Genomic DNA, 72089 nt, shown 5'->3' on the forward strand with positions numbered 1-72089 from the left:
GACCCTTTCATATTGTGCTTGTCTTTGTTTCCTCAATTTAATCAGCGGGGTGAGTAATATTTGATGAAGTGAGAAGGTTTGATTTACATTGGTTGCTTACTAATCTACCTGGAAAAAGCAGCAAATTCCTCATTGTGTAGGATGATGTGGAGAGCTGTAGGCAGATATGCTGCTGCTCTCAGGTTGATGTGATTTAAGAATCATGTGATTTGTAACTTAGTTGACATTGAACTACCAGTCAAAAGCAGATATCAAAGTATATGTTGACTCAGTGTATACTGCTGAGATTTATTTCTGAAACTCAGCTACTCAGATCTAAGTAATTCCACCACACCCCCTCCTTATGCCCTATTAATTCTAGAAGCCTGTAACTGCTAGAAGCACTTTATAACTTCATCTCCCTGCTTTCATCTTTTTGTAGGATACTCAAGAACAGGACTAATTTAAGCTTATGACATCTTTCTGATAGTTTTTCTGTGTAATACATAAAACTGACTGATAACAGGTGTCGCTCTTTCTTTAACACTGTGATGCAGCGCCTACCATTTACTCCTGTCCCTTCCCTTTCTTTCCCCTGCCCTTGCTACCACCCCAGGCCCCATCTCTCTTTGGCAGTCATGATGTTTGCTGTATTCCCCTTCTTTCTTTCCATCTCATGCCTTCACCTCATCTTCAGTACGCGGCCTCAGACACACTGTTCATAAACCTTAGACCGCTCGTTCTTGCCTGGCTGTGAGGTTCCATCCCACAGAGCGCCACAGTGTCCCAACCTGTCTCTCTGACCCGACTCCCCTCCATGGCACCTCATCCCTGGATGCAGCCACACTGGAGTTCTCGGAGTCTCTGGAACCCCCCCCATTCCTCTGTGCCTTTACTTTTACTCCTGAGTCTTTACTCTTAACCTCCCCTCATTTCTTCTACCTCAAATCTCACTTGTCTCTAGAACCTGGTCCACAGTGAACACACTTACAAAGCCATCTGTCACTTGTGGCCCACCCTCCACCTTAGACACAAAGCAATTTTTCTTTCCTCTATAATCCCATTGTTCTTTTTCTGTAAAGCTAAATTTCTACTTTGAAGCATATTTATTCTTATGAGGGCTTATTTCATCCACAAATTTATAAAATTCTTTCATGACTGAAACTACTGTTCTCATATTTTTCTCTTCAAAGTGCTAGGCAGGCATTGTCATTTATGACTTAGCATAGCACCTTGTGGTTTACCAAGTACGGTGGCACGCACCTCTCTTCTCTCCTTTGGCCCAAACCAACCCTCACAAGTAGGCTGAGCAGGTGTCATGATCTCATGGATGGAGTCACTGGGTGCCGGGGGAGAAACCAGAAGAACTCACTGCCTGCCCAAGGCCAGGCGCTGTTGTGAGTCCTGTCACATGAAGTCTGTGCGGCAGCCGTGTGGGGCGGGTATTGTCATCTGCACATTTTAGATGAGGAAACTGAAGCCCAGAGAAACTGAGAATAACTTGTCTAATATCAGGTAACTAGAAAGTAACAGAATGGAGACCCGGATGCCATGTTTCTGGCGAGTGGTTCATGCCTTTTCCCCCTGAGGAGTGCTGCTTTTCCCAACATGCCAGTGAAGGTAGTGAAATGTGACTAGCAATGTGGCTTCTTTGTAATGTTTAGCCTATGCATTTTGAGGCATCAATGGGTGTCTGATCAGCCACGGCAGTGGACTTTGAAAGAGTTGCAGCAGGACATCAGTGTCCAGCAGGGGGAGTGGGAGAGCAGTGTCTGCCTGGTAAAAAGTTGGTGCTAAAGGCACTTCAACATCAACAAAAACACAAAGACAACCTACTGAATGGGAGAAGGTATTTGCCAATGACACATCTGATAAGGACTAATATCCAAAATATGTAGGTAACTTGTACAACTTACACCAAAAACCTAAACAAACAAACAAAAACAGTTCAATTAAAAAATGGGCAGAGAACCTACACAGACATTTCTTCAAAGAGAGCATAGAGGTGGCCGGTAGACAGGAAGAGATGCTCAACATCACTCATCATTAGATAAATGCAAATGAAAACCACACTAAGACATCACCTCACACCTTTCAGAATGGCTATCACCGGGGTGGGTGGAGGTGGAAGAGGGTGTAAAGGGGATAAGTGGTAATGGAAAAAATATAATGAAAACTTGTATATGAAAAAACCCCCAACCCAACAAGTGTTAATGAGGATGTGGAGAAAAGGGAATTCTGCGCACTGTTGGTGGGAACGCACACGGGTGCAGCCACTGTGGGAAACAGTGTGGAGGTTTCCCAAAAATTAAAAATAGAACTATCATATGATCTAGCAAGTCCACTTTGGGGTATTTATTTGAAGAAACTGAAACACTAATTTGAAAAGATATATGCATCCCTATGTTTACTGCAGCATTATTTACAATAGCCAAGGGATGGAAGCAACCTAACTGTCCATTGATAGGAGAGTGGATAAAGAAGGTGTATATACATATGTCCAATGGAATTTTAATTACTCAGTCATAAAAAGAATGAAATCTTGCCATTTGTGACAACATGAATGGACCTAGAGGGTATTATGCTAAGTGAAATAAGTCAGACAGAGAAAGACAAGTACCATATTATTTCACTTATATGTAGAATCTAAAAAAAGTAAGAATCTAAAAAGAGTAACCCAAGCAGGAAGAAACTCATAGATACAGAGAATAAACTGATGGGTATCAGAGGAGAGGGGTGTTGGGAGGTTGGGTGAAAAAGGTGAAAGAATTGAGAAGTACAGATTGGCAGTTATAAAAATAGTTATAGAAATGTAAAGTATAACAGAGAATATAGTTAATAATATTGTAATAGCTATGCTATCAGATGGGTACTAGACTTATTGGAGTGATCACTTCATAAGTTATATAAATGTCTAACTACTATAATATAATATGCTATGAAGCATTATAATATAATATAATGCTATATATTAATGCTATAAGCTAATATAATGTTGTGTCAGCTAACGTTGAAAGTAAAAATTTGAAAATTAAAAAAAGATCACAGTATTGTCTTTGCTATCTTAGTATTTTACTTGTCTTCTAGCTAGCAGTTCAAGATTAGTTCTTTGCCTCTGTTTCCTTCTTGGTAAGAGGCTCACCTCTGCCACTCTCATTGGCCTGTCTCAGGAGTGACAGGAATTGCTGTCATAGGGCAACACTGCCTTTGGGTCCCGTTATGCTTCGTAGGGTGGATAGAAGCCTGGTGAGAAGCCACATGGGTTAAGAATCCCACAACATGGGATCTGACAACATGGTAGGATCAGAGTATATGCTATCTTAAGTCCTTTCTGGAGTAAGGTGAGTCATACCAAATACAGAAAAAGGTGACAGTATAAAGTAGTCCTTTGATGGCATGTTACATGTGGGAAGATGGGGCCCCCAGTAGGTAGAGCAGAGAAAGCAGATGGTGAGGGGCCAGAGGAGCTATACTGAAAGGTCAGGAGGCAGGCTGATGAAGGCCGGCTGATGAAGCCATGGGGATCCAGAGGGGAGCAAAGGGGCAGCAGGCCTTGGGAGCTGGTTGATCAGACTTGGCCTACAGAGATGAGGTTGGAAGAGAGATGGTGGGGATGCAGTTGTTGCTGAAAGCTAAGACTCGCTGAGTAAGGATGCAAAGCTCAGACCTGTGGCTGGATTTGGCTGTGAAGTAGTGAGAGGGAAGTCTGGAGACATGAACTGGGGCCCCATCTCGAACTTTTCAGGTAGGGATGGGAATATTATGGGATGTTTGTGGAATGGACAATGCCTGGAAGGAGGGAGCAGACACGTGCATAGCAGTCCTAGGCATTATCCCACAGAGGAGGTATTTTGGGATAAGGACCATGCTTTATGCCCCCGCAACTGTGCAGTGCTAAATATTCCGGTCACTCAGAAGGCTGCCCTGTAGTAAGGCCACCCAAGACACCTGGGGGCACCTTGAATTGTCTCTCAGAAAGATCTGATTTCTTTTTTATTTCCCAGTCTCTGGCACAAATGCATTGTTCTCTTGACTAGCGACAGGCTGAGGAGAAATGGTAAAATTTCTGTTTCTTGTATTCTTGACTGGGATTCAGGCACAGGTTCAAGCTCCTCTGACGACCCAGTGAATGGTTCCAGGTCTTTAGTGGAAATGAAGCAACTGTTTACACATGAGTTCCACAGCGTTTATGTCCAAATAGCTGGTGAAACCAGCAAGCATTTTTGGCTACTGATTTAAATTAGGAAACTCACATAAGCCAAGACTTAATCATGGTTGGCTTATCAAAGTAATAGTTTTAAAAATTTAAAGTATTGAAAAATATGTTTATTAAAGCAAAGCTGAAGAAATATGTCCACAAATTTTTGTGATTCCTGGTGTGTTATTAAAAATAACATTTTTCTAACTTTAAAAGTGATAGATGCTCATTGAAGAAAACATTGGGAAACATGAAAATGCAAAAAAGAATAACAAAATATTATAAGTGGTATTTTCTTACACTTATTTTCTACTATTTTTCTGATATTTTCTTAGAAATAACCCCTTAATATTTTAATGGATTCTTTCTGAGGTTTAGTTTTCAATGCACAATTTTTATATTCACATTTGTACTTCATAATCAAATTCACAATCTGGTTTTTGTTTTTACCCTCACAGTGCTATATGGTGAGAATTTTTCAATGTCATTAAGATTATTTTTAAACATTTTTAATGGATACATAATCGCTGTATGAGTATACAATTCTAACATTTTTTATTAAAATTTTTTTTCTTGAAATAACTTCTCACCAAAATTTGCAAAAATAACACAAAGATTTTCAGTATACCTTTCGCTTAACTTTTGTAAATGTTAACACCTTACATAATCGCATGCAATGGCCATAATGAAAAATTAACTATGATAAACTACTATTAACTGGTCTCCAGACCTTATCCAAACTTTGCCAGTTGTTCTGCTAGTGTCCAGGATGATGCATTACATTGAGTTGTAGTGTCTCCTTAGTCTCTTCCTTTTTGGGATAGTTCCTCCATCTTTCTTTGCCTTTCATTGTCTTGACTTACTCTGTGGAATGTCTCCAGTTTGGGTTTGTCTGATATATTTTCGTAATTAAATTCAGAGTCTGTGTTTTGGGTAAGAATGCCACAGAAGTGGTGTGCACTGCGCCCTTCTCAGTGCATCGGTTTAGAAGGTGCCGTGCTGTGGTTCAGGATGCTGTTCATCCACAGATGAACACTTGGGTGGTTTCCTCTCTTTGCACACAACCCTGCCTCTCTGTATCTGATTATTTTCTAAAGAGCAACTTTTAGGAACAGAACGATGAGTCAAACAATATTAATATTTTTACGGTGTTTGGCACCACGTTATGGAAATTGTTTTCCAGAAAGATTTTATCCATTTGCTGTTCTTCTAGTAATAACAGAGCCCTTCCCTTTCTGTTATTCCCACCACTGAATGCTATTAATAACAAAGTAGAACAAAAAGCTATTAATTTGGTTAGTATTGAGGCTGCTCACTTCTACATATGTATCCTCACTATTTTCATTCTGATTTCAAGACATACCTTTCTAATTGCCCTCAAGTCCTTTTACATAGCACTAAGTGCTTTACATATATTCATTTAATTCTTCTAGGATGATACTATTATTGATATTTACAGATTAAGAAATTGAGGCACAGAAAGTTTAAATAATGTGTCCAAGGTCAGGCAGCTATTAATTGGTAGTGACAGAATTAGAACTCAGACCCTCTCAGTTAAAAGCTCATGTAGTAAGTGATGTTAATCTCCCTTTCTGGGTTACAGAGTATTTTCTTTAATCAGGACAGTTATACTTAATACTTCCAACACCTTGCAAAGTAGTAACAGAAACATCTGTATAAATGGCTTAAAAAGCTTTAATAAAACAAAAACTGAGAACTTATCCTTTTCATTTAAAATCTATAAATCTGTTGGACTTCTAAGTATTGATATTGGGTTCTTTAATGAACTTTTAAAAGTGATTCTCTGTTTTAAAAATGAAAAAACTCTTCTAATCATGCCTCCTTCAATTTTAGGAATAATATTCTTATTAAAACACAGAAAATAAATGGCTCATTCATTTTGTTATTCAAAAGTATAAAAGACAATAGTAACCCCACAGATTGATTTGCCCTGTCCATTTTCAAACTGCTGTTCACCGTTGAATTGCCTGCCCCGTGATGAAGCAGGGTTTCTGTCTCCATGAGGAGCTAGAGGCTAGGAGAAGCGGGGCGATATCTCCAGTTACACAGTTGGTTGGCTGCGTATCTGGTACTCAAAGTACAGGATATGCGTACTCTAGCTCTTTTCACTAGGTAAAACTAATTCTAAGAGTGAGCTGTGAAATACTGACACTCAAACACTCTTCAAATTTCTTTTTTTTTTCTGAGTAGGAAAATCATATTCACTTTGAATATAATGATTTTGATAAGTCATGAGTATATCTCAAAAACATGTCAAAAATAAAACTTACTTTTCTTCCTAAACCCCGTTTCTCCAAAATGTCAGTAAATACCTCCACTACCTTTTCATTTGCTTAAGCCAGAAACCTGGAAGTCATCTTTGTTCCTTTTCTCTTTCATCTAGTCCCCAAGCTCTGTGGTTTTACCTTGTGAAAACTCTCTAGTCCATTTCCTTCTCTAGTTTAGATTATGGCAATGTAGTCTTTCCAGAAATTTACAACAGTTATCTAGTGTGATCTGCCCGTCCAATGTTGTCCCCCATTCTAACCCGTTCTTCCCAGTGCAGTGTTCACAGTGCCTTGGCTGCAGGCCGCCACATTGGTGTTCGAGTGGAGATCTCAACTGGTCACCCAAGGTGGATGTTGTATGGATGGGTACAAAGGCTTGGATGTGATTGACATCCCCTCACTGTAAGATTCTTTTTCATTTTACCAAACTTCATCATGTCTTCTCATATCAAGGACATACTAAGGGGGTTACAAATGGATGGATGGATGTACGAGAGAGGGGAAAGGATGTACGAGAGAGGGGAAAAGATGTACAAGAAAGAGAAGAAGAGAACCATCGATGTAAGGGAGAAACATCGATAGGTTGCTTCTCATACACACCTCGACTGGGGACTGAACCCGCTAACCAGGCTAGTACCCTGACTAGGAATTGAACTGGTGACCTTTTGGCTTGTGGGACAACACCCAATCAACTGAGCCACACCAGTCAGGGCTACAGGCCTATTTTAAAATTATGTTCACAGACATAAAATTACAATAAAAGTAAATAGGAAAAGTGAGGTAAAAAGTTGTACACACTCATTGAGTTTGTACATATAGGTGATTAAAATAGAAATTGCTGTATGCTCAAACTTTTGTCTTCTGCAATTTTAACTAATCAAAGTTATGAGGGAAATAATGATTCCCCATGTGAATGCTTTGAATGTACATGTGTTTGTCACCCTTAAAGCATTTAACTGACAAATTGAGGTTGGACTGCTAGAAATGTTAGTTACAGGAGGTGACATATGTCTAGGTTGTGTCTGGGTATTGTTTTAATAACGTTCATAGTGTAACCAGGCAGACAGGGGCCCATCCACATGGCACTTTGGTGAGTGACCCAACAACCAGTATTGGAAGGAACATGTCTTCATTTACAATATTCCAGTCTTGGAGGGGTTCAGAGCACTTATGCTTGGAGCCCTCCTTTCCCATGAGACCCAGCACTTCCCTTGTTCCCCAAAAGGCTGTAAGAGAAAAGCCCCCGAATTTCCCCATTTCTTATCTTAAGCCACTGCACAAACAGTTCTCCAGTCTGTCTGGAAATTCTCCAGTCTCTCCGGATGCGTCACCATCCTCACGCAGCGGCTCTCTCCTTCAGGACCTGGGGTATGTTGTCATCAGCCTCTGTGTGATAGCCTAGGAATACATGTTCCATGTGCCCTGGATCCTAGTGCAGGTCAGGAAAAACATAATTCTCAAGAGTCCAGATGAAGTCCGGGTCTGTGAGGCAGCAGGCCAGCGCCTTGCAAGGAAGGGTCCTTGATGGCTTTGGAGTCCACTAGAGCAGAAACGATCAAAGCGGCTTGCCTGCTTTCTTACTAGCCCACGGCCGACCGCCTCCTACAGCCCACATGGCTCCTATGTCACTACCAGTAGCGTGACTGACTCTTCTGCACCCGTTCAAACCGCATGGCTGCCCACCTTCATCTAAATCCTCACTCGGAGCCTTCTACCTGACCCCATTTCCGACTCCTTTCATAGTTGGCTGCATTCTGCCAGTCTTCTGTACAGCTTACATTCTCTCGGCTGCCATCCTTCCTCAGGGCAGGCACACCTTCGTGCCTCTCCAGCAGGTGCTGTAAGTCCCCCACCCCGCATCATGAGTCAAAGTCACACCCATCTCCCTAGCCCGGAGCACGGCATAGCAAGTAACATGACAAACTAGCCAAGTTGCCTAGATACGCAAAGTGCCTCTCAGTCACCATCCTCTGCTTCCCTCATCCCCCAAACTGTGGCTGTGGGGTGTTTTTTCCCCCTATATTCCTGGGCATCTTCGTTCTGAACCCCATTACAGTAGTAGAGTGTCTTGAGGTATGTTGGCTGAAGTGGAAGAAGAAATTTTAGAACAATTTCTGCATACTCAGGATATTGATTTTTAACACAGTGAAGCAGATGATGCATTATTTTCAAAGCTCATTTTTTTTTTTTGCTGGTAATGAGTTCTAAAAACTTATTGTGTAAAATTATTATAAATAAACATTATATTTTGATGAAAGAAATGGTTTGGGGATCCCTAAATTTCTTAAACATTGAACTTTTTTTAATGGAAAATAAATCAAAATGTATTAAATTTGTAAGGTATTTGGTGTTAACCTTTCAGATGTAAAATATCAAGATCGCTACTCCCTTTATTGAAAATTGCTAACTTGTAGAAACTCTGTGCTATTTTTTTTTTAAAGCTTCCAACTTTCCTTTTGCCTGTTGATGTGTTCCTTCTTTGTGTGGAAGTGTGAAGGTCACTAAGAATGCTGAGGATGCCAGACAAAAAAGCAAGTCTGGCTATCTCATTCACATCCCTAAAATACTGTGGCCAAATTAAACTTTTACCCTTCAGAAGCACTACGAATTTGTCCACAGCCCACACATTGTCCATGTTTTCCCTTAGTAACTATTATAATTCTGTAGCAATAACAATTCATTATAATACACTTCCATGTTCTCACATACTAAAGATTGATATCAAGTTTAGTACATTATACTTTATATGATTCAAAATTCTCACTGGGTCACTAAGCATATTTAGTTCTGTTGACATTTTTCACATGTATATGTGTTTGGTGAGAGGAAGCAGTGTGTTGAATTGACATTTTGTGCAAGCTCTTCAGCCCGAGTAACAACCCCAGGCTGCTGCTCTGCCGTCGCAGCTGTGCCATCAGAATAGACTTTTCCCAGAGACTTAAACTGCGAGCCACACTCGTGGACACTGTACTCTTTCATAGTCTTGTATAGTACCGAGCTAGTTGGGTTTGTTGACAATGAAGCTAAGAAAAAGAATTCTTTATTTTTTTAATCACCATTACGTTCAAATTTCATATGTATGAAGGGACTTTATGTTGTATTCTTATCACACAAAAATAAATGAATAAAAAGGGTGAGAGGACACTTTGGGAGATGATGGATATGTTTATGGCATTGATTGTGGTGGTTTCGTGGTGTATACTGATCTCTAAACCTATCAAGGCTTATATATTAAATATGTACAGCTTCAAAAAAAGAACACATGTTAGCTACATCTGTGTGTTCATCAATTTGCAATGAAGAATGCTTTGCTAACTTTATTTATGAAGTTAGTCTTTCTTATCATTGCTCAGTTTCTGAAAACATTGATCTATAGTGTGATCATTGGTCAGGTACCACTAGAAAACGTGGTACCTGAGATACATTTTTTGCTATACAGTCATCAATTTGAGCAAAAATCTTTGTTTCAGTCTTTTACCAATGTCCTTGATTAATGTCAATTGTACATGGCTTGTTAGTTTCAGCAACCTGAAGTTCTGTTTTATAAGAAGCATAAATGTTAATGTATGAAATACTTGTCTATGTCAACTTTTCTGAAAAGATACTTTATTTATTTACTTTTAGAGAGACGGGAAAGGAGGCAGAAAGAAAGGGAGAGAAACGTCAGTGTGTGGTTGCCTCTTGCATGCCCTGCACTGGGGACCTGGCCCACAACCTAAGGACGAGCTCTGACCAAGAACTGAACCAGTGACCCTCTGGTTCACAGGCCGGTATTCAGTCCACTGAGCCATTTGGTAGTGACATAGAATTGGTTCAGCCATCCTGAATTGCTTATTTAGACATGGTTAATTTGTGAGTTATGTGAATATATCAACACAGTATAATATCTGAAAACTAGTCACTAGCTAATTATAAATACCACTCTATATCATTTTATCTATTCTACTCCTGTAATGAAAAGAAAACATTAAGAGTAAAGATAAAATGGATAAAAATGAGCAAGTCAGTGATTCACAGGGAAGGTTTCCCCTGTGTAACTGAGGACTCTTGTCTGGATGCCAATCAGACGTGCCTCCGAGTGATTCAGGTGATCAGACACAAGTGAGGTTGGTTATTCACACTTGGGTTATCACACAACATCCCTGAGGCCTGCAGTGCAGCTCACTTGCTTTCCTTTTAGGGGGAAATGAGTTCGTTATACAGAGAACAGCATGTGTCATACTGCTTCCAGGAATCGTAAGTCTTTGACAGAATATTTTTGAAAACCATAAATTTACTCAAATATTTGGAAGTCAGGCTTTGGGAGGCTCCACTTGAAAATAGTTACAAGGCTGCATGAATTAAGATTCTTTCAGTTGCAAGTAAGACAAGTAGACTCTGGCTATCTTAAGTGAAAAATAAATGTATAGGACAGATACAAGATTATCTCATTCATCTAACAAATTGATGACTAGCCAAGTCTTGAAAATGACAGGAAGAAGCAGGAGTTTGTAGAATTCTGCTATCAGTGTCTCTGCTCCAGCAAACCCTAGTCTCAGTTTCATCAGAGAATTGAATAGGGCTGGTCTGAGCCATTGCTTGAGTCTCTCCTTGGGCCAGCCAGCTATGGCCAGGGGCAACGTCTTCTAGTCCAGACAGAGCAGCTGAGCACCCAATTCACCCAACCCCAGCAGCCCCTGGAGAAGAGGGGCAGGCAGCCTTAAGGGGTATCTTCCATAGGGTAGTTCACCTCTGACCTACTTTGTTTTTCCTCCTGCCTTTAAAGGCCTTGGTAAATTTTTGTTCCACTCTTTGTTCAGGGCAGTTAAATGGGTGCTTGCCCCTATCCATGGGGACTTGATCCATGACTTTCAAGAAGTTTTTCAGTTTCAGCAATCCTACCTGGTTAATCCATAATGGCAGTCTTTGGGGAAGTTCCTCTAGTGATGTCACCAATTCTTTGCTTGTTTTTTTTTTTTTTTTCTTTCTTGCTGTTTTCGCAACTTGTATGTGTAGGTTCTACATTGGTTGCCATGTGATTATTACACATCTTTCTTTGACTGGGCTGACCACCAGCTGAAGGGAGTGGGGGAGGTAATGAACCGGGACAATATGAATCCCGATTTGGTTGTATTGTCCCAAGCATCCTCTCACCAAATCTGTTACTGCCTTCATCCTGGAGGAGCAGTTTCCCTCAGCTGTCTTCTCTCCTTCCTGAATGGTGTTTCTTTCCCTCCCTCCCTCCCTCCCTCCCTCCCACCCTCCCTTTCCTCCTTCCTCCTTTTTTAGAGATTTTTCATTAGGAAAGTAGTATTTCCTCTTTTAAAAATTATAAACTGTATAATTCATACACAAAATAAATAAGATATATATCTTATTAGTCTTTAAAGATTAACAGTAAGAACAGACATCTATATAAGACATTCCAACATCTTAAGAAATCCTCTCTGTGCCCTGCCCTGATTACACTCTTTTTTTTTCTCTGGTGGTAACTATTTGCTGACTTTTGTGTTCATCATTTCCTCACTTCAAAACAATTTTAAAATCACATATGTATGTCTGCATGTATAAGCATGCATAAAAATGTGAGTGATCAGCACAAACCTAGCTGAAGAGGGAAAAAGCTATATTGCCAATGCTAGAGGAAAGCCTCTAGGATATAAAAAGCTTGAAGAGCATCTTATGGATGTGGTTTACAAAATATTTTTCTGGAGAAGTCTGTGGGCAAAGACTTGAATGAATCCTGGGAAAGTCAAAACATTCCTCAGGCCAGGAACATGGGCCAAAGATGTCCAGAGTAAAGACAGGTAGAAGGAATGAGATTCTCCGTGTTTCCTACCCCCAGCTCACCCTGACCAGTCCCAACACTCAAGGGTAGGTATAAACAGTGGTTCTCAGAGTGTGCTTCCTTGGCCAGTGGCATCAGTGTATCATCTGGGAATGTGTACGAGATTCTGGGGTCTCAGTCCAGACCTACTAAGTCAGGTCTCTGGGGTTAGGGCCCAAAAATCTGGGTTTTAACAAGGCCTACCGTGAGTTTGATATATGATAAAGACTGAGACACATGGATAGAAAGTCATACTCTACATATCTTCCATTGATCTAGGTTGTGGAGCATGCCGAAGAAAGCAGGAGCTCAATTAATTAGCATATGGTCAAGATAGGCTAAAGATAGATAACACGAGGTATAGGTAGTAGCCAGGCTCACTAGGCATTCTGTCCTGCGTTAGAAAGGCAGCAGGTATTTGAAGGATGGCAGCCCTCATTGTGGCTGTCTCGGTAACACTGCTCCAGTCTGGACTATTGTCTTCTGAACTGAGTGCACAATTCCTAACCTGGGATCCACCCTCATCATTCCACCTTGGGTTTATCTTCAGCTCTCTTCTCTTTCTTCTCCATGTCTTCCCTTTTCTTGGATTACTTTCTTGCTTTGGTGAAACTCAAGATTCATTAGTTTCTTCCAAAAGATGTCATGGAATATAAATTTTTGGAGCCCAGGAGTGCTAAAAATATCCTCATTCTTTCTTCATACTTGATTAATTGTTTGGCTTAATTTGTAGGAATTTTGAAGACATTGCTGCATTACTTCTTGTTCTTGGGGTTTTTTGGTTTGGTTTTTTTTTTTTGCTTCTGATGTTGTTGAGAAATCCAAAGCCATCTGATTCTTGTTTTATGGTAAGTGACCTGTTTTTTCCTCTCTGAAGCATGCAGAATCTTCTATTTGTCCCCAGAGCTCTGAAATTTCAGAAGAATATGACTTGGTATGTGTGTATTTTTTAAAATATGCGATTAAAAAATTCATTGTGCTATGCATTTAGAGGCCCTTCTAATTTGGAAACTTGTATCTTTCCATCCTGGGAAATTTTCTTGAATTCTTTTGTTGACTTCCATCCCACCATTTTCTCTGGTCTCTCTTTCTGTACTTCCTATTTATTTGTTTGTTTTGGATATTGTCTCTTCTAGGTTGGTTGCCTTTTAGATTTTTTTATGTTTTAGCTCTCTTTTTTCCCCTGGGATAGTCTCTTTTTTATAGCCTCCCATTCTTGTTTCATGAATGCTATGTCATCTTTTATATCTCTGAGACATTAATATTTTTGGAGTTTTCTTCACTGAATAGTATATGTTTCCTCCAAATTGCTTTTTTTATTTTTGTTTCCCTTAGATGTCCCACTTGCTTGTTTACTTACATTAAAGTGTGAAGAACTAAAAAGCTGATTGGAAGTTTCAGCATGGGTGTCTAGCACTCGCCATTCTTAAACTTTACAACGTGATGAGTGAATCATTTGTTGGAGACCTCCTGATACTAGCGTTTTTACATCTTTACTCTTTTATCAAGTCCTCCAGAGAAGACTCTTCCATCATCCTGTCTGGTTCCCAGAAACTTGGAACCTGCGCCGGGGAAGAGGACTGACACTTAGCATTCAGCTTCTCAGACCTCATTCATCCACTCTTCCTTACTCGCAAATGCCTTCGGCCCAGTTTCCCTGGCTGGGATGCTGGGGGTGGACAATGTGCGTGGTGTCTCCTTCAGCCCTCTCTTCTCCGCCATTCAGTGGAGTTAAATTGGGCCTCCCTGTTGGCCTAAGGACATTTCTGCTTTCTACATTACTTAAAAAACTCATATCCTGCAAAATCATGCTTCTGGGAAAAATAGGGTTAGGAGAACACTACTGAAATTTTCATAATTTTATAATCAGTGCAACACAAAATCCATAATAATAATGATAGTAAGCAGTAGCACAGTTAAATCTCAGGTGCACTTGCTTCCAGCATCATGTGGTAGGTTCTTTGCATTTTTGGAAGCAGCAGAGACATGAATTGTCTTTTGGTCCCTTGACATGATTATTGCTTTTCTTTTCTGAACAAAATACTTGGCTTACATGAAACTCAATTTTCATGTTCTTTTGTGGCTCTTTTTCAAAAGGTGGCGATTTCTAAAACCTGAATTGTCTGCCATGTACAGACTGTACTGGAGCTCTCAGTCTTTGTGGCATTTCATGGTTATTATACTCTAATAGAACTGCCTTGACAATTTAAAAGTCTGTGAATATGCTAAGCAAAAGTTAATTAATTTATTTGTCAAAATATACTTAGTCTACCAGCTCTACTGAAAAACAAGCTCTGTTATTGGAATTTTTCTGGTCATTTGCCAAAATTTCATTTTATTATTTGATTATCCCTATAGTGGGCATGGAATGTAGGCTCTTAACACAGGTATGTAAACTATTCCTATTTTTTTTTTTAAATTGAATATAAGTTCGATGTCAAGCCCTCATGTTTTAGAAGTTTAAACTCAGCAAAATCAGGATTTCTTCAGTCAGTTCAGGCCCTTATTTCCCCTACCGCCTGCCCACATGCCTTCAGGACCGAGAGTCAGTCCCAGGCATGCCAGGACCCCCTAGGGGGTGGCATTGGGGTGGGAACAAGCTGCCTGCCCTCAAGTGGTTGTCATCTGTTGCGAAGGGATTGCATGTGAATCGGGTCTTCATTCATCAGACACAGTATTGTGGCAGCCTCTTGGGCCTGCCTTCTCCTGTCCCAAGGTCTCTTGAGGCTCTTACTTATATCCCCTAGATACACACATTATATGTGGATGCCCGTCTCAGAGATACTTGTCAAACTCTCATGGTTTTCCATCTTATGACTCCCTGTTTCCCACAGCTAAAGAAACTTGTGTTTCCTCTAGGATAGGAAAAACTGGGTTTTATATAAGTATTCATTCTCTTTAACACATTTGGTAATATATACTCCTTATCATGCATTCAAAAGATCAGGGTATTACAACTGAAAAAACGATCTGCTTTTCCATAGAAGCATCCCTCCTGCAGGTAACAGGTGGCTCAATGTTCACTTTGAGTAGGGAAAGGTCATGGGGCAAAAAGGAATTACTAGAAATGAAAATAACACCATTTTAATATATGAAAACATTGCCCACAAAAATTATGTTGGAACTTGGAATATATATTAATACCTATTGTGTACTCTAGACATTTACTTATAGTTTGGCATTATAGTTTTTCTTTATTAATGTTATGCCCACATGTCCCTGTGGGGAATGGAAAGCTGGTGACAGTGAGAGATGACTCACAAGCATAGACTCTCCATGATGAACACACGGTTTTGCAAATATGAATTTGGGTTAAGTACTGGGAATACCTGCTATTCGTACACTTAATTTTTAAGGGAAGCTCATCTTCTGCTTTGAGGAAGATGCAATAGACATACTTTCTACTGTTGTTCTTACTAAGTGAACTAAACCCCTGGATGTTATATATAAAACAAACGTAAGAAGACTCTAGAGAGAAGAGGAAGATCAGCTATGAACCTCAGGACCTCACAAACAACACAACAGCGAGTTCCCTGGGTTTTCTTTTTGCCTCACAGGAAAAGACTAGCAACCCAGAAAATGCCAATGGGTACAGACAAAAAAAAGAAAGTCCCAATAAAAGCCTAAACTTGCTAGCTAAAAGACTAGAGGAGGGATAGTCTCACAATGAGGAAAACTTTTCGATATTAGCTACATGACTCCAGGCAAATATCACAGAAAAAAACCACAGTGTCCCTATCCCGCCTCCAGCTGAGACCAAGTGAGGAGCCTAACTTCCACCCTCATGAAGTTAGGATGGGGCAGGAACCCCAGACACCTCACTGGGCTGGTGTCAGAGAATGCTAATTGGGCAGCTGGGACTTGCATCCCTGCCAAGCAATAATGAACCACCACCCAAACCCATCCCCAGCCCTTGTGATGTCAGTGGGTCACATGGAGAGCCTGAACTTGCACTTCTACTTGATGGTCAGGAGGTGGCCCTCCCCTTTCCCACTAAGATGACGTCAGAGGGGCTCTGATGGAGACTTGGAACTTTCACCAGCATTCAGTGGTAACAAGGCCGCCTCTTTACCTTGCTATGTCAGTGGAGTCTAAATGGGGTGCAGTAATGAGGCACCCCTCTACAGCCAGCTTGAACCCCCACCCCTGCCTAGTAGGAACAAAAAGCTTCTCCTAACCTGGTGCAATCGAGGACAAATGGAGGCCCTCTACTTCTTTCCCTACCTGAAAACTAAAGATAAAGAAAAATTCTTGAAAGTAGCTAGAGAGAAATGATGCATCATTATCTATTACCTATGGGGAAAAACAATTTGAATGACAAGCAGATTTCTCATCAGAAACCAGAGGTCATAAAGGAGCAATACAACATTATTTAAGTGCTAAAAGAAAAGAACAGAATTCTATATCTAGTGAAAATATCTTTCAGGAATGAAGAGGGAATCATATTTTCAGATGATGAAAACCAAAGAATACTTGTTGCCAGCAGACCTACCCTAACAGAATGGCTAAAGGAAATTCCCTAAATAAAACAGAAATGGTAGAAGAAGGAAACTTGGAACATCAGGAAGAACATGAAAAGAGCAAAATAATAGGTAAATACAATAAAATTTCCTCCTACTCTTGAGTTTTCTAGATTATATTTGATTATTGAAGCAAAAATTTTAACAGTTTAATGTGGCTCTCAGTGGATGGAGAGGAAATAACACAATGATATAAATAGAGGAGAATAAAGAAATTTAAAGAGAGAAAGTTTCTATGCTCCACTCAAACTTAATAAAATATTGACACCAGTACACTCTGATAAGTTATGTGTACATCATTACATGTAATGTAATATAGGCATTACATGAATGCCTATAGGAAACATTAAAAGAGCTCTACAAAAATAAACACTCAGAAATACTATAAATAAATCAAAATGGAATGCTAAAATATGTTCAATCAACTGACTAGAAGGCAGGAAAAAGAAAACAAACAAAAATACAGAGATATCAAACATAAAGTAAAAAGTAAAATGGCAGATTTAAGTCATAATATATTAACAATTATATTAAGTGTAAATGATTTAAACATGTCAATTAAAAGACAGAGATTGCTACAGTAGATTTTAAAAAGTGACCCAACCATATATTATTCAGGAAACCCACTTCAAATAGTTCAAATGATACATATAGATTAAAAGTAAAATGATGGAAAAATATATGCTATGCAAAACTTCCACAAAGGAAAGCAGAAGTGGCTGTATCAACATCAGACAGAGCTGACTTAGAGCAAGGAGAATTACCAAGGACAGAGAGGGACATTATATAATGATAAACAAGGCAATCCACAAAGAAAACATGGCGTCCCAAGAGAGTGTGTTCACCATGTACAGAACTGCAAATACTTAAAGCAAAAACGATAGAGCTGAAAGGAAAAGCAGACAAATCCAAGTTGTAGTTGGTGACTTCAACACCCCTCTCAACAATCAATAGAGCAATTAGAGAGAAAATCATCAAGGAAATAATAGAGCTCAACAACACCTGTTGGTTGATACTGATAGGACCTAACTGACATATAAAACACTCCCCCTAACAATAACAGTGCATATTCTTTTCAAAAACCCCATGGTACATTTACTAAACTAGAACATATCCTGAGCCATAAAACAAATCTCAACAAATGTGAAAGAATTAAAATAATATAAAGTATATTCTCTGATCACAGTGGAATCAAACTAGAAATGGATATCAAAAAGATCATGGAAAAATCTCTAAACACTGGGAACTAAATAACAGACTTATAAATAATGCATGGGTCAAAAAATTTTCAGAGAAGTAAAGGGATGCATTGAACTGAATGAAAGTGAAACTGCAACATATGAAACTCTGTGAGACAAAGCTAAAATAGAACCGAGAGGGAAATTTATAGCATTAAATGCTTACATTAAAAGGAAGTGCATAGGCCCTGGCCAGTGCGGCTCAGTTGGTTGGAGCATCATCCTGTAACCAAAGGGTTGTGGGTTCAATCCCTGGTCTGGGCACATATGGGAGGCAAACAATGGATGCTTCTCTCTTGCATCAAATGTTTCTTTCTCCCCCGTTCTCTCTAAAGGCAATGAAAAAAAATGTCCTCAGGTGAGGATTAGAAAAAAAAATAACTAAAAGGAAGTACATAGATTATGTAAATTCTTTCTGAATGGTGATACAAAAAGGCATTGGTAGAGCAAGAACTGAGCTTTTCAGATCCTGGGAGACCCTAACCCATATGGACAATGTTACCAACAGGCGTGCGAGCTGATTAAAGACCTTGGCATCAAGGGAAGCTGTGCTCCTACTATATTCTGAATCTGATCCTGCCCTGCATGATTATTTTGCTTTCTGCATGTTTCTTATCGTTGATTTAAAATAAACTGAGAGCTAGGTTGGAGTATAGAGTAAGCTGCTATAACAAAGATATCCCCAAATATAGTTGCTTAAATAAGATAAAAGTATATTTAGTTATCATCCAACAGTGTAGTGCTTGTCGTTGCCCAGTTTGTTGAGTCTACTCAGCTCCATGAGGTCATTTAGCGATCAAGGTTCCACTCACCTCTTCGCTCCAGTAGAAAATTTCTGTAATGAAAGATATGCATCTGTAGTGTCCAGTACGATAGCCACCAGCACGTTTGAAAATTGACAAATCTTAATTTGAATTTTATGTATTCTCAATAAATTTAACTTTAAAGTTAAACACACACAAGTGGCTACTGTGCGCTGTATCAGACATCGCCGCGGTGGACGTTGCTCTGCTCTTCATGGTGGAAGCTGATTCACCACTGCCTTTCTATTCTCACCTGCAGAAAGGTGACAGGTCAGATAGGGAGGGCAGTTAATACCTTTTAGGGCAAGTGAAAGTAAAATTACATCAGTTCTACTCACATTTCATTGCTGAAAAGAGCCATTGTCTCAAGGGTTCCTAACACCACCCTCTGGTTCAGCGTTTTACTGAGAGGACGGCACACAGGACTCAGCATATATGAGTCACAGGCTATGGTTTGTTCAGCAAAAGAATACAAATGGAATTCGGCCAAGGGGAAGACAGATGGGCTGAATTCTGGAGAAAAATCAGGCAGGCGCTTCCAAGAGTCCTCTCCCGGGGGATTCACACAGGATGCTCTTAATTCCTCCAAGAATGAGTCGTAACAGCATGTGTCTACCAGGGAAATTCTTTAGCAACTGAGTACCCAAAGTTCTTACTGGGGCACCTTCTGCTTCTCACGAATTAAAAGTTCAGATTATCCACAGGGAAGGTGATTTGTGTAAGCCATATTGTTTGTGCAAACACTATAGACACTCTTACCATGTGGGGGGGACTTATATTAGTATCGGGAACTGTTTACTAGTCAAGTTCCCGGAGGCCAGCCAAGGGACAGGCTTGTACGCAGGCATTTCTAAAATAGCAGCCTCAGGCCTGCTACGTTCTTTCTTCAGCACAGCCACACCCACCTGCAAAGGAGAGTGGTGTACGGTGTACGTAGCCTCCAGATGGGTAGACGCATGTCTAATTCAAACTCTATCACTATGGGAGAAGTGGAGAATGGATTTGAAAGGGTAACTAGCAGTCTGCTGTGGAGTTTATACACTTTATGACTTCACACAAGTTTCTTAGACTCTCAGCTCCTTTGGCTAATACATGTGCCTCTGACATGATATGTACATGGAACTGTGCTTGACACAAAGTGCTCAGTGACAGTTAGGCATGCTGTTCTCATCATTGTCACGGTTAGTCTGTTCTTAGAGCGGGTGAGGTGGTTTTTTTCTTTCTTCGAATTCTTAACTCACCAGAACTCCTGATAAGGAGTAGAAACTGGACGCTGCCTCCCTGCAGTTTTCTGTCTTGCAGATTTTTGGGTCATTTTCGTAGTGTAATTCAAGTGCCCCAGGACCCTAACTTTTGGAGGTAATCCTTTCCTTTAGCATCCAAATATAATAAGCAGTGTCTCCATCTCAAGCCTTCTGCAGGAAATTCAAACCTTTCCTAAATCTTCCTGGCTGTTGTTGATTTTGCCTGTTGCTTTTCTCTTGAGACTTACCTTTGATTTTTCTTGGATCCCTTTGAGTCTTCCTGTGTTTTCAGCCATGCACTGTCTGTTTTGCCCCAAAATGTGGACATGAACCTCCCTTTGTTCTCCACAGCTAGGCTTGCACAAGGCTGCTGTACATTTGCTTTATGTCGGTGAGTAAAGCTCAGGGAAGTTTTATGAGTTAGACATCACAGTGTTAGAAGTCTCACCTGCCACAGGTGTGCCTTATTGCCTTCTCTTTCTCTCTCTCTTTTTTTTTTGCCTCTTGCCTCCCTGGTACTATCTGCCCTTTTGCTGGAACCTGCGGTAGAAAACTGGGTCTCTTTTAGACACTACCTCTGGATCCCAGCCTTCTTACCCCATGCCACCGGAAGGAATGGAAAAACTCCACAGCATTTAAAAGTCAAAAGCAAACAAACAGAAGAAATCCCAAGTCAAAAATGTTCCAAGGAAGTTGCTCTTCATCTGTCTGTAACATTAACGATTCTGTTTAACCGCCCTCGAGGCTCTCTGTGACTTGGACACCACCGCTTCAGCTTTGTTTCTACTGCTTCTCCCTTTGTGTGTCGGCAATTTAGGGTTCCGTCAATTCTCCCATTATGTTCTCTCCTTCCTCTGAGCCTTCACACGTGCCGTGATCTCTGCTTGGACCATCCCCAACCCCCCTCACTAACTGGCTCAATCCTATACCTCCTTTTGATATGAGCTTAAATGTCATTTATTCTGGGAAGCCTTGTACAAACACTTAGATTAGACTTTCCTACCGTGTGTCACCGAAGTAGGAGTAATAGTTTCCTGTGGCTGCTGTGACCAATTACCTACCACAAGACAATAGAAATGTATTTTCTTACAGTTCTGGAGCCTAGGTATTGAAATTAAGCTGTGAGGAAGGTCAGGCTGTTTCTGAAGGTTTGAGGGGAGGATCCTTCCTTGCCTCTCCCTGCTTTGAGGAGTGGAATCTGGGCTGCTGACTCTCTGCAGCTTCTCTCTTGTGAACGTTCGGGCCATTTTCATGGCATAACGGCAGAGGTGGGTGTCTGCAATCACTGGTGTCCCTTGGTTTATAAATCTGTCTCTCAAACACCTGCCTTCGTCTCCAGAGACTTCTACCCTGTGTGTCTCTTCTCTTCTCTTCTTGTAAGCCCCACACTGATGACCTCATCTTATCTTGATTACATCTTCAAAGATGGATTTTCAAGTGAGGTCACATTCATAGGTGCTGCCATTAGGGTTTTGACATACCTTTTTAGGGCACACAATTCAACTCTCGTCGTAACACACATATTTAGCGTACAGTATATTGGTTATTTCTTTAAGCTGTTTTCCCCAGACTGTGAGCTCCTTAGGAGCATAAACCTAGTCTGCCTGATGCACCCCGGTGTCTCCAGGGCCCTGTGGGGAATCTGGCGCATTGCAGGTTTACACGCAATATTTGAATGAATGAATGAATATGCTCAAATCTCAAATCCTTTGTGCTTTACTCTGCCATCCAACCCCTACTTCTTCCCTCTCCCAAAGCTGTGGTGTCCTCGGAAATTCCCGGATCTTGGTCAGCAATCCCCAAATCCTACTGAACCCATCCGAGCTATCTTTTGTTGGTGGCTGGCATTGCCTTCCCTCCTCTAGGTGTTCCCCATCCTAGTTTAGAACATTGTCACCTTTCCCCCAGACTACACTGAAGGCCTCCAGCGTGTGTCTCCAACTTCCTTTCTGTCCCCTTTCCTGTCCATTCTCAGCACTGCAACCTGAGTGATCCTATTAAAATGGAAATCTCACATGTCATTCCACTCCTTAAAACCTGTCAATGCCTTCTTACCACATACAGGATAAATTCCAAAATTTTGAATATGGCTTCTGATGCTGTCAGTGATCTGAGGGTCCCAGCCCCCTCTTTCCTCTTCTTTATGGACTGGGTATAATGTAGTTTTCATTGTCTCAACCATAGTGTGCTTTTCTTTGTTAATTCAGATCTTTGCACGTGCCATTCCCTCTGTCTGGAATGCTCTTCCCACCCATCTTGGCCCCGGCTAACTGCTACACATCTTTCGCATCTCAGCCAAAACCTCCCTTTTTCAATTAAGGCTCCATGACTGCCTTCCCTGGTCTGAGTTAGGTTCTCCTGCTGTTGATGCCCCCTGGATAGGTTCTCGTACACCAAACATTTCTCTTTTGTAAACCTCGTCACACTTACATTCTTCATTCAATGTCTGTCTTCCATGCCTCAGTGTAAACCTCGTGAGAACAGGGGTCACGTCTAGCTTGTTCCTCTCAGCCTCCCCAGCACTACCTGACATATATGGTGCTCAACACATTTTTGTTTGAAGAATGGATGCATCGGTCGACTGCTGTTTCTCTCTGTTCTTTGATCTGGCCTGGATTTTGGGAAGCTGCTTGTGGTGCATGGTTTCTAAAAATCAGAGTATGTGGCTCTTTTCTTGCTTAGCTCCTCTCAGTTTCTGACTTCTGTGGACTTTCCTTGGAGGAAGAAGTGTATGGTGGTTAGGGTGGGGAAGGCTTTATTAGAAGAGAAAACTTTTACATTGTTGGGGTCGGAAAGGGGAAATCTCTACCAAATTCCCAGCATCGTGTTGAGGTGGAATGGAGAGGCCATACGATATTACCCAGAATGCCTCTCTCACCACTGCTCTGGAGCGGGTGCGGGGAGAGAGTGGATGCCAACTGTTACTGCTGCAAAAGGAAACAGAGATAGATATACATGCACTGACTATGCGTTGCCTCTTCTAGAAGTTCTTAGAATGTTCTAACTCTTGCTGTTTTCCTTAAGATGAAGATTCACTAGTGCACAGTATTACTAATTTCCCCACCCATTGAACAACAGTGTATGTCCCCAAGAATTGAAGTGCCTTATATTTGATTATCTATGTACAGTTCCTTCGTTCAACAAATGTTTATTGGGGCCTTCTATGTTCAGGTTCTGGGCCATGGGCGTAGGATGCAAAGTATATACAATAAGGTCTGCCTTCTCGAGGACCCCGCAGGCTGGTTGGAAAGAAAAACCCATCAGTTTAAAGATGTGTTACAAGGCAGTAGGTGCTGTGACAGACGGGTAGGTGCAGTGTTTGAGGAACCCAGAAGGTGGCAGAATTTTTATTTTATTTGGAAGCTTGCACATTGCTGTCTTGATCAAGAGGTATTGTATCATCTCAAGGGCTTTTAATTGCATCTTGACATGTTTTCCCTGTTTTAACATGTTCTGGGATTTTTGACACCATCTTTCTGTTCCCTGGGAGGCAATGGGATCTAAAGGTTAAGAGAAAGGGCCCTGAAGGTAGGTAGGCCTGGATTTCAAATCTGGGCCCTGTGCCTTGCCTTCCAGCTGGGTGACTTAGGGAAATCACTTCCTCTCCCACATCCACTCAAGGGCATGCAAGGATGACGGATGCAACGCAGCTAGCATGGCGCCCAGCGTGCAGCAAGGGCAGGAGCTCAACTGTATCTTTCTCCAGGTGACTGTAGCTGCTTGTGCTGGTGGTGGTGGTGACGGAAACTTTTTACATTTAGCTTCAGAGGACTCACAGACACATAGTAGCTGATTTTTTTTAAAATGGCTTTACTGGCATAAAAACAATTTAAACATTATATAAATACATTATAAATATTTTTTAAAAAACCATGTATAAATTAGCAATTTGAGGTAAGCCTACACATTTCAAGAAATGATCTGGCTCTGAAATGAGGGTATTCAAACTGTATAACGATTTTATGTTATTTTTTTCAAAACTAACACATAAAATATTTCAAGTGGCATTTTATAAAAATATAAATATCACTTATATAAATTAACTCAATATCCCATACTTAAATAGCAATAAATTAAAAGTAATAAAATAGTGTCCTAATGTTCATATTTTTAGTTCTTCATAGAGAACAACATCAGTTATGTGCCCATTGGACAGTTTTTTGAACAGAGGAGGGAGTGTCCATGAAGTACAGCCCCCTCACGTGCCGGCTACATTATCCGGACAGCCCTCTGGGTGAACTGCAGGAAGTCCTCGAGGCTCCGCAGGATGAGGCGGATGGTCGTGGTCTTCCGCCACTCGTTCTGCGACTGCATCTGCTCCAGCAGGCCGGCGTCTGTGGTGGGCTCAGGGATGGCTTCTCCATCTGGATTCTTTATCCACAGGGAAAAGGAAACAGAAAGAATTGTTTAAATGTTGAAAAAAATCCTTTTCTGTGGAAGGATGCTCTGGGCTGTGGGAAGGGGTTCAGATCTGGGGTGAAGAAGTCTGATTGGGGCCACCTGCCCTGACTAGCCCAGGGAGGGTGACGTGCTTCTGCTTCGAGCCCACCCTCTCATGACAACTGAATTCTGAGCATCCCTGTGCTGCTCCATGTCTTTTAGATCATAAGCATCCTGAGGGCAGCTACAGCATTTTATTTGTCCTCTGTTGTCCTCAGCAGTGCCTGGCACATAGTTGGCATTCAATAAAAAATGAAGAGCCTATAATTAGAGGCATCTCAATGAGTCCTCAAGTGGTCTCAGACTCTAATGTTTTTCTTCAGTCTCTCTCACCCATCTCCTCAGCATCTGTTGAGAGTCCCCTGATCTAGAGGTATAGGAGGGCTGGGAAACACCTTTCTTAGACCCACTGAGGTGAGATACCTCCAAGTGTGGTCCTGAGCACTGCAGTGTGTGCATCGCCTGGAGCTGGTTAGAAACTCGAGTCTCAGGTCTTCCCCAGACCTGCTGAATGGGACCCTGCCTCAGAACAAGACCCCCAGGGCATCCGAGTGCTCATTAAAGAGGGAGATGCCCCAGTTTAAGGCAAACAGCTGGAAGGCAGAGGCAGGGTTAGCACCCATGGGCTTCCCCATGCAGTGAGCTTTGTTTGGCTCATCCATACACGGTGCCATCAAGCCTCCGTTATGTGGCATCTGAATGGCCAGTTGGTAGTACCAGACACTTTGTACCTGCTCTTCCAGCCTTTAGCCATTTCTCTGCATTAACTTTTCTGGCAGAAAGTTGGGAAAAGGAGTTGAAACTACCATAATGACAAGAATGTCACTTGGCGATAATTAAAATATTAAAATAATTTTTGTTATAACAAATATTAAAATATTTGTTACTGTGGACCCCAGAGCAGGGTTTGACATGTTTTCTTCTGCCTCTACAGATACTTCTTTCCTTATTCTTAAGCTGTTAGAGATTGATGTTAAAATCTACCTCATTTAACATCATTTGAAATATAGTTATTGGTGTACTTTGCAGAAGAGAGCAAAAAAAAAAAGTTTTAACTATCAGGAAATATTTCTAGATCCTTTCCTTGGCATGGGGACCTCTCTTTTGCATTGGCGTTGCATTCCCGAGGTGTCTGGGCTGCTTTCTTTGAGACTCTTCCCCACACCCAGTGAGGAGAGGAGGTGACACTCACCTTGTGCCTCAGGATATTGACCAGGGCTTTGATTCTCATCTGCATAGCCTTAGCATTGTCCTCAAACGTGCTCCGGAGGTACTGCAGGTATACCTGAAACTCTGCAAGACCGGCGGTGAGTCTCATCAAGCAAGTTTTCTAAGAGGAAAGATGGTGGGAAAATTGGTTATTGCCAGGAAGATATAATTGATTTTAGCCTCTAACCACCCGTCTCCCCCACCGGGAACTTCAAGCACTTTTTAGACATTCTGTTTGAGACATCAGACAGCATCAGCTGCCCTATTTTAAGCATCTGGACAAATCAGAGACACCACTTAATTAATTTTACCCAAAGCCTGACAGAGGCTAGAAGGTGGCCAGGTGTCCTTCTCTGATTGTTGCTTTCAGGCTCATCCCTTTCTCTGAACTCCTCCCCTTGTCAGTGTTGGGCTAAAACCTTTTATGGAATAATCAGAAGTCAGCGCAGGTTATCTCACTGCCCGGAGGGGAAAGGTGTAGATACTGACCTCAGCAGGGAGGGCAGCCAAGGAGGGGAAAGGTCACTGAACCACCACCTCCCACAGGATAAAGTAGCTACATCTGCTGAGGTTTCTCACATTTGTCAGTTGTAAAAATCGCAGGGCAGGTAGGCTATCCCTGACCACACCATTCAAAAATATGCTGCCTTTACGAAGATTTCTGTTGGCCTCCTCATGAAATTTGCATGGTGTTCTTTACATCTATCATCTTCTTAGTTGCCTGCACACAGGTCTATATGCACACAGACCCTGCATGCAATGTGAAGAACTGACTAGGGAATAGCCAACAGTGAATGAGATGCGTTGGTACCTGATTGAATCCAGATTGGAAGCATCCATCTGCGCTTGTCAGTTTCGGAAGGTTCAGGTTGTTTTCTGTCAGTGCCTCCTTGCTGTTTTTGCATGCCTCATGGTTGTCACACATCTGGGCAGAAACATCAGAACTGTTATCATGTAAGTGCCCCTAAAACAAAGACCACTAGAGGGCCTATCGTGTTCTACACGGCGAGGAAGTTCTCCAGGAAAAATGAAGTTACAACCCGTTAGCTTCCGGGCAAGAAAGATCTAGTGGAGGTGGGTGCACTTGGGGTCAATCCCAGGCTCACCTGTGACTTCAGGCTTGTAACCTATCCCAAGTCTCAGTGTCCCTCTCTCTAAACTGGGGAAAATGAAACACCCCCTTATGAGTCTGTTGTGAGGATGAGACATAATATTTATAAAAATTGTCTGGCACAAAGTAGGCACTTAATAAAGACAGCAACTTTGATGACAATTGGGTGAATATAATTTGAGCCATAGAATGTTCCAGTTAGAAGGACTTGTGATATCATCTAGTCCAGTCCCACGATTTTACAGGTAGAACCCGGAGGTGGTCGGAAATCTGCCCAAGATCACAAAGCCAGTTCAGCAGAACTACGGCTAGAACTGGGTTCTTTCCTGTCTACAAAACAGAACCAGACTACCTTGCATTGAAGCTTGAGGGCTGCTTTCACTCACCTCCGATTTGCGACCTGGGTAGGCTATCAGGCTTGCATTTTATAAGCTGGAATGACTCTGGGGAGTCCCTAACTACTGAGCCTGTACAACTTAAAAGTACTGTGACTGTCCTGAGAAACTGAACATTCATTTCAGGTGGTACTTTTCTAACTCTTCCAAAGTCCAAGGGACATAAAAATAGGTTGACAGACCTTATTTTTTTGGTTAGCAAAGAGGGAGATCTAAGAAATAGTGACCCCTAGCTCATGTCAGTTATGGAGTTGGGGTGGACCAGGGGTCATGGACTCCAACTCAATTCTGTATTTTCCATGAGGGAAAGGAATCTCCTGAGACCAGCAGCAGAAGAGAAATAGAGAAGACAGTCTGCCTCTTTGGCTTCAAATCGGAAGTGCCCCAGAAGAATCCAGCAAAGACCTCCCAATGCACAAGCTCCTGTCGCCATCCAGGGGCAAGGAGATGCATGCCCAGACAGGCCTTTCGTCACCCTCCATTGAGCTTACCCACCTTGTCTTTCACTTTAGAGATTTCGAGCATGATGGTCTTAATAAGTTTTTCAGTTTGCTCTGGAAAGGTGAGTGGTGATCTCTTTGAGGTGGTCTCCTCTTTGGAATCTTCTCCCAGGGGAACGGGGGTAGGGAAAGCAGTAGCTATCACCAGGAGCAGCCCCAGGGAGAAGGCCAGCTGGCTGAAGGTGTCTGTGCCGGAGGGAAGGGAGAGCAGCAGTGAGCGGCCCGGCCCGCTGCGGAAGCTGAGCTTCTGGCTGCTGGCTGCCTGCCAGCCCTCGCGGCAGCGCAAACCCTCTCTCTCACCCAGGCAGGGCTCCAGGCAGTCCCCAGGCTAGGGATTTCCTTCACTTACTTGTGCAGAGGGCGTTCATAGCTGGGTTCCTGGAGGGAGATGGAGCTCTCTTTTCTTCCTGGTGGGCTCGAGGACAGAATGAGCCTCAGACATCCTCAGTCTCATATTTATTGGGGGTTGAGACTCTAATATTGAGACTCATGGGAAAATCCCACATTTGATAAGTCGTGTTGGAGGGAGGAGGTGGGCCAGGGTGGTGGGTGGGGCTGATTGGAAACCTTATTAAGATTTCGCAACTGACGTGACGTCCTTTAGCATCACAGCAATCACCACGAAAAGTGCTGCTTAGCTCATGACCAAGGAGCCTAAGAAGCAGGATCACTCTTCTACTTTCTTTTCCTTTTTTTTTTTTTGTGACTCAGCATTTTGGCATGTGTAGAAGGAAAGTAATGCTGAAGTCATCTACAAAGTTTTATAAGGGTTGGGGGAGGGGTGGAGAAGCGAGGGCTGATTGTAATTTACAAAAAAGAATTCACAGATGTACAGGCTAAGATTTAGTTTTCCACTTTATTCATATTTGTGAAAACCTAAGAGGTTCTGACCTGAGTTTCCTCAGAGCGGGACAGCCCCTTAGCCTGGGGTTACACAGGAGATAAGACTCGGAGCCGCCCCCAAGCACGTTCCTTTCCCGGCCCAGGTGTGGTCCATCAGTTACGGAAACGCCCGCCTGCCCCGCAGTCTCGTGCCGTTAATCTCCTCCGGAGTCTCCAGGTGCAGTGCACGGGGCCTGCCTGAGTGACTCCTGTCTGCCACCATGTGGCATTTACCAGCTTCCTCCTCACCTGCTCCAGCTCACTGCGGCCAGGTCAGCTAACAGCCCTGCTCTCTTCCTGGTGGCCCCTTGAGGACCCTGCTGGCCAGCACTTAGATGTCTGTGGCAAGGGGGTTGTCTCAGGCTGCTGGTGCTGTCTCCACTGCTGGCAGTGGGGTGTTCCTACTCCTGCAGAGCAGCCCCAAGGGGCCCGGGCAGGTGCTGGATCTACTGGAGCCATCAAGTTCCTGATGCCCCTTTGGTTTAGGGCAAAAGCAGGGAGGATACTACTCACCTCTTTGATGGGATGTCAAAGGAGGACCTTGCTGCATTTTCTGGAACTTGGTGTTCATAGCTCCCTCCTGCTGTGTGACTTGATGTGTGCCCACAGGCAGCTGGGAAGAAGCCTACCGTAGACACTGCTCTAGGCTCTGATCTCGGTTCTCCTCCAGTGCCCCAGCCTTTCTCATTGGTCGAGCTTGAACAAGCTCCCTCAGCCCTTGCAATGATGACGTCTCCTGCAGGAGAGTCCTCCGTCTCATGCAAATAGGCTCATGACCAGGCTGCCCCACCAGTCTCTCAGACAACCAGGCAGCTCAGAAGATTGGCTCCAGGCTGAAACTAGGACCCTTGTGGTGCACGAGGGGGGAAAAAAAGTATTTACAAAATACAGTGTTATCTCAAAATCGGCTTTGCAAAGAGGATCTCGGTCAGGATTGCTAAAACAAGGACCTCTGTTACAGTATTTAAAATATGAGTTGATTTACTCACTTTTTGTTTTGCTCACAACACTGGAGGACCCACCTGTTGGAGAAAGTGAAGTCATCCATTCTTCCACTGACTTTCTAAACAGAGGCACGCTGGCTGTGGGGGCAGGAGGGGTGTTAATTCGAAAATGAAAATGGGAGAGTATGGGTGAATGGTTTCCTTTTCAGTGCTCTTGGGTCTTGAGCAACACAGACACCCCCGGCTGAGTCCTCTCCCTTGCCCCGGAGGAAGCTGCCTCTCCCGGCTCCCCTGTGATGCACGCGGCAGGCCTCCGTGCGTGGGGCTGCTTTCTTCACATACCTGTTTTTTAGAAAATGTGACTCAGTAAATTTCCAATACAGATTTTTCTTTTCAATGAAAAGTTTTGAAAATAGGAAGTATGTGTATATTATAAAATATTCAAACAGGACATCAGGGTGTATAGGAAAAAGCGAGTCTCCTTCCCAGCCTCTCTCCCCAGAAGTAGGACACGACCCCCAGTATTTTCAACGCAGTCCTCTGTTACCCGGATCTGGGTGAGGCTGCCTTGGCCACTCAAGTGCTCATTTCTGTATTTTCATGATTGGCTCATGGGTCATGTATCTACATACACTCATACACGGATCACACGTACTATAATTTTGCATCGTCTCGATGTCACCTGCACAGTGCTCCATGGGACGCCACGTGGCAGACCACGGGCTCTTGAGTCGCAGGGCTTGGGTTTAAAGCCTCGTTCTGTCGCTTGCTATTTGACCCTGGCGAAGTGGCCCCAAGACCCTGTGCCCTTTTCTGCTCATTTCTATAAAATTGGAATAATAACAGTTCTTCCCATATCACTGTTGGGCAGACCGAATGAGACAAGGTGTTTATAGTTCCTGGTGCATAGTAGTGATCCTGCAGTCAACACTTGCTCTTTCCTTGACATTTCCGTGGCATTCCTTGGCTCTGGGTCTCTGGCTGGGAGGGCGCCTGCAGCTGAGCGCGTGGTGTCTCGCCTGTGAAGGAACTCCGTGAGCCAGACCACTGTGTCAGTGATCAGCTGATCACCCAGTCACTTTTCCTCTGAAGAAATGACGCTCTGTTTGGCTGAAAATACTTTATGGAGAGAGAGGAAAATGAAGGGGGAAAACGTGATTTCTTCTCTGTTTTCTGAGAATTTTGGGACCACAAACCTTGTCTCCCAACTTAAATAATGAGCCCAGCCTTTGTCTTGTCACTATTTCCAAGGCTTTCTGCAAAGTGTTTTGTGACAGAATCCTGCAGCCTTCCCTGTCCATGGTCATTATCATTATTCAAAATCTTGAAAGGCCTCAAGGTGAGGGAACCAGACTTAACCCCAGGTCTTGTTGCTTCTGGCATCCAGGAAAGGTCAAGTTGTGGGGTCACGCTGGCAGACACGGCCTTCCACCTTGCATATGCTAGTGTCCAAGGTCTTCATCTCGCTTGTGGGAGAAATGGGCCTTTTGTTGCTCCTGAGTGTTAATGCAACACCCATAACTCCAGCATGACAGCTATCTTCCTTTGGCTGTCAATGGGTTGTCCACTTGGAGAACTATTCCTCATATTTTAATATGTACAAGGGACCAGGAAAAGTCATGCTGTCAGCATTTACTGACTAATATAACCTCAATGACTGGGTTTGAAGTGACTGCCAGTTGAGACCCAAAGAGGCAAGACGAATGGGAATGTATGGGGAGGAAGAAGGGAAACCAAGGTCTCCTTGCTTTCTTGACCACCACACCTTGGGCTGGCTGGTCCAGCCCTCAGAATCACTGTGCGTGCCTGCTTTCCTGCATGTTGGTGGAGTCAGTGCAGCGTATCCATCAGTGCACTGGGGGCGAAGGGGGAGAAGTGACTCCCATGTGGTCTTGTGCTTTCTAGAGAAGAGGTGTTGCCCACATCTCGCAGGTTGACATGTGATGTTGTGCTATTCGTCCTCATTTCAGGGCTTTGGAGGTGGGAGGATCTGTGATTTAGCGGGAGGGAGTATCCCAAGGGAAAAAGAGAAGTCACTGGTACTAAGGAACTTGCAGTTGCTGTCAGATGTGGTTTCACTTGTCACTAAGTCATAAAAAATTTGTAACTGAAACAGTGGGTTATTTAACAGCTTCTTCCAGGGCCGAGGCTCCCTGAGCAGACACCAGGACTGTAAGTCTCTGGGGAAGTGCTCTGCTTTGGGAGAAGAGGCGGTATTACATGGAGAGAAAATATTAGGGACGTGTGGTGTGTCTACTCGGAAAGGGCCACCTGACCTTGGAGGGCAGCTAGGCCTGGAGAGCAAAGCTCTGGACAGTTTCCCGCCAGGTCCGGTCTCAGTCTTGGACCTCACAGCCTCAGCTCTGATGTCCTGTTGTATGCAGCTCCTGGTGACCTCCTGGCCTGGCCTCGGCTTTTCCGAGGGCACAGGTGTGCTGCGGCTGGGCCTGGCTCTCCTGAGGCCAGGGTAGGGTACATCTGCCCTGCTGGGCTTCTCACTCAAAACCGTGCAGGGGGGTCATCTGTTCTGGCCCTCCTTGTGTGGCTGTGTCCTCAGTTACCTTGCCCTGACGAGGTGGAAAATCCCAGGCATCTTGGGAGGGAAGTGGCCTCTCCTGGGGCAACAGCGTAGACTCCCGCTGCCTTGGGGACTGCAGCCCTGCCTGCGTGCCCTTTTCTCTGGTCCCAGGCTTGGAGGAGGATTCCCAGGCCTCCAGAGATTAATAAGCCAGCTTCTCTAAAGCTGGTTTTGGTGATGAGAGCCTGCTTTGCCGGCCAGAAGGAGCCCCGTTGGCCCTGCACCCCAGGGCTGGGGAGGTCCCACAGGCTGAGTTTCAGTGCTTTATTTCTTCTCCATCTGTGGGGCAGACCTTCTCCGTTCCTGCCTGCTGGTTCTGCTTTACAGTTAGGAAACTTCAACTTGTTGGCAAAGAGCACTGAGTTAATTTATCCACCCAAGTCATCTGAGCCATCTTTGGTTTCTCCAAAGGTCGCAGCTCTCTCGAGTTCAGTGTCATAGACAGAAACTAAGCATGCAAACACATCGGCTAGTTCCTTCTACTCTTTCCTCTCACAACTAGGATACTAAGAGTCCATCTGAAAACGTCACATGTAATGAATGGTAAGACCAGGGGATTCTGCTGGCTGGGCTATGATGTATTTTACCTCCCTTCCCTGCTCTTTTGGCTACTTATTTTTTTCACTAAAAAAAAGAGAACGCCTTTCTGAACTAAGCCTCACATGTGTTCTCCTTAGCAAGCTGAACCCATGAAGGGAGAGAAGGTCTCTAATTTCACGGAGGAATAATTTCCATGACATGCTTTGGACATGTTGGGCACTCTCTAACTGTGAGACAATGGGGTTAATTACTCCTGAAGAAGGGTCCACCTGGAATGGCTAAAACTATTACAGAAGAATTCAGATCCAGGTAAGCGAGCCAAAGGTCAGAGGTGATTTCTTCAAGGTCTTGAGCTCCATGTCCCTGTGTGTGTATGTGGGGATGCACAGCACGGAGAGGAATCCTTCACCTGCAGGCCACTATCCAGGTGCTGGCGGGTACCGCCCTCACCGTGTAAGGGTGGCCGAGGAGCCTGGGTACCCAGGAAACTTGACTGCCAGTCTGCTGTGGGTTCAATCTGCCAGGCCTGTGGCTTCTTCCACGCTGTGCGATCTCCACGGTGGTGTGTGTCTGAGCAGCAGTGTTGTGTCCGCCAAGGGTTCTGTTGTATGTCGGCCCCATATTGCCCATTCCGGAGGCCACATGCATCTTTTCTGTGGGGGAGAGACAGCGACGGGAGGGAAGGCACACCTGCTACACTAACCAGCTTGCAGGGAGACCACAGTTAACCAGCTGTGTAGGTCAGGGTGCAGGGAAATGGTTTCCCCCGCACTGGCACTGGAAATCATCTTTTGGTGACTTTCTTGGGAGGTGGTTACCTTTTAAAAGGGCAGAATTCATTCCTAAAGGTTTGTTTGGGGATTTGGGGCCCTAGCAATTGCTGCTAACTGCCTCAGATTCTCTTGCCCTTCCAGGACAATCAACAAAGGCTATGATATGTATTTCTTTCTCTGCATTAAGTGCATTTACCCTGGCCCCAGTAAAGCTATTGAAGACACAAGGTTGGCCATCTAGGGCATGTCAGGAGTCAGAAGAGACTTGGGCTCTGGGCTCTTTCCATGTGACACTGTGTGGCTACTTTGTTAACCTGGCTTTTAAAGACCCCTCTGGCTTTATGGACTTGCCTTGGATTGTGGAATTCAGAGGAAGATTGGGGCTTTCTGCTGCCAGCACAAACCTTGGGGCAACTGTAAGGTTTCCCTGAATTAGGCTCGTTCTTTCACTGAATCATTAAATGTCCGGTTTCTTGTGTTTTGCTGGTATTGTTGTTGGCAGATATGAACACTGAGTGGTAACTCACTGGGGAAAAGCGCTCTTCCATCTCAGGGGTCTGGTGGAGAGATGCTCTCTAAATTCCCTCCTAGCCCCAGCATGCTGTGGTCCTGCAGCTCCTCATTAGGGACTCTTGATGATCCAGTCTGCTCTCAATGGAACTACAGGAGTGCGGGGATTCTAAATTTACAAATAGCTTTTGAAAGTCTGGAAGCCTGGTGCTGTCTGCCTGTTCACACCCAAGAACCTGCAGTGGCTGGTTGGGGTGCCACTGATCTGATCTGTCACGCCCGGGACTCTGGTGGCCTCAAGCCCAGGAAACCGGTCTGGAAGATGCCAAAGCCCAGGCATGTCAGTGCAAGGAGGGAGCAGATCTCGTAGTTACTATACACACAGGAACAGATTAAGACTCAAAGTTCCAATTGTTTTTAACTTAAAAAAGAATTACACGAGTAATATACATTCAATGTAGAAAATTGAGAAAATAGAAATAGGTAAAAAAAAGAAAACAATTTGCAAGATCTTATCACCCAGCAGTAATCATTGTTATCATCATGTTGTAATCATTCTTGTCATTTTTTTGTTGTAGCCACACACACGCGTATGGAAAATGGAAAAATTCCATAATTTAGTGTTTTATAACCTGCTTTTTAAAATGCTACTCTGTGTGCAGCCATTCTCTGAGCAGAGGTGATGTGAGTGACGGCTGCGCGCAGACCCCCCAGAGCGGCACGGGGAGCGGTCAGATGAGGTCGGAGGCGGCCGCGCCGTCTGTGCCCACGCGCGCGGCTCCCGTCACAAGGCACAGAGGAGGAGTTCATGCCTTGGTGGGGAGAAGAGGCAGGCAGAACAGTCACCGGGTTTCCCGGGGTGGTTAACTAGCTGTTCGTGGAGTAGCGTAATCTCTAAACCGGTAAGCTGTGCTGACGCTCGTCATCATGAAAGTGAAATCTGCAGTTGGGCTGAAGCTCCCTGCTCAGCTGGTTCTGGTAACCGTGCAGCCAAGCCGCAGCCGTGGACATCAGCAGTGCCCTGGCCATCTTGGTCATCCAGATGCATGGGCATTGCCACGGGAGATGGCGGCTTGCGTGGCTCATTCCCTCTCGTATCTTGAGGTTCCTTCTTGGGACTTGTTCTACAAAGCAAAAAAAAAAAAAAAAGCATGTCTTGATAAGGAATTTTTAGTCTTGCAATATTTCTGTCTTCTCTATCTCCAGTTCCAACTGCCTTTCTCTCTCAGTTCGCCTGTCGTCTGGTGTGCCTGTGTTGTCCGCACGAGGAAACTGCATTTTCTTTGGGCACTGAAGTTAGACCCAAAGCCAAGCAGACACCCTCCTGTGTGGTGGCCAGGAGGTGTTGGGTGGGGGGTAGGCCACCAAGGCCTGTCCTCAGGACTCTGAGATGCTGCGGTGAACCAGCTACTGGGCACTTACTTCAGAGTCCTCCCTCCCCACCCCACCGTCATCTGTTTAAAAGTACAGTCACAGGCACCTGTTTCAGAGAGTCTGGACATACAAGGCAATGTCCCAGGAAGACTTCTGGCCCTGGGATTTCACAACCACAGCACAGTTTTCCTTCTAAGGTATTTTGAGTACCTGAGGATCAACAGGTTGGATCAAACAGGTTATTTGTTGACTGCCAGGTGCTGGGCTTGATGCTTCACACACATTAATTTATTTAAACCCCACTCTGTGGAAGTGGCCACTGTTAGCTTCCCTCTGTGAAGAGACTGGAGCTCAGAGAGGTTAAATGGCTTACTTAAGGTTGTGCAGGCTCCTGGAGTCATGAAGAAGCTTGCTGGTGTTTGGGTGGAGAGGCGACACGTGGTGGCTAGATTAGGGATAGGGTTGCCAGAAAAAATATAGGATGCCCAGATAAACTTCAGGTATACAGCAAATAATGATTAGTATAAGCACATTCCAAATATTGCAGAGGACATACTTATGCTCAAGAAGTCCTCCTTGTTCAGCGGAAATTCAAATTTAACTGAGCATCTTGTATTTTTTTGGTTATATATTGTAACTCTGGTTCAGTGGACCAGACTATGGGGGTGGCCCTGAGAGCAGGGGAGAAGTGAAGGGGATACAGAGCCGAGGAAGGTGGCCCGAGAAGGGCAGCGACACGAGGGAAGTGTTGATCTGAGTGAGGAGGGAGGAGACCTGCAGGGACTGCAGGGCAGGTGGGCTCCGGGGCTCCGGGGCTCCGGAGCTGCCGTCTCAGCCTAAGACCAGGACGGGGCCCGGGCCGAGGTGTGATGGGGCTGGCTGGTTCAGGCTCCAGAGCAACTGTGCTCATCTCTTCCTAATATTTTAAAAAATATATCGTTGTTCAATTGTAGTTGTCCCCATTTCCCCCCCATCACTGTCCCCTGCCCTACCCACCCCCACCTTCCACTTTCAATCCTCCCCGCCCCACTGTCTTTGAACACGAGTCCATCATTCGTGTTCCTTGACTTAACCCTTCCCCTTCTTTCCCCTGTTGCATTCAGGGGTTTCTATTATTAGCTACATATTAAACCAGGTGGGAGTGTTTACACCACAGAAATTGGCAAATGCTACAAATGAGGACCCCTAGAAAGCTAGTTGTTTAACATCTTCCAGCACACCAGCGGATCCAAGGAAACAGAAAAATATTTTGAAAATAAAAATCTATGCTCTCTAGAGCTTGGTTATTATATGGGCATTCTTTAGGGAGTGTAGGAAAAACATGTATCAAAGGCATCATTTGATCTTACGTTTCAAAGGCAATTAGCCATAAACCCTTTTAAGGAAAGATATCGTTCTGGCCAAAGCATGCTACTTTTATGTCTCCAAATGAAGGCTGCTATTTGTATAAGCAAGTAGGCACAGGCTGCCAGCTGAGCTTGGGAGAGTCAGAATGTGTGCAGGGTGGAATTGGTGTTCTACAGAATCAGAAGCCCTTGGGTTTCCCTAGCCAGGTCCTGGTTAGGGCAGAGGCTGAGCCAGTCCTTGAGCCGTGGCCCAGTTAGGGACAGAAGACTGGTCAGAATGAGAGAACTAGACACAGCAAGGCAGCAGCCCACGGGCCTAGAGCTTTCTGCTTTGTCACTGTCCCTCCCAACCAAAGCTGGTGAATCAAGTCCAGCTTTTAGGCCTTTAGTAATCAGGATGAACCCTCAAGTGTTTATAAGGTCCCCAAAGGGTTGCTTCTTAGGTCATTAGTCTAAAAGCTCCTAACTGTACCAGAATGTACAAGAAGTCACTTCTTTTACTGTTATTCTTGGCATTGGGTCTTATTGTACTGCATCCTCCTCTGACTCAGCCCTGCTACGTTCCGTTGCACATGTCTGGGATGTTGCATTAGGAAAACAGTGTCATTAAATCCAGTCCTGCTAACAGTAAGCGTCTGATGACAGGAACCTGGTTGACACTTGACTGTGCCACGGCCAAGCTTCGGAATATTGAGTAAAATGTAAAACTCCCTGACAGAAACTTGGTTGCACCGCATGGCAGAGCTCCAGACAGTCACAGAGGCTCTACGCTACAATGTTTTTTCCTCTTCAGAGTATGTAAATCTTTTCCTAACAGCTTCAGTGCAGGATAGAATGACATCTGACGGATGCCACAATGCCTCTCTGTTCTGAAATTCCATCAAGGCTCAGACTGTGCCTGGACCCCCTGTGAAGCATTCGCTGACCCGTTTCCAGGAATAGCGAAGGCTCTTCTCCTGGCTCTCCGGCAGTGTCATGTGCTGTAGTAATCAGTTCCAGGCAGCGCTGTGACGGCACTGGCTTTGGAGCCAAACTGCCTGAGTTCAAAGCCCTGTTCTGTAACCTAGCGGCTGCGGTCCACTAGGAAATTATCGAACATCCAAGGCTGACTTTCCTCATTAGTCAAATGGGAGAGAACAATTGTACCTCATATCAGACAGTCGTCGGAACCTGTGTAATGTGCTTAGCACCCTGACTGGCCCAAGAAGCATCCATACTGTTCTCTCTGCAGCAGAATTTCCTGGGGGCCCTGTCTGTCAATGTCAGAGTATAGCAGCGGAGTTCTGAACAACTGCTGGGAGCTCAGGGCTGCGCAATCAGTAAAAGGTGGGGTCTCCTTTCCAGCGATTTGTTGAAAATAATTCACAGTTTAGAAATAAAAGTTAGTTCATGAATTAATTTTTGTATGTCTGTTTTTAAGAGGTCATACACTATTAAGCTCGCTTGATTTTTAAACGAGAAACAAAGACGATGATACTTTATTCAACAATTTATAACTATGTATGTGTATTTATTCCGTATTGCAGGCTGTGCAGTTTACTAAAAGAAACATGGATTTCAGAGACGGATTTGGTCTAAATCCTGTTTCCTGCTCTGGGCTTTGGGCAGGGCCTTCCAATCCCTTGTGCCTGGGTTTCCTCGTTTGCAAATTGTGGCAGAAAAAAACTTCCCTTCTGGGGGTGGTTGTGAGAATTAAATGAAATCACACCCACAAAGTACCCTTATGGTATATTTTATGTCCTAAAATGACAGCAGATGATTCGGGTTTTGTTTTTTTTAGTTGTTTATTAGACAGATGCGGGGCAAAGGAAACACAGGAAAGAAAAGGGAAATAGCAAAGGATCAACGCAGACAAAGCAGGCAGCAGAAAGACAGCTAAAAAATAGAAGTGGCCATGAGAATAAAGACAAATCAAGTGGCTTATGGATTTAATTTTGTTCTCAATGTTATCTTTTTATTTTTTGCATGGGTAGCACATGCCCATGGCACAAAGTTCAAGAGGTACCAAAGGTACTCAGTGAAAATGAAGTCACTTCCACTCTGCCCAAGCCAAACAGTTGACCTCTTTAGGGGCAACTACTTCTACTGTTTTTTTTTTTGTTTGTTTGTTTGTCTGTTTGTTTTGATGATTCCCTCTAGAAATGCTCCATACATTGATGAGCAAAACATTCATATTTCCTACGATGTAATTTGACTCCACGTAATTGGTGGTGCACCAGTTACACTGCCGTGCACCTTGCTTTCTTTAGCGATGCGTGCTGGCCGGCGTTCCCTTTTGGGAGACCCAGGGATGTCTCCTTCCTCCTGGCCTTCGCATTCACTTATTTAGCCAGTCCCCTATGGATGGAATTTTAGGTTGTTTCCAACCTTTTGTTATTACAGAAAACACTACAATGAATAATATTGCCAATATGTGATTTCACACATGTGAGTGTATTAGTGGAATAGTTGCCTAGAAATGGAATCACAAACTCAAAGGATATGTGCAATTTTGATACAGAGAGAGGTTGTACCAGTTTAATGCTTCCTCTGGCAAGGTGTGAAAGAACACTTGTTTAAACTCGCATCAGCCCACAATACTGTCAGTCTTGATTTTTGCCAGATTGACGATGGAAAAAGATATCTCAGTGTAGTTTTAATTTGTATCTCTCTTGTATAAGTAAGGCAGAGCATCCAGCCAGATATCTGAAAAAATATATATATATATTTGGCAAACTCTACATTCATATCCTTTAACTGATTTCCTGTTGGTTATTAATTCTTTTCATATTGATTTGAAGTTTACCAAAAGGTAAACTTTAGATTTTCACATGTATTTCTAATGTATCATTCATTTTTCTACTATTCTATAGTGGTTGTTTTGCTATGTTGTAGGTTTAGATTTACATGAAGCAGATTTTATATCGTTTCTTTCATGGCTCTGGATTTTGTGGCGTACTTTAAAAAAGCTCAGTGTATTTTTATAAGAATATTCTAAGTTTTCCTCGAGCTTCTTCAGTGAATAGGTTCTCAGAGTTTTGAGCAAATACAGACTATGCCTGTCACGTGAGATGAACCATTTGTGTCCACCCCCTGATATAAATACATGTACGTAGAAAACACGGAGGTCTCTCAGAAAGGTGAAATAAGTGCTATCCCCCCATTTGTACTTTTCTGTGTCTTCTGCACTGCTTATGTATTGCTTTGATACTCAGAACGATCTTAATGAAATAAAAATGTACTTTTATCCCCTTTAACCTTCTTTTAAGATATCACTTGATTCCTGGATCTGTTGGAATGTGAGCAATGCTGCTTTAATTTGTTTTGGAAAGGGTTTGCCTGGCTTCTGCCCTGAAGAACTTTGGCCCAGTCCTAGTGACTTTCTTGTTGCTAAATCCAGGTGGAAGCATTTTAGCTCTAATCTTACTTTCCCTCAGGCACGTATGAAACTCCTGCCATGCCTCCTACTTGGCCTCAGTGCCTCCTTGCTCCCTGCTGTTCCGCACTCCTTCCTCCCTGGGCCGCTTCTCCATCCTGTGCCAGGCGTTCTGAGTGCGTTGCAGGCAGTGCCTCATTTCCTCCTCACTACAGTTGTCTAAGGGCATTTATGATAGCAACTGTATCTTTCAGATGAGAAGAAATACAGAATTTAAAAAGTTAAGTAATAAACTCAAGCACAGCAGCTGGAAAAGGGGTAGCGCCAAGGCTGGAATCCAAAGACTTTGCTTTTGACCAGCCCTCTACACTGTGCATCCTATGAGCGCACGGGGCTGTCCCAGGAACCCTTTATTCTGTGCTTTCGGTGGCCGGCTCATACTTGTGAGGCTTCATTTCTCTTTCATATAAGTGACTCCCGAGTTAATGTTGTGGCTCTAGTCTCTCCCTTGTGTTCTGGACAGTCTAGACATTTTCCCTGTTCAGTGGGTATTTCCACTTAGATCTCTCACAGCGTTCCGGTATCTCCTAAGATGGCACATCTTGAAAGATGGGGGATGTTATTTTTCATAGTGCCTGGGACAGTAGGCTGGCAAATGAGCACGGGTATTCTAAGTCTAAGGTTAGTGCTTTTCTTTAATTTAGATTCCATTTATCAGCACCTACTGGGCCTGAGTCCTCCAAGAATTTTCAGTGATTCAGCTTGATTTGCATGCCCTTGGTCTTTTAAGGCCAATAAATATTTTTGTAAGATTGGCTGCTTTTCCCCCAAAGCCTATTTGCTTATCCTGATGGGAAGTTCCATTCATTTCCTAAAAGCAAACAGGGCGTCCTATCGTGGAGTAATTAGCGCTGGAGGCCTGGATCCGTTGGAATCCCCTGAGTCTGTTGCAATCAGTAGTTACATAGAACTCCAGGTAGGGCATTGTCTTGAAAACCAGTTACATTCCAGTTGGAAGAGGAATCTTCTAGCTGAAAGTTTGTTTTTTATGCTTTTGCAATGGATAACAATCACTGTAAGGAGAACATTACCGATTCCAGTCCTCCAGGGCAGTGTTTTTCTTTCCATTTCTCTATTACTTTTAAAAAATTATGGAAGTGATGCATGCTGATTATAACTATTTCATGACCACTGTTATAGCTGCCGTCACCTGCCACAGGCTCCAGGGATGGACAGGACCTGGCACCATGGTGACATGTACAGGGTTGTGTTACTTATTTATGTTTAAAGTATTGAAATCGTACAATGTATATTACCCTGCAACTTGTTTTTTCTCACTTACTTTATATCATGAATACCCCATCCAGATGAGTTAACAGATCTTTTCACCGAATAAGCCCACAGTTTATTCAAACAGTTCCCTCTTGATGAACAGCCCGGTCGTTGTCAGTTTTCTGTCTCTCCAGGCAAGGCTGCAGGAGAAGACCTCGTACACCCATTCTTACGTAATGAAACACTTATTTCTAAACAGTCCTAGGAGTAAGACTGTCGTTCTACAGGGTTGGCTGGTTTTTAAAACTACTTGAAGATACGGGCAGGGGGAAGGAAAGGGAATTGCTGTGCTGTCTGCCAGGTACTACAGTCGGTACTTTCCAGAAGTTGCTTAGTTTCATTTTGGTCTCTTGCCTCTAGTGCTGCCCCAATCCTTCCTCTACATGAATAACCACAGATGAGCATGTCACTTGTTTGCTTAGAAGCCTTTCGTGGTTCCTGTCTCTTTCAGAATTAAGGCCATGCTGACATGCCCCACAAGGCCCTCCATAGTCCGGTCTCCTCTATGGCTTCAGTCTCTCTCTCTTGCCCCTTTCCTACCTGCTTTGCATCCCGCACACACAACCCATTTGGAGTTATCCACCTTACCAGACCATGGCAACCGTCTAGGTCTTTGCTCTGATTCGCTCTCTCTTCTGATAGTCCTTCCTCACCTCTTGTCCTGGATCCTCTCTCACGCGTCAGTTAGTGCTCAGCCAACCTCTGGGTCTTTCAGAATACTTTTTGCAGGCTGGTTTGTGAATTAGTGAGGCTAGATCATGTCATAGTGACTTACAAATCACAGATCTCAGCGGCTTAACACAAGTTCACTCTTTGGTCAATTGAAGTCTGCTTCATGTCTAGGTCATTCTCTTGAGCAGTGCCCCTCAGCGACCTGCCTGAAGGAGCTCATGGAGGTGTCACCATCCTGTAATTGTACCATCCAGAAATCTTGGCTTCTCTAATGGAGGTGGCAGGAGCAGAGAGTACTGAGAGTATCGGGCTAGCAGTTGAATGTATCGGCCCCGAGCTGACCATGTTATTCCCACTCTCATCCCATTGGCCAGCTCTGTTACAATGCCTAACTATAATACAAGGGGGCAGAAGTATAACCCTCTCATTAGACTGGGTGGAAAGGGAAATTGGTTATGGGTGAATGCTATAAGCCTCTACTACAGGTGAGATGCCACCACTCTCTGCGTGTTCATTGGAATTATTATGTAGTATTAGAATGATGTGGTATAATCACACAACTAGGAGATAGCAAAGCCAGATTCAAACCCAAGTCTGCCAGATTCCGAAACTCATGATTCAAGGAGAGATTCTGGGGGTTGATTCCCAGGTCTGACTCAGGGCTGCAAGCAGTTCACCCATGGGGAATGAATTTGACTTTAGAGATGTAATAATCCCAGTAGCTTCTTTAGAACCCCAAGTCTGAGATGTCCGGGAGTCTGTCGGCCAGGACACCTCCCCTTTTGTTCTGGGAGTGTGTCGAAAAGTTAAGTAGACCGTTGTGACCCAAGATTCTCCCAGGCAGGACTTAAAAACAAAGTCACCAGCCAAATCAAAAGATATTTGGGTCATTGTCAGAGCATTCCTTTCTTTTTCTTTCTCAAGATCACTGTTGCCATTTGGTGCCTTTTGTGGTTCCATATAATTTTTTTGAATATTTATTTGAGTTCTGTGAGATATGCCATTGGTATCATGACAGGAATTGTGTTGAACCTGTAGATTGCTTTGGGTAAAAGGGACATTTTAATTATGCTAATTCTTCCTATCCATGAGCATGGTATAGGAAGAATTAATTTCAATTTCTTTCTTCAGTGTCTTATAATGTTCCAAGTACGGGTCTTTTACATTCTTAGTTGACTTTACTCCTAGGTAATTTATGCTTTTGAAGCAATTGTGAATGGGATTGTTTTCTTAATTCCCCTTTCTGATAGTTCACTATGGGCATGTAAATATGCAACTGATTTCTGGATATTGATTTATATCCTGCCACTTTACTGAATTCATATATTAGTTCTGGTAGTTTTTTGGTGGAATCATATTGTGTCATCTGCAAATAGTGACAGTTTTACTATCACTATTTTCCTTTATTATTACTATTTTCCTTTTCAATTTGGATGCCTTTTATTTCTTTTTCTTGTCTGATTGCTATGGCTAGAACATCCAGTACTATGTTGATTAAGAGTAGTGAAAGCAGACATCTCTGTTTTGTTCTTAAGAGGAACATTTGTACTTTTTGCCCATTGAATATGAGGTTGGCTGTGGGTTTGTCATATATGGACCTTATTACGTTGAGGTATGATCCCTCTATTCCCACTTTGCTGAGAGTTTTTATCATAACACATTGCTGGATTTTATCAAATGCTTTCTTTCCCATTTTTTTGATAATGAAGGTTGGGCTTTTATTTTATATCTCCTTCCTGTCTGCTGGGGTCTTCTGTGGCATATCCTTCTCCATCCCAACTCTAGTGCTATGCCTTAGTTTAAATGGGAAGCACAGAATTCATAGAGAGAAATAAGCTTGCTGATAAGGGAACAAACATACATTGGGAAATGCTTCAAAACTGACACCTGTTACCTGTACACATATTTTATTTAGTTTAATTTATTAAAGGTGAGGTTATTCTACATCTAATGCTCTGTTTCTTTTGTTTCAATTTAGTATTTTTTGAAGATCTTTCTCTACACCCACCCACCCCTACTTTATTCTTTTTTAAAGGCTACATAGTTTTCTGTAAGAAGTAATATTTAGCCAGATGTTTATTTAGCCAATCTTCCATTGAAGGACATTAAGTAATTTACAGTCATTTTTTTATGCAAACAATGCCATAGTAAACATTATTCAGTTTTGGCTTTCTTGCATATTTATATGAGTACATCCTTTGGCATATCTCTAGTAAAGGAATTGCTTTACCAACTAGAGAGTGCATTGAAGATTGTCCAAAAATGTCCAGGCAGTTTAGAGTCTCATCCACTGACATGCAAGTCACAGTTTTCCCTTAAGATAACAGCTTTTATCAATAACATCAAAGGGGCAGAGCTGTTGCTGACTCGATGATCACATGAGGATTGCTTTAACAATTCCTTCTATTGTCAGTATTGTGAAATAATTCCTCTTAATGATAAGAATCATTGGCTTCTATGCTATTTTCTTTCCTCTCATCATCATGTGCCTTCTCATTTCCCTACAGTTTCTTGCATAAATTACATTTCAATGTTTGGTTTCCTTTTTCAGTTTGGATCCATGAATCGATTTTCTGGTCAAAGTTAATTTATCTAGTACTCTTTTATGAAGTTTTACTAGAGAATTATTACATTATTGTTTTTCTTAATCCAGGACCGTGAAAATGACCTCTTAAGTTGATCATGTACAATTTGATTGCTTGAGTTTCTTAAAGAAAAAGTTTGTTAGACTATGGGAATCAATTCAACAGGGAAAAACCACTTTTGAGATGGTATTGTGACAGGTAATGAGAGCAGCCAAGGAATTCCAGAGAAAAGCACACTGGGTGGGGGGTTTGCTCTAGGTTTCACTAGATTAGAATGTTTAATATTAGCTAAAACTGCTTGGAATTGTTTAGATTATTAAGAGATTTCTATTTTTATTTTGAAAGAACATGTAGGAAAATATCCAAAAGCACTAGGCTTATGATATAAAATTTATGAGCTTTGATGGGTACACCCTCCCTACACCTTCCCATGGTGAACTATCACTAACGAATTCCACACATTTGGGTATTATGCCAGCCATATAGTCAAGTTTATTTAATTGGGGAGGGTGTCAGTGAATGTGTGTTTACTTTATAAGAAATGGAAAAGACAAGATTTATGAGATAAACATTTGAAAACAGTACACTCTGGTCAACTGTTATCAGTTGGTATTTCTATAAGTCCATAGTGTTTTAAACCTCACTTACCAGACCTGGGAACTTTCAACCTGGTCTAACTACTTGCTCAAAGACATGGGTGTGAAAATGCTAGACGCCCTTCTAGACCTTTTTTAAACCATGGCTAAAACCATGACTTTAAGCATAATACTTATAAGGACTGATTAGAAATAAGAGTGTTTGAAATAAAACTTGGGCCATTTTGTATTGCTCATCTGACTTGACATTGAGTATAACGACAAGCTTTAACAAATATTTAAAGATAAAATTATATCACTAAAATCCTGAAAGATTCATTTTATATTTGTTTTACATGTTTTAAGTAATTGCAATGGCTTACAAAATGATGATTTTTAAATGTTACTTATAATGCAGTTTTGCCTGCTAAATTTTCTACATTTTGTAATCTGTTTTATTTCTTTGGGTGTAAAGTATTTTTGCTTATTATTATGATGTAGTGTATGTTTTGTGGAGTAATGTTTTAGTCCATCCTTCAGCTTTGGTTGCTGAAATCATACAGTTGTGAAGCTTTTTCTTTGTTTCTCATAGAATGCTTTTCAGTTCTGTACCGAATACCTTAAATGATATATGAAATATTACTTCTTCCTTTAAGGCTGTTGTATATATAACTAAATTGTGTATATATACATATATACATAATTGTATATACACACACACATACAATCTGTATATCTATATCTATTTCTATATATATCTATCTATCTATACACAGAGAGTGGAATTGTATGTTGTTAAAGAACAGCATTAAAGTATGATAATAGCAGCATCTGTGTTTCTCTATTCAAGGTGCTGTTTAGTAGTTACAGCAAACTATTTCAAGTAATTTAATAAAGTGACCAAAATGGAGAAAATAACTATACCAGTGATTATGAGAGCATGAAAATACATTTGGGAAAGAGAAGAAAAACAGGAAGGAAGGAGATGAGTCATTTGGTTCAGCAGCTGTGCAGTGTGGGTAATAGGTTCATAGACACTGGGAATCATGGAGAGCTGGGTGAGAATTCCAGCCCTGCCATTTACTATGTGCCTCAGCTTCACCACTTACATTTGTTGTGAAGATCAAATCAGATAATATGATTATATGTAAAGTATTTAGTATTCAGTAAATACTTATTCTCAATACTACTACTGTGTACCTGGTACTATGCTAGATGTTTAACATGTACTAGATACTAAAGGGAATGCAAAACTTGTTGGAAAAACAGAAGCCCATTGGAAACCATCAGGAAACAATGAAGACCTTCAAAAACACTAAGTGCCCTAGAAACTCAGATCTACTTTGGAGCTAAATTTTGTGGATAATTTTTAAAATCAATACCAACAAAATAATTTCTTCTTGTGACTTAGATGCTTTTGAAGAGCTCTCTTTAATTTTGCAAGACTTTCTTGAAAGCATCTCATAAATCATATGACAGGTTATGTCAAAGTCATTTTTTAAAAGTTCAATTACGTGTTCGTTGTGGTTTCTAGAGAGTCAACGACCTGAAATTCTTTTAAAAATCTTATTGGTATCAGGATTGAGAAATAGCTTCAGGGTGGAACTGAGGGAGACTTTGGTTCTTGCAGTGGGTTCCAGAGGGAAATTTTAGGCATCGTTTTAGGATTAATTTGTGAAATGTCTCTGGTTGAGTGTGTGGTGGTGCTGCTCTGGGGCAATAGAGGAAATGATGAAATAATGAAACTTAACTGTGCACTACGCAACCAGGAGACAGAGGGAAGGCTAGAGCTTCTCCCCAAACCTGGCCCTGGTACATCAAGACACACCACTACCGATACTGGGGAAATTCTGTTTGGAACCTTCTCCATTCTCTCCTCTATCACTCATCTGTCACAGTTTTAGGGTGAGTCCGACCTGGATCTGAGCCCCTGTCCTGGCTCTCATTACCTGTATGGCCTTAGGGAGCTCTTCTTAATCTATACTTTTTCATAGTACAGTGGAGAAAAATGCTCATAGATGTGCATTTCAGTAAACACTTCAGGGGGCTCTGATACGGGAGAAGGGGACCTGAAATCCGGAGAGGTGGATTGACTTGCCTGATGCCATATGACTACTCAGTGGCAAAGTCCAGTCGATTTAGAATTTCCTGACTCCTGGTCCAGCACTGTGCCCATGAAAGCAGTGACCTACTGGGGAGGGGAGGAGGTGAGGGAAGCATCCTCTAGTGTTTTGTCCTATCCTAAAGCAGCTCAAATATTGCGCTTCACAGAGGTAGACCCTAGACAGATTGGCCCATTCAACTCCAAGGTACGGTACCTGACCTGCTTTTCCTTCCTCCCAGCTTTTCCCAGTGCTACTCCCTCTCCCTCAAACTCCAAGTAAACACCTAGGAGTCATTGTAGATACCTTCTTCTCCCATATCCCATATGGCATCCTCAGGAAGTCCTGTCCATTTTCCCTTGTAAGTTTCTAATATTCTCTCACTTGGACCATCACTTTCTATTTGGTCTCAAACTGAACTTTTCACAATGTGATTTTTGTTTCTCTCTACCACCTGGTTTGAAGTCTTCAATGACTTCCTATGACTGTTAGGTTGGAGGTACAACACCATGAGACCTCCAGCGCCCTACCAGATCTGGCTCCTTTATTTTGTACCATTCTTTTCTTCTCCATGCTCCTTCTTCAAGCTCCCTGAATGTGTCAGCTCCTCCTTGCCACAGGAGCTTTGCACATGCAGCTCTTTGGCCTGGGACACCTTTTCTCTCTTCTTCGTTCCTTGCCCAGTCAACTCCTACTTAGCCTTCAGATTTTAGCTCAAAGCTTACTTTCCTAAGAAAACTTTTCCTAACTGCTTCCAGTTTGTTCAGTTTCTGTTACAGGCCCTCCTAGAACCATTTCCCCCTGGTATATATTTCAGTCTGTAATTCAAAGACTCATTTGAATAACTACTTGATTAACTTCCATCTTTCCCACCCTACTGTGTGTTTCATGAGAGCAGATAACATAACTGATATTGCTTACTATTATTCCTCCAGTGTCTAGCCCAGTGTCCAGCACATAGCAGGTCCTGGAAAATTGTGTTTAATGAATGAATGAATGAAGCTTATTTTCAATTCTTCCTTAAATCTCCTCTTCATCAATCTCATCTGATTCCAATTGCCCAAGGCCTGTCTTTCATATGCTTACATTTAGTTGGGTACGTGTGTATACATGTTTGTCTTTCATGTTATCTTTATCGTAAGGTTACTTCTACATTTCATCCTGGCTGTCTTCAGTGATACTTTCTAATCTGAATGTCTCAGACAGGAAATAGAAGGGGCCTCATGATCATAGGGAAGGGAAGTACTTAGTAAATTATCCTTCCTCTCTCTCTTTTACTGTACTGCTGGGGAAATCCCTTTGACCATGAAAGCCGGGGAGAGTCAGGCCGAAAGCCACAGATGATCTTGGTTTGTTTTGTATCAACACTTGAACTGTAGATAACTTAGGAAAAGAAGGTGGAAATCCATAGCTATCATAGCCCATTGTATTCCTTTACCCGTGGGAATCACAGTATTAAGGTACTCTCTGAGACCTTTTGGTTGATTGTCTCAGGGATTCCATGTCATTATAAATAATTACTGCAAATTGATAACCTACATCTAGACAGGAGCTAAGATTGGGAGGTGGTTGAGTTCTGTGGTGAAGGGTACCTCACCAAGTGTGTGTTCGGCAGGCTGAACAAACATCGGCCTGAGGAGGAGAAGGCTTGGAGATGTTCCCTGGGGTATCTGGGATTGTCCCCAAGAATCAGAAAGCTGGTAATGTGCAACTAGGGACTATCCAAGATAAGGCACGCACTGCCTTTGTAACTTAATGCTTAGTAAACATAAGCAATTCTTTTATAACTGTAGAAAGCAAATAGGAAGCTTTTTCTGAGTAACTTTTGTATAACCACTGAATTCCTGCCTGAGCTATAAGAATTTGTTGAGAAGCAGCTCCCTGTTGTAACCTTTACTTTTTATTTTTCCTTTTGGATCCTATCACAGTGAGTTATTATTTGTTATTTGTGAGCATATGGTTTTGTGTGTGTGTGTTTTTTAATAGAATCACATCATTCCTGCTCAAGTATAAGCTCTGTGGGAACAGACATCTGCTTTGGTGACTTCTGTCTATATCCATAGGTCCCAGAACTACCATCTCGGGTATAGGGTAGGTGATTAATAGCCATTCACAAGTGTCAATTTACCTAGCCCTCCCAGTAGTCTACAGGCAGATGGTATTATCATCCTCATGTCACAAGTGAGAACGCTGAGGCATGGTGAAGTTAAGTAACTTGCTAGGAAAGTGTGTACTGGAACCAAAGCAGCCTGGATGTGTTAGTCATTATGATATCTGCTGCCACAAATGCTGGTCAGAAGAATGAAGGCTCCATGGGAGCCAATGCAGAGCAGCTTTGGCTGGGAGATACATGAATCACTCAGACGGACATGGTCAGGACTTCAGTCAGCTGGGAGGCCTACCCACAGTGTACCCACAGTGCACAGTGCACCCCTGAGCTAGGGGGGGAGAAGGAACAGGGGGACAGGTGAGGACGTGGTAAGCGCAGTGGGCAAGTCTGGTCAGAAGTACTCAAGGAGGCAAGGTGGTCTGGCCTGTTGATTCACAATATTCTCCTTTCTTCTGGGTTGGAAGTCAAGACCTAGGTTGCTTCCATGCTTGGAAGCAGAGCGGCCCAGGTGGGGGAGTATTTTCCAAGACCGCTAAAGCTAGACGTAGAGCTGTGTGCTCTCTTGCCACTCAACTGCTCCCACCCTGTCTGCTGCCATCGACGAACCAGAGCAGCGATGAGCTCAGGGAGAGTCGTGCTGGGCTGTGACATTCTGTTCTTCTTAAAGGTGTCTTTGTTGTTTTTTTAAAGCTAGGTCTTTAAAGTGTATTTTTAAACAAGTTTTTTGTTTTGTTTTGTTTTGCTTTGCTTTTTACAAATTATCTATGTCAATGAGTATAGAAAGGCACCAAGTGAAAAGTCAGAGTACCCTAACCCAGAAGTCTTTTATGTATCTCTCAGCCTATACAGAGTCTCACCTCCCCACCCCACCCTCATAAATAGGAACCTATTACATTGTGTTCTGATTAAAAAAAATTATTTGGGGGAATTTGGGGATAATATGGCAGATTGAACACATAATTTTTCTGCTTTCTAAAATCCCACTAAAACTACAGAAAGGGATGTCCTTTTAAGTAAAAAGTTTATAAAGGTGGAACGAATAAAAGAGAAATAAAAAAAACTCTTAATATTTTGGAAAGAAAAAAGCAGGTAGAAAAGTGGCAACTGATATAATAGACCTATGAAAGCAGAACCGTATATTGGCTAAAGAGAAAGCTGAGAGCCACATGCTCTCACTCAGGGTGCCCGAAGGCTCAGCAGCTGACAGCTGGAACCATGTGTATTAGGACAGCGAGGAGTGGGGAATACAGGATGTGGTGAGCAGGGTGTCTGGGCTGGGAATGCACAGGTGAAGGCACTATGTCTGTACTGGAAGGGGGGATTATGTGCATAATAACGCACACGCATACTGCAGATTTTTTCCCCACTTGTCTCCCTGAGCTTAGCAGTCAGGCCTTCACTGTCCTGGTAGGAATAGAAGGGTATACCCTAGGGAATCTGACCTGTGCATGCAGGAACATGTAAAGATATGACCACTGAATTGCCTGGATCATTCTACAGTGAAGTGCCTAGTCAGCAAACTCCATCCTTGGGCCAAACGCTTCCAATTAGCCCGTCTCTCCCTTCTTTTAAATGTGAGCAGGCAACCAGCCACGTGGAGACAGCCTCTAACATGAGAAAGTCATAAATAAGCAGAAAATCAACCCAGAGGAACCAGATTGTACAGTTAGAAGAAAGCCTGACACTAATATCCTCAGGGAAAATATTTCTTCTGTGAAAGAAGAATGGGATACTATAAAAAGTAATGCTTGGAAATGAAAATAATCCTTGGATACTAGAAACACACCAGAACTTAAAAAATCAAAAGAAGGGCTGGGTAAAGAGTTGAGAAAATTTCAAGAAAGTACACCAAAAGAAGAGTCAAAAATGGGAAAATGAAAAGAAGAAAATTAGAGGATGAGACCAGGAGATCCAATAACCAAACAATGTAAGTCCCAGAAAGAAAAAGTGCATAGAGAACACAGGGAAAAGAACATTTTTCAGAACTAAAGGACATGAACTTTGAGATTAAAGGCACCCAGTAATTGCCCAGCACAAAAAATGGAAAAAAAAACCCAAAACACCATCCAGCATAACTTAAATTTCATTACATTGAGAATAAGGAAGATTCTACAAGCTCTCAGAGAGAAAAGACAGGTCACAGAGGGTGATCAGCAATGAAAAGGGCTTTGAACTTTGCAACAACAGCACTAGAAACTAGGAGACTGAGGGCAATACTTTTAAAAAATACAAAGGACACTTAAACTCCAACCTAAATTTTTATAGCAAGCCAACTGTGAGTCAAGTGAGAAGGTGGAAAAAAGATACGTTCAGACAGGCACATCTTAAAAAACTGCGAAAAGTCCCCCTTCTCAGGAAGCTTTTGGAGAATACTCCCTGTACAAATGAGTGAATAAGCCAAGAAAGAGGAAGGCACGGGATAGAGAAGATCCATCATTTCAGAGAAGGGGAGGGAATCTCCTGGAGAGCGGTGAAGGGAGATCCCAGGGTGGCAGCTGTGTGGCAGTGAGACAGCGCTCGGCGCAGCGTGGGGCAGCGTGAGTCAGGAGGTAGGCTGGGAGCTGCCACTGCCGATCTTATGCCGTTGTAGCAATCTTTTTTTTTTTCAATTATTATTGTTAGGGTAAAAAAACCACTCAATTTTTACCATCTTCACCATTTTTAACATTTCACATTGTTGTGAACCATATTTCCAGAGATTTTTCATCTGGCAAAACTGAAAGTCTATACCCATTAAACAAATCCCATTCCCCTTCCCTCCACCATTCTACTTTCTGTTTCTGTGAGTCTGACTACTTCATGTAAGTGGAATTGTACAGTATTTGTCTTTTGTCACTGGCTTAGGTGGCTCAGCATAATGTCCTCAAGGTCCATCCACATCATAGCCTATGACAGAATTTCCTTCCTTTTCAAGGTGTGTGGATACACCACAGGTGGTCTATCCATTCATCTGTTGATGGTTGTTTGGGTTGCTTCCTCCTCTTGGCTTTTGTGAATAATGCTTCTATAAAGCTATAAGCACAGGGACACAAATATCTCTTTGAGACTCTGCTTTCAGCTCTTTTGGATATATACTCAGAAGTGGGATTGCTAGATCATGTGGTAGTTCTATTTTCAATTTTTTAAGGTAGTGCCACACAATCGCACCATTTTACAGTTCCACCAACAGTGCTTAAAGGGCTGTAACTTCTCCCCATTCTTGCTAATACTTGCTATTTTGTGGGTGTTGTTTTGTTTTCATTTGTTTGTTGTTGGTACAGTAATCATCATAATGGAATATTTTATTGTGGGTTTGATTTGCATTTCTCTGATAATAGTGGTGTTGAGCATCTTTGCATATGCTTTTGGCCATTTTTATGTCATTTTTGGAAACTGTCTCTTTATTTCCTTTGCCCATATATATGGTGTATAAATAAAGGCCCACATTTATTCTTTTTCATATGGGTATCCAGTTTTTCCAACACCATTTGTGGAAGGGACTATCCTTTCCTCATTGGGTGGTCTTGACATCCTTGGCGAAGATCATCTGACCATGTCACAGGAGTTTACTTCTGGGTTCTCTATTTTATTTCATTGATCTGTATGTCTGTTTTTATGCCAATACCATATTGTTTTGATTACTGTGCCTTCATAATATACTTTGAAATTAGGAAATGTGAGTTCTCCAAATTTGTTTTTCTTTTTCAAGGTTATTTTGGCTATTAAGGGTCCCTTGAGAGTCTATATGAGTTTTAGAATGACATTTTTCTATTGCCGCAAAAAATGCCATTAAGACCTGGTAGGGATTGCATTGAATCTGTAGATTGTTTTAGGCAGTCTGGACTTCGTACCCATCTTTTTGACTGTATGAAACCACTGGAAGGTGAGTTTGACCAAAGTGAGGGTATAAAGCAGACAAGTGGAAGCTGACAGATTGATAGATTCTATCACTTGGTAGATTACCTGATGGGATTTACCAGTGAAACACTATACTGAAAGGCCATTGGACAGTGTGGAAGAATTAGTATAATAGGTATAAAGATATTCCAACTAAGGAATATCTTGGGACTTCCGGCAAGATGGAGGAATAGGTGGATACATCGTACCTCCTTGTACAACCAAGATTAGAAAAACAATAATTTACAACAATAATTTACAATCAGAATAACACCCAGATCTGGCAGAGGATTTATCTGAATGGAAGTCGGCAGCCAAGAAGTTGAAGTAGACCCATTCATCCAGACTGGTAGGAGAAGACGAGCTGGGCGGGTGCGGGGCTGGCTCCGGTCGGCGGCGCGCGGAGGTCAGGGGAAGGTTTGGCGCGAAATCGGCGCGACAGCCATCCGGGGCGCAAGAACTCGGCGGTCATCCCTGAGTACGCAAGCTGCGGCTGGCAGACCCAGAGGGGCAGTGATTGTGGACCAGGGCAGAACTCACAGCCTGGGAGCCCAGACAAGGGTCTGAGTCCAGGAGAACGGAACTACCGCCATTGTTTTCTCCCGCCCCGACCCCACATATAACGTCACAATCTAGCGACCCGGTGAGCACCTAAGGCTCCGCCCCCCACCGTAACAAGAGCAACCAGACTGGAAAAAAAAAAAAAAAAGGAGAGACAGGGGAAAAAAAAAATCATGTTTTCAACAGAGCAGATCAGTCCCCCAGGACTCATCCTTTTGAGCGACCAAGAATTAGCCAATCTATCAGATGCACAGTTCAAAACACTGGTGATCAGAAAGCTCACGGAACTGGTGGATTTTGGATGAAATCTAGATGAAAGAATGCAGATTACCATAAAACAGATGCAGGAAGACACGCGGAGGAGAGCCAATAGTGAAAGGAAGGAATATGAGTCTCAAAACAATACAGTGGACCAGAAGGAAGATAGAATCAACCAAGCAGGAAAGCATGATGAAATAAGAATTCAAAAAATTGAGGAAAAGATTAAGAGCATCCAAGACACCTTTAAACGTTCCAATATCCGAATTATAGGGGTACCAGAATCGGAAGGGGAAAAGCAACAGATTGAGCATGTATTTGAACAAATAATAAAGGAGAACTTCCCCAATCTGGCAAAGGGAACAGTCTTCCAAGAAATCCAAGAAGCTCAGAGAGCCCCAAAGAAGTTGGACCCAAGAAGAAACACACCAAGGCACATCATAATTACATTAGCCAAGGTAAAAACGAAGGAGAGAATCCTAGAAGCAGCAAGAGGTAAGGGGGCAGTAACCTACAAAGGAGTTCCCATCAGACTGTCAGCTGATTTCTCAAAAGAGACCTTACAGGCAAGAAGGGGCTGGAAAGAAATATTCCAAGTCATGAAAGACAAGGACCTACATCCCAGATTGCTCTATCCAGCAAAGCTCTCGTTTAGAATGGAAGGGCAGATAAAGTGCTTCTCAGATAAGGTCAAGTTAAAGGAGTTCATCATCACCAAGCCCTTATTTTATGAAATGCTAAAGGGACTTATCTAAGAAAAGAAGATAAAGAAAAGACATGTATAGTAAAAGGACAGCAAACTCACAAATATTAACAACCACACCTAAAGCAAAACCAAAAGAAACTAAGTAAACAATTAGAACAGGAACAGAACCACAGAAATGGAGGGCACATGGAGGGTTAGCAGTAGGGGGGTGGGAGGAAGAGAGAGCGGGAAAAGGTATAGAGAATAAGTAGCATAGAATGTAGGTTGAAAATAGATAGGGGGAGGGAAAGAATAGTACGGGAAATGTAGAAACTAAAGAACTCATAAGTATGACACATGGACATGAACTAAAGGGGGAAATGTGGGTGGGAGGGGGTACAGGGTGGAGGGGAGAGAAGGGGGGAAATGGGACAACTGTAATAGCATAATCAATAAAATATATTAAGAAAAAGGAATATCTTTAAAAAAATAAGATGATTATTAAATTTGGGGAAAACAAAAGCAAGAAGGGAAACATTATCACAGCACATTATAGCACTTGTCTATGCTTAGTATTTGCATGGGCATATAGTGTAAATATTGAATATTTGGTTAATCAAAAGTATAGTGTATATTAGACTGTGAAAGAGATAGCACAATATTAGGAGAGTTAGACCTTCATTTGCCTGTAATAAGAAGTCAGTGATGAGCTAGAAGACAGTGGCATTGTTTGTTTGGTACCGTGCTGCCCAATGTGATAGCTGCCAGTCACATGTAGGTGCAGCACACTGGACATGTGACCTGTCCAGACCGAGATGTGCTGTTAATATGAGCTACATTTTGAATTTTGAAAACTTAGTACAAAAAGAGAATGTAAAATATCTCATTAAGAAATTTTACTTCTTAAAAGGTAGCTACAAAGGAATTTAAGGTTGCATGTGTAACTTACATTCTATTTCTTTTGGACAGCACTGGCTTGGAAATAGGTGACTGTAAATGGCAGAAGCAACAACTAAGGCAGTGAGAAGTGGTTGTCTTTGGGGAAGGAATGGGGGTCTGCAGAGGGGTGGACAGGGTATTTCTGTATTTTGTTCTAAGCCTTTTAATATCATTTGATTTTGAAAATGGGTGCATATAAAGTTCCCCCTGTTAGCCCACATAGATTTTTCTGTTCTTTTAGGAACTACATAATATTCTACTATGTGAAGCAACCATAATTGCTACATATAGGCTCTTTTTTATTGGATACTTAAGTTGTTTTCAGATTTTTTTTGTGATTTCAAATATTTTTGATGAATATTTCTGAACATAAATCCTTGCCATATTATATCTGTAAGATGAATATCTAGAAGTGGGCTCTGGAGCAAAGGGCATGTGCATTTGAAGTTTGGAGAGATCTACCAAATTTCTCTTCTGGGAAAGTATCCCAGCAGCCATACCATCCCCATGCCTGGACCAAAATGGAAACAATCACATTTCTTTTGGCCATCACCCTTTTGCCCTTACTTGTGATGTTGAACATAATGTGTATGTTCTGTTGGCCACTGTCCTCTCTCTGTTCATGGCCTTTGCTCATTTTTGTCTTGGACTGCCGTCTTTTTCTCAATAATTTATAAGGCTGGATAGAAACTTTCTCAATGGATTCTGAGGGTTGTTGTAGCTGGAAAAGGGGTCTGTCCTCCTGAAAGATCAATCCAGAAGCATCCGATGAGTGTCAGGTGAGGACAGCTACCATGTCAGTGACAGTATTTGGCAAAAAACATGAACTACTTTAAATAAATGGAAGCATATATGTCCTAGGGACAAAACAACCAACCAACCAACCCTGCTAAACTCATGGCTAATTATTAGGATAATAAAAAAATGTTTTGAGGAAGAAAATAATTTTGTAACAAGAAACAGTTTTTTAAAATGTTTAGACCTGTGCTACTTCTTTTCTCACCTCTTTGTCCTATTAATTTCACTCTAAGTTTCCATAACTTGTCTTCAACCCTAACCTCATCCGAGACTGTGTCAAGCAGTCTGAATATTTACACACACACACACATCTCCCTTCTATTAAAAAACCTGTGTGATGTTTTCTCCCGCCATGTTATTCCTTCCTCTCCTGCCCAGCAGACCGCCGTGGCAGGGGGAGGGGCTGCTGTGAAGACAGGGTTTGGACACTTAAAGAAAGATCTGTGTGGTTGACCGAGTGACAACAGAAGGCTGCAGGCCGTCCTTAACATTCTGCCAGGGAGAGCTGTTTCTGCTGCCACCGCAGCTGTAGATAACTTACTTGAATAACCCCCTTTCCCCCCAATTTAATGGTAAGATAAAGAAGAAAAATGTGACATGAGGTGGTGAGGTAGGTGATGGTGCAAGTCAGCACAGAGGAGTAACAGCAGAATATAAATGTGAGTGTCTGTCCACTGGGTATAGAAACACAGGACCAAAAAGCCCCACATAACGAGCACATGCCTGTCACTAGGGAGGCTCCTCCTCAGCCGCCGCAGGCAGTGGGCTTGCACCCTCCTGCTCTTAAAGATCTCTGGGGGAGGGAGGGCTCCACGACCGTCCACGCAAAACCATGTGTCACAGGTTTCTGCAGGGCCCTCACTTCCCTTGGCTTAGATAATTTCTTCTGTTCCTTGCGAATGTGGGAAGAGATGGGAGCACTCTTCACCCAATAATCCTTCACAGGCTGCTTGTATCGCTTCAGGCTGGCTTCTTCAAACTAACAGAATCCTCCTCTGGGTTATATTTGTTCCTACGTCCCTGAATAAATTCAAAGCTCCTTTCTGATGTATCTGTCCAAATGACAGTGAAGTTATTCTCTCTTAGTGCTGAAATTTGCACCTGAGCACTTAGTTATTTTAATGTACCTGGTGGGAGACACTGAAAGTGACAGTGTTGCTTTGTCAGTGCTATAAGCCTTCTTTTTCTCCAGCTCCAGCATCAACGACCTGTTTCCTGTGTTTCCAATATAAATGTAACAAAATTTATGAGCGCTGGCATTGTGCCAGAAGCTTTTTCTTTTGAATATTTAAACGAGGACAAATTCATTGGTACGACAGCATTTTCTGAAGGTTTGCCAATCCAGGGCCAGGAATTTTAGTGTGAAGTCTGGCAGAGCTCATTCAGACACATGGAGGAACCTCGGTCCCTAACCTCTGAAGATAAACAAAAGGTCACTTGCGATGAATGGAGTATATACCAAGGAATTAGACCTTGACAGAATTGACTGTGTAGCTAACTCCAGTTTAACTACATACAACACATTTTCACCGATTTGCAGTAGGGTGCTCATGCCAACTTCCTGTCCCTCCTGCCTAAGGCACTAGTGAATTAAGTCCTTACCCTAGAAGGATTATGAGAATCCCCTTCCTCCTATTCTGGCTCAGATCTCTCCTCTGTGTTCCCGTGTTGTGCTAGTCAGGGTGATGGTGGCCAAGGGCTTGAATGCAGAATCTATTCTTATCCTCTTCTTTTGTACTCTGTCAAAGTTCTTTCTGGAGATTTTGCCAACTGCATGCCAAGGAGGCTCGCCTCCCAGCAAAGGAGTGAGCAGTAAGCCTGATGCGGCTCACCGGAAACAGCTTCTCTTCCCTTGATAGGAGTCTGGCCTTGTTCCACTCTGATCACTTCCCCTTGCCCTCTGGCACTGTGTTCTGTTCATGCCCCCTGGCTGGAAAAATTACTTCCTGCTTTACTTAGCCTTTTCTTTAAAAAATGAGTGCTGTCCTCCCTGTTTGCAGAACATGCATAATGGAGAAAATTTGGAAAACACCCAAAAGCACAAGGGAAAAATATTCATAATTTTACTATGCAGAAGTCAACACTCTTATTTTAGAATATGTGTACATATGTATACAGGGTGGGGCAAAAGTCGGTTTACAGTTGTGAGTATGCAAAACAGAGTTTATTCTTACATTATGACTTATTAACAACTGTATTATTTTCCACATGAACAATTGTAAACCCACTTTTGCCCCCCATATATATGCATTTTAATCTATATTACCAAAAAGCTATTGCACTGTGCTTTCTACTTTATAACATTTAAAAACTTGGAGATATGTTATATTCATCTTCCCATATTATTCATGTTAAAAATATATTTCACAACATTTTTGTCAGTAGGTTTTACTAGCTCAGTTATATGACTATAGATTATTTCCATTTTTATATTATGTATAATGTATTTATATTACATATAATACTGCAATGAACATGGTTGCACAGACACCTTTGCACTCATTTTACAATTTCTTCAAAATAAAATCCTAGAAATGAAATTGTAGGGTCGAAGGGCATGCACATGCTCAGTCTTTTGATATGCATCACCATTTTGCCCTTCCTAAAAGTGGCGCCAGGTTGCTCTCCCACCTGCAATGTAGGGGAGTGTCTGTTTCTCAAGTCTGTGGTCAGCAGCAGGCACTTTGCTTTTTGATCTCTTTCAAACCAATGAATACGAAATGGTATCTCAGTGTGTAATAAGATGGTGTTTCTTGGGTTATGAGTCTGAATATATTTCCATGTGTTTCCTAGTCAGATATATGTCCTTTCTGTGATTTGCTTCTTTAGGGCTGTGGTCCTTTGTCCTGTCCATCTTTTTCTTGTTTCTCTGTGTTGGATACATGAACTCTACTAATTCACTGGTGACATGGTTGAGTGGTTAGCAGCCTGGGGCCAGACTGCCAGGGTCCCGGTCCCATACTGCCTGACTGGCTGTGCAACCCTGGGTGAGTTACTCAGTTTCTCTGGGCCTCAGCTGTCTGATCTGTAAAATGAAGAATCATGTCTGCCTCAGGGGGCTGTTGTGAGGATTCAGTGAGTTAACATATGAAAAGCACTTAAGGCTTCTGGTTAAGATGGAGGAATAGGTGGATGCACCGTATCTCTATGCACAACCAAGATTGGAACAACAACAATTTAGAGCAGAATAACAACCAGAACTGACAGAGAATTTATCTGAATGGAAGTCGGAGAGCCAAGAAGTTGAAATAGACCTGTTCATCCAGACCGGTAGGAGTGGGGGAGATGAGCAGCCAGGCGTGGGTCGAGGCACGGAGAGCAGAGAGAGTTGGGTGCATAAGGCATCGGGGGTGCGTAAGGCATCTGGGGCATGCAAGATCGCAGCGGGTGGACCCAAAGTGTGCAAGTGGCAGCTGGCAGACCCCGGCCGAGGGGTGGCAACCAGCCGACCGAGTGAGGTGGCAATTGTAAAGCAAGGCAGTGCGCACAACCCAGGATCCCAGTGCTGGGAAATAGAGCCTCGGGACACTGATTGAGGACACCTGTGGGAGTTGAGGCACAGGGAGGGACTCCCAGCCTCACAGGAGAGGTCCTCGGAAGGTCCCACGGTGTGCACAGGCCCACCCACACGGGGATTGGCACCAGAGTTTGCTTGGGGGAAGCAGCAGAAGGGACTGAGGTCCCACGGGGAATGGAGCAACCACCATTGTTCCCTCTCGACCCCACCCCTTCATACAATGTCACAATCCAGCAACTGGGGTGCCCAGCCCTGGTGAACACCTAAGGCTCCACCCCTCACTGTAACAGGCGTGACCAGACCAAACAAAAACAAAAAAACAGAGAGATGGCTCAAACAGAATAACAAATCAAAGCCCCAGAACTCATCCTTTTAAGTGACGGAGGGGTAGCCAACCTATCAGATGCAAAGTTCAAAACACTGGTGATCAGGAAGTTCACAGAATTGGTTGAGTCTGGTCGCAAATTAGATGAACAAATGCAGGCTATGATAAGAGAAATGAAGGAAAATACACAGGGAACCAATAGTGATGGGAAGGGAACTGGGACTCAAAACAATAGAGTGGACCAGAAGGAAGAAAGAAACAACCAAACAGGAAAGAATGGAGAAATAAGAATTCAAAAAAATGAGGAGAAGTTTAGGAACCTCCACAACATCTTTAAACATTCCAACATCCAAATTATAGGGGCACCAGGAGAAGAGGAAGAGCAACAGATTGAAAACTTATTTGAACAAATAATAAAGAAGAACTTCCCCATTCTGACAAAGGAAATGGACTTCCAGGAAGGCCAGGAAGCTCAGAGAGTCCCAAAGAAGTTGGACCCAAGAAGGAACACACCAAGGCACATCATAATTACATTAGCCAAGATTAAAGAGAAGGAGAGAATCCTAGAAGCAGCAAGAGATAGGGAGACAGTAACCTACAAAGGAGTTCCCATCAGACTGTCAGCTGATTTCTCAAAAGAGACCTTACAGACAAGAAGGGGCTGGAAAGAAGTATTCCAAGTCATGAAAGGCAAGGACCTACATCCCAGATTGCTCTATCCAGCAAAGCTCTCATTTCGAATGGAAGGGCAGATAAAGTGCTTCTCAGATAAGGTCAAGTTAAAGGAGTTCATCATTACCAGGCCTTTATTTTATGAAATGTTAAAGGGACTTATCTAAGAAAAGAAGATTAAAAAAAACATGTATAGTTAAATGACAGCAAACTCACGATTATTAACAACCACACCTAAAACAAAACCAAAAGAAACTAAAAAAACAATTAGAACAGGAACAGAACCACAGAAATGGAGATCACCTGGAGGGTTAGCAACAGGGGAGTGGGAGGAGGAGAGAGGGGGAAAAGATACAGAGAATAAGTAGCATAGATTGTAGGTAGAAAATAGACAGGGGGAGGGTAAGAATAGTATGAGAAATATAGAAGCTAAAGAACTTATAAGTATGACACATGGACATGAACTAAAGGGGGGGAATGTGGGTAGGAGAGGGTGTACAGGGTGGAGGGGAGTGAAGGGGGGAAATGGGACAACTGTAATAGCATAATCAATAAAATATATTTAAAAAAAAGAAAAGAAAAGCACTTAAAACACTGTCTGGCAGTATCAATTGCTAAACGTGAGTTATTATAAATATGTAAGATGCTCTGTATAGGAAGGATATTGACTCTGTATTATATATGTTGCAAACTTACGTTCCTTAGTTTTAATTGTGTATTTAACTTTTACCTACAAAATTCAGTAAATAGCTCCTACCAGGGCAGATAACATCCTGCCCTTTTTTATCCCAGGTTTATGTAACTATCACCATATTTCCATTTAGAGTTTTATTTGCTTTCTCATTTGTTTGGTTCATTTAAAAATGTTTAATCATTTAACCTATATGGAATTAATTTTAGTAAATAGAGTGAGGTAAAATACCAATTGCATTGCTTTAAAAAATCCCAGTACTATTTGCTGAATAAACTCTCATCTCCCTATTTATTTGAAACATCACCTTTACGGTGCATTACCATCTATGGCAACTGCTTATAGTGGACTTTATATTCCATTTCACTGAACTCATGTAATGAAAAACTTTGGCTTGTTAAAAAAATGTAGGTTCTCTATTTTTCCTTTTAGATTAATTCCTATGTGTTTTATGTTTTTGTGGTGCTTTGGGAATAGAATATTTTTCCATTGTACATAGAAATTTGCTGTTATTAAAATTTGCATCATAAGTATGGTGATTACCGGGGGGAAAAGGGGTGAGAGGAGGGAAAAGAAGATAAGGGGGGATAAGTGGTGATGGAAGGAGACTTGATGGGGTGGTGAACGCACAGTACAACATACAGATGATGTGTTGTAGAATTGTACCCCTGAAACCTGTATAACATTATTAACCAATGTCACCCCAATAAATTCAATTTAAAAATTAAAAGAAAACGCATAAATAACATTGCATCATATATGGAGGAAAGTGTTTTTGAATATTTTGTAATGGTTATCTTACCAAACTATTTTATTTATACCAATAGATGTTGTTACTTGATATTATATTTACTTGTAATTATATCATTCAGATAATATCTTTGTGGCCTCTTCTGTGATGAATATACTTGTATTTTTTTGTCTCATTACTAATCAAACTTCTAGAATGTTAAGTGCTTGCAGCAGTTTCGAGCATTCTCATTTCACTTTTTACTGAGAATTTTGGCTGTTGAGTAGTGGTACAATGTCACGTCTGGAGTCATAACTAAGAACAGATTTTTCACTGAGCAGAGTCACGGGGGCCTACCCGTCTGTGATAGAATCATTCCACGCCACTTCTGGTTGTAATTGCTCAAGGGTGGGACTGTACCATTTTGTGTCCAACATGACTTAATTTGTATGAATTATGTGATTTAATTCTCCTAACAGCTCTGGGAGGCAGATTTTGTTATCCCTATTGTCAGAAGAGGAAACCAAAATTTAGAAGAATATACAAGTTAATCAATCCCATGTCACCACAAGGCAATGGTGACATTTGAGCTAATTCTACTTGCTTTTTCTCCATTATTTTACAAAGTGATGGGAGCAGTTACAAATTTCAGTTACAAATTTCATTACTCTGTGAAGTCCAAAAGGAATATAAAGAAGTATATACTGTCTTAACTCAGTAGCTCTCAAATTTTAATGCCCATCAGAATCACCTAACATCAACAATTCTTCCTTCCCTCCCGAGAACACAGCACTACCTTTAACTTGTCCTTTTCACTAAAAACCCCTGAAGTCAAAGAGTACCTTACCTTAAACCAGTTATGTATTTTTCCCTTTACTATCATAATACAAAAAATTTGTGAATCACTTGAGTGGTTTGCTGTCATCTCCCCATCTCCTCGGCCACTTCCTCAAACGCTCCGAGGCCATGAACACCTGGCACTCACACCCCCACCGCCCTTCTGGGGAGCACCGGTGACTACGGAGCTGACACTGGAGATGGTCTTTTTCTTGGACACCTCCTGAGTCCCGATAGCCTTCACCATTTTCCCACGGCAGCTTCCCGCACCGTCAGCGCCACTGCGGACTGGCCACCTGGCAGGGCTGCTTCACCAGGGAGGCCTTGAAGGCCACCACCGGACCCCGCTCACAGCTTCGAATCTCCCCGCCCTGTCACTGCCGTTTCCATTACATCAGCACTTGGATGTCACCAAGGCCTTCGGTTCCTTCCACTTCGAGTGGAGAAGTCCTCTTTTGATTTCACTTTCCTGGTCAACATAGGCCTTATGTTGACTGATAGATAGGCCTTATCTATCAGTTTGTGTGTGTGTGGGAATATATGGAACATTTGTTTTGTTTCAGATTGTCTATTTTTACCAATACAGAATTTACATGCAGTATGTTACATGCAGTAAGATGGACAACTAAGCCTTAATGTATAGCCTGAAGAATTTTAACACGTGTTGCCACCAGCCAAATCCAGATACAAAACATCTGCATTACCCCATCGAATTCTGTTCACGACTTCCCAGTTAGTGACCACCCTCCTGATGTAAGCACTATTGTGACTTCTAATCAGCAGAGGTCAGTTTTGCCTATTCTTGAGCTTCCTATACATGGAAATTCACTGCTTCATGGAAGTCAAGATTTAAATCATTTTTAACTGGTCATCACATAGTAGGAATTAGATTTTTAGATGTATTCCATTAGTCACACACACACACACACACACACACACAGCTATTATAATAAAGAGGAAAAAAATCCTTTTTCTCATAAGTTACTGAGATTTTTGTCCTTTTCTCCAAGTCGTCTGTCTTTGGAGACCCTCCTGTGTCACTCCTGGCATCTTGGGTCATTTAGCTCAAGGTCTTGATGCTCAGGTTTCATCCTCAGATTCCACTCCAGAAGAGGGAAACGGCCTCTGTGTCCTTCTTCTCTGAGTCACCCCTACCCACAGAGGAATGCAGCTGGGCCCAAGCAAGTACATGAAAGATGCCTTTTGAGAGTCAAGCTCCTGTATAAAGAGGGCAAGCATGTTGTACCTTAGTTTGAGCAGAGAAGGAAGCAGTTTGCTGTCATTTTGACTGTGCATATTCCTTTAAGCCTTCCAATATGACAATGTACAAGATACTATTGGTCTGATTTGTCCAGTACCTATGTTATATGAGAGAAAAGACACAGTGTCAGGATCCAAAGAAGTCAGCACATTCATTGTTTGCCTCAGTCTCTGTGGTCTCCAGATGAGTTTATGTGTTCTCAGGAATCCACCCTGGTCCTCTTTTCCCCTCCCTCCACACATTGTCCCTGGGGAATTTCATCATCATCTGATGTGGCTTCGGCCATCATGCCTATGGGTGTGACTCGCACATGTTTATTTCAACCCAACCTTGGACCGAGCCCTTGACCCTACGTCACCCTTCCTGGATACCTCCACGTGCGAGTCCCACGGGCATCTGCAAGCCAGGAGGTCCCAAAGTGGACTCAGACCCTTCTGTCCTCCAAATCTGCTCACCTGCGTTGATGATGTGAGTCTGCCCAAACCCTCATCTGTGAATTCTGCCTCATCAAGTTCTCCTTGCACTGTCCCTTCCTCTCCACGTCACTACCCTAGTTCAGGATCCACCATCTCCTGCCAGATCTTGCCTTAAATCCTGCTGATTCTGTTTCCCTTCACCTGTTCCTCTTCTATTTCCAAGGGGATCCCATTGCCCCCGGATTCACAATGCTTCAGTGACGTCCCCTGTCGACCTCTCAGTCTGGCACACAAGCCTTTCCCGATCGGCCCTGCCTACTTGTCCAGACTTATCACCTTCCTATTTCCCTTCAAACTCGGAGCTTCAGTGATGTTGAACTATCAGACCTTCTCCGAATATACTATATGCCATGGCTTTGTGCTGCTCTTCTCTTCTCCTGAAATGCCCTCTTCCTATTGTCCTCTTGGAAGAGTAGAGTGCTTCACAATGCTACTCCCTTTGTGAAGCCTTCCCTAATTCCCTCTCCCTGAAGCAGAGGCTCCCCAGTCCCCCAGACACAAGGAAATGAATCCTGCAAACCATTTGTGTGAGCTTGAAGGCAGCTTCTTGGCGGCCAGCATCTTTCTGTTCTGAACTGTCTGCATTCTCTATCTCCTGCTCATCTCTAACTTCCCAGAGGGTAGAGTTTCTTGTTCAGCTTTGTCCAGAGATGATGCTCAGTATCATTTGTTAAAACGAATGAATGAATAAATGGTGTAGCATTGTGCTGGGTACTTGGTAAATAAGTTGGACACCATTTTTAGTCTTTTTAGACTTTTCTGTGGAAAGAATGATGAAGACTGGAAAGATTTAAAAAAAAACAAGCAACAAACAGCTATTCTTTGGGAAATGCCTATGTGAGTTTTGAATAACAGATTAAAGTCCTTTTAAGTGAGTGGGTGATGGGAAAGAGACTCCATGAAATTGCCCTCCCTTTCTGATTCATCCGTGGAACCTTGACAACTGGGGAGGCTGGGACTTGGGGACCTGGGGCAGGAGTGATAGTGAGGAAAGCCTCTCAAAGGGCGGGGAAGGGTTTTCCAGGCACTGGGTGTGCTTTTGGAAGAGGCTCATCTGCGTGAGTGAGTAGACAGTTACTAGGAAGTCACTTGGAGCAGAGATGCCTAAGGTGGCATGTTGGCAGCACAGCAGTGAGATAAGCAGTGAGTGGGTAGTAGGAGGATCCAGGCACAGGGACTAGGAGACAGTGTCCAGATTGCTTGGGTCTAGTTCCTTTCAAGTGTGTCAGACAGTCCACCCTTGGAGATGGCATCTAAATCATCTGTCAGTACGGTCCTTTCCCCAGGGCCACTGAGGACAGAAATTGAGCCAGGAAAAGCTTACTCTGCCCATTTCCCACCCGAGTACATTCACACATGCATGGCCACTCACTTTCGTAAACTCAATGGTATTTTGACAGAGAAGGAATGTGAGATTACAATATTTGAGAAAATTTGGGGGGAGGTCATTTGATGTCATCTTTAAGTACATTATTCTCACCTGAAGTGGAGGCAGGTTAATGTGGCAGTGCACACACGTGTTCACGCATATGTGTGTTCAGCTTGTGTAAAGCACAAAGTTTACAAACTTCCTGATGGCACTATTAGCTTACTGTAATAGAAGTGATTGAACATCAAAGAGGATACATGACTTGCCTTTGATCAGAGACAAAAATTTGGACAAGTAACAAAGTTTCTGAGCCTCAGTTTTTTCACCTCTATAATGGAGATGATAATACTGTACTGTATATTGTAGTTACTGCCCCAGTTCTATTCTGTTCCTCTTCCATTGTGTAGCCACTATCTTTTTTTAAAAAAGAAAGTCAGAGTAGTTCTCAGCCTTGGGTAGTTAGTCACCCAGAGGTAACTGAAAGTGTGTGGAGACATTCTTCACTGTCACAATGACTGCAGGGGACACTACTGACTTTTAATACAATAGATACGCTCCTGACCATAGATGAGTCTTGATGTGTCCAGATCAATCAGGCTAAGCCTTCATGTGCCATTGTGAAAACCGGATGTTCTCTTTGCCTTTAGCAGAGTGCCTTCCAAGATGGAATATTGTAAAGGAGCAATAGCAATGGTGATAAACATTAACAAATGGGATCACTTATGACAGAAGAAGTTTGGCCCTTAGTCATATCCTGCCTTGCTTTGTTTTCTACTGTTTCTGGTGGGTTCATCTTATCCACTCCCCATTCAATGTTCTTTTTTTCTCACATACCATCAAATCCAATGCTTTGTACAGAAAGTATTGTCAGTAAATTATTGCTGAGTTCAACAGGATAAATTTGGGTGTTAACATCTAGCCTAGAAGTGTGGACTTAGGAGAGTTTCTAATTAATAAAGGCACTCCTGGACTGAGATCATCCAAGGTAAAGTTGGGCTGGATGAGTAATTTCTTAGAATTCTGGGGTTAGAATTCTAAAGGCTGTGGCTTCCCACTTATGCAGCAGTTCTGTGTACCATCCTTTTAAAGAGGTATAGTGATTTTCTCTTTTTTTTTTAAAAAAAGTATATTTTATTGATTATTCTATTACAGTTGTCCCAATTTTTCTCCTTTTCCTCCCTTTACCCAGTACCCTTCTTCCCTCCAGTAATCCCCCTTACCCTTAGTTCATGTCCGTGGGTCATGCATGTAAGTTCTTTGGCTTCTCTATTTCCTATACATTCTTAATCTCCCCCTGTCTATTTCGTACCTGTGAATTATGCTTTGTAATCCCTACACCATTTCTCCCATTCTCCCCCTTTCCTCTCCTAGCTGATAACCCTCCAAATGATCTCCATACCTATGATTCTGTTCCTGTTCTGGTTGTTTGCTTAGTTTATTTATTTTTTATATTCAGTTTTTGATCATTGTGAATTTGTCACCTTTTTTATGTTTGTGGTTTTGATCTTCCTCTTTTTCTTAAATAAGTCCCTTTAACATTTCATGTAATAATGGCTTGGTAATCATGAACTCCTTTAGCTTTGTCTTGTCTGGGAAGCACTTTATCTGTCCTTCCCTTCTAAATCCAGGTTGTAGGTCCCTGCTTTTCATCACTTTGAATACTTCTTGCCAGTTCCTTCTTGCTCACAAAATTTCTTTTGATGAATCAGCTGATAGTCTTATGGGAACTCCTTTGTAGATAACTCTCTGCTTTTCTCTTGCTGCTTTTAAGATTCTCTCTTTATCTTTAACCTTTGGCATTTTAATTATGATGTGTCTTGGTGTAGTCCTCTTTGGTTCTAATTTGTTTGGGACTCTCTGTGCTTCCCAGACTTGCATGTCTATTTCCTTTGCCAACTTAAGGAAGTTTTCTTTCATTATTTTTTCAAATATGTTTTCAATTTCTTGCTCTTCTTCTTCTCCTTCTGGCACCCTTATGATTCAGATGTTGGTATATTTAAAGCTGTCCTAGAGTTATTAAAACCTAGCCTTATTTTGTTTGAATTCTTTTTTCTTTCTGCTGTTCTGATTGAATGCTTTTTCCTTCCTTCTGTTCCAAATCATAGATTTGATTCTCAGCTTCATTCTCCCCACTGTCGGTTCCCTGTAGATTTTTCTTTATTTCATTTAGTGTAACATTTATTTATTTATTTATTTAGCCTCTCTCAGTGAGTTCTTTGAGCATCCTGATCACTAGTGTTTTGAATCTGCATCTGATAGGTTGGTTATCTCCATTTCATTTAGTTCGTTTTCTGGGGTCTTGTTCTGTTCTTTCATTTGAGCTGTAGTTCTTTGTCTTCCCAACTTGGCAGCCTCCCTGTGTTTGTTTCTGGTTATTAGGAGGAGCTGTTTGACTCCCTGTCTTAGTAGTATGGTCTATGTAGAAAAGGCAACAGTAAATTGTGTGGGGTGGAGCCTTAGGTATTTTCCAGGGTGGGGCAACCCACTTCACCGCTTTGTGACTCTGTATAGGGGGAAAGCTTGGAGAGGGGACTGTGCCCCTGCCTGGCTTCTGGAGGTTTGCCCAGCACTCACCCCATTTCAGTCACCTTTTCCCATATGCAACTGGCACCCTTCCAGCTGCTGCCCTGTTTGTTGGTGAAACCTAGAGTGGGTGAGTTTGTTCCAAGTCTGTGTGAGCCCCTAAAGCAGCTAAAATCCAGTAGTTTCTTCTGCCGCCCCAACTCCCACTGGTTTTTACAACCAGAGGTAATAGGAACTTATCTTTCTAGTGCCAGAACCCTGGGCTGGGCAGCCTGGGCTGGGGCTGGGATTGCCCTCTTCCAGGGTGTCCTTCCTGATTTTTTCCACCATATATGAATGTGGGACTGTCCATTCTGCTGCTGCCACCCACGGCCACCTCTCTGTGCCACACTACCTCTCTGCCTGTTCTGTGACTCCACCCCTCCTACCCATCTAGATGAATGTGGCTTCTTTAAATCTTTGGGTTTCAGACTTCCATATAGCTCAATTTTCTGACAGTTCTGGGTGTTATTTATTTTGAGATCTGGTTGTAATTTTTTCTATGGTTGTATGAGGAGGTCTCCATCTTGACTGGAAGTCTAAAGAATCATAGTCATTTTCAACAATGGACAATAAATCTTTGCATTTTCCCCAGAGGTGTTTAGCGATATGGTGGGGGATATTGAGGCATTTTGGGTTGTCACATGAATATGGGGCACCTATGTCACCTAGTGGGCAATAGCCATGGATTCTACATGATCTGAAAGCACAATGAAGAATTATCCTGTTCTAAATGCCATTGGTTGTCCCTTTGACAAACACTGTAAAACTGGAGCTCATTCAAGGAAGGGTTACCAGGCAATAGTCACCAATGGTAAACTTTTACATGAGACATATTTCAATTCGACATACAGGCATTTTCTCTTTTTGTTCTTGAAGCCTTATATCTCCCCCATAAACATGACAGTGAAACTGAAATTGGACAAACCATATTCATAGGCCAGAGATTCCAGTCAGTTTTTTAATCTGTATTTAATATGAGCAGATAACAAAGGAATACTACACCTCTGAAAATAGCCTCAAATGAGACCAAACAGTCAAACTAGAGACCAAAACAGTCAAACAACTAGAGAAAGAAAACTCAGAGGGTAAACAAAGATCTTATGCAAGCAGAATAAGCATTAATGGAAGAAAAGTTATTATTAATATTTCTAGAGCTATAAAAAAATATTTTAACCATAGGGTGAAAATAGGATGCTAGAAAATCTCTAGACATTAATAAAATGACATCAAAAGTGAATATTTAAACAGAATAGTTGGAAGACAATGTTGAGCAAACACCTCAGAAATTAGAACTGAAAGAAATGAGGTAGAAAACAGGGAATAACAAGTAAGTATCAAATAATTAAAGGGTCAGTTAAGGAGCCACAGTTCCTGAGCGTGTGTGTCCAAAAGAGGGAACAGACAAACCAGAGGGGGAAATCATGAATGAAGCAACTGAGCCACATTTCCCAGAACTGGAAGACCTGAGTTCCCTGACTGAAATGGCCCATCGGGTGCCCCAAACCATACAAGAATAGACCCACACCCAAGGTACAGCACTGGGAAATTTCAGGACAATGAAGATAAGGAGACAATCATAGAGACAATGTTAGACCCTTAAAACAAGAATGGGAAACTGTAAAGAGGAACATTCATGTGAGAAAAAAAGAGGTTTTAGAAATTAACAAACATGATGGTAATAATGAAAATTCAAAAGAAGGACCATACAAAAGTTGAGAAGTTCTCCTATAAAGGAGAGTAAATGCAGAGGGAAAACAGAAAAGAATCAATAAGGATTTTAGAGGACCAATCCAGGAGTTCCAGTATCTGATTAGCAAGAGTTTCAGAAAGAGGGAACAAAAAACTGAGAAGAGGAAATCATCAATAGAATAATTCAACAAATTTCTCACAAGTAAAAGGTACTGTGAGTTTCTAGATTTCCTGAAAGTGCTGTGGAAGGCCCAGCGTAGTGGGTGAAAAGAGGCTCATGCCCAGGAACATTACTATGAAATTTCAGAACACTGGGGACGAAGGGAAGATCGTGTTGCCCTGATTACTAGAGGATGTTCTCCACAAAAACAAAACCAAGAAAGAGGAAGAGAAAGATCTGGAAACAGCCCAAGTGCCCATCAATAGATGAGTGGGTAGAAAAGATTTGGTACATTTACACCGTGGAATACTACATGGCTGTAAGAAAGAAGGATATCTTACGCTTTGTGACAGCATGGATGGACGTGGAGAATATTATGAGAAGTGAAATAAGCCAATCAGAGAAAGACAAGTACCATGTGATCTCACTCATATGTGGACTCTAATGAACAAAATAAACTAATGAATGAAGTAAAGCCAGAGGTATGGATACATGGAACAGACTGACAGATCTTAGAGGGCAAGGGTGTGGGTGGGGGGGACCTGGAAGAAATTAGCCAAGAACATATATCCTATAGGTATGGCCCTTGGACACAGACAACAATGTGATGAAGGCCATGGTGGGGTGGGGGCTGGGTGGAGGAGGGCAATGAGGAAGAGAAATGGGGGACGTCTGTAACAGTGTCAACAATAAAAAAGAAAGAAAAAAGAAAAAAAGAAAGAGGAAGAGATGAGGAATCCAACACAGGAGAAAAACGTAGGGAATTCCAAGGTTGATAGTGAAGGAAAGTCCCAGGTTTAGGGTTATGGTTTTGTCTAGGTTCAAGTGTTGAGGGTTAGAGGGTTCAGATATAAGTGTTCATGTTAAAATTGGCATTAGGGTTAGGGTCAGGGCATTAAGATCAGTGTTATGGTTAAGTATAGGGTTATGGTTAGAAGTTCAGTTTTATGGCTAGGTTACAGTTAGTGGTAGGGTGTATGAATAAGGGGTGAGTTTGGGGGCTTGTAATTTGGGGCTTGGGTTTAGGGGTTACAGGTTAGGATTATGTAGGCAGGTAGGCAGGTTAGGGTTTAGGTTAGAGGCTTATGGTTATAGAGTTAGAGTTACTGTTAGAATTGAAAGGTTAGAGTTCAGTTTACTGTTAGAAGTTTGTGGTTAGGTTCAGGGTGAGGTGGCTAAGGTTAGGGTTAAGGATAGAGGGCTAGGTTAAAGGTTAGGATTACATATTAAAGTTGATGTTAAATTTAGGGTTAAGGTTTAATGTTAGGGTT

The 72089-nt window shown here is 42.4% G+C and overlaps 1 protein-coding gene across 2 annotated transcripts; it reads right to left on the bottom strand.

The window, feature by feature from the left end:
• Window positions 1-23895: 23895 nt before the first annotated feature.
• IL6 (interleukin 6) lies at window positions 23896-29466 on the bottom strand. Of its 2 annotated transcripts, none has more exons than XM_036010516.1 (5): window positions 29127-29466; window positions 27727-27917; window positions 26537-26650; window positions 25709-25846; window positions 23896-24447 (listed from the first exon to the last, which is right to left on the bottom strand). In XM_036010516.1, the coding sequence occupies exons 1-5, from the start codon at window positions 29182-29184 to the stop codon at window positions 24286-24288; spliced, it is 663 nt and encodes a 220-aa protein (XP_035866409.1). In that variant the 5' UTR covers window positions 29185-29466; the 3' UTR covers window positions 23896-24285. The 2 variants fall into 2 exon arrangements, with proteins under 2 accessions (XP_035866409.1, XP_035866410.1); XM_036010517.1 differs by having other exon boundaries at window positions 28081-29466.
• Window positions 29467-72089: the final 42623 nt, after the last annotated feature.

The sequence above is a fragment of the Phyllostomus discolor genome, chromosome 10 (genome assembly GCF_004126475.2).
Source record: "Phyllostomus discolor isolate MPI-MPIP mPhyDis1 chromosome 10, mPhyDis1.pri.v3, whole genome shotgun sequence".
In the NCBI taxonomy this organism is placed as follows: domain Eukaryota; kingdom Metazoa; phylum Chordata; class Mammalia; order Chiroptera; family Phyllostomidae; genus Phyllostomus; species Phyllostomus discolor.

Excerpts from the sequence above, each read along its gene's own strand:
- IL6 (XM_036010516.1), bottom strand. The coding sequence starts at position 29,184 with ATGAACACCAAGTTCCAGAAAATGCAGCAAGGTCCTCCTTTGACATCC. Across the intron at positions 25,847-26,536 it reads TCCAATCTGGATTCAATCAG|AAAACTTGCTTGATGAGACT; the intron begins GTACCAACGCAT and ends CTTTCCTCTTAG. Across the intron at positions 24,448-25,708 it reads TCAATATCCTGAGGCACAAG|AATCCAGATGGAGAAGCCAT; the intron begins GTGAGTGTCACC and ends CTGTGGATAAAG.